At 38.9% G+C, this 72,089-nt stretch overlaps 1 long non-coding RNA gene and 1 pseudogene across 1 annotated transcript; one reads left to right on the forward strand and one right to left on the reverse strand.

The window, feature by feature from the left end:
- The first annotated feature begins 32,251 nt into the window (after positions 1-32,251).
- LOC101358632 (ras-related protein Rab-9A-like) lies at positions 32,252-32,855 on the forward strand (annotated as a pseudogene).
- Positions 32,856-55,768: 22,913 nt separating this feature from the next.
- On the reverse strand, positions 55,769-59,629 carry LOC111821229 (uncharacterized). The gene is made up of 3 exons (XR_002824673.1): positions 59,577-59,629; positions 58,694-58,836; positions 55,769-55,873 (listed from the first exon to the last, which is right to left on the reverse strand). It is a non-coding gene; the product is annotated as an uncharacterized LOC111821229 (long non-coding RNA).
- Between the last annotated feature and the right edge of the window lie 12,460 nt (positions 59,630-72,089).

Consider the following 72,089-nt stretch of genomic DNA (forward strand, 5'->3'; position numbering starts at 1 on the left):
TGACAACAGAGGAGTTGATAATTCAAGTCTACCCAGAGCTGCCTTGGAAGAAAGGTCTAGAGATCTACTTCCAAAAAATCAGCAATTGAACACTCTGTGGAGCACAGTTCTACTCTGACACGCATGAGGTCACCATGAGTCAGAATTAACTCGACAGCAACTGGTTATTTTAGTATTACCATGCATCTGAGCCTTCTTCGTGAATTCCTATTTGGGTTGCCACATGAACCTCTGTTGTATCTGTTCACTACTTTTGTGGTCTGGTTCATCAACTGGTAAGTCACAATGCAGATCTTTAGGTGCCATTCTGACTGGATTCTTCCAAGTCATTAAAAGTTTCAGTGAACAGCTGGGCAAAATGGCCAGTAGGACCTGCAGGATTTGGTTTTAATTCTCTAAGTAATTTGGCACTTAGTTTCACCAAACCATTGGTAATCTATCTGATTGACAATTGACTTCAAAAGGGCTGAAACTTATCCCTGAAACAATGGCCCCTGGATGCTCAGTTACCTAGAACTGAAACCATTCCTGAAGCCCACTCTTCAGACAAAAATTAGACAGGCCTATAAAACAAAAAATAATACACGTGAGGAACGTGCTTCTAAGTTCAATCAAATACACAAAACTAAATGGGCAGCTCCTGCCCTTGAGCTGTAAACTTTCACCCAAAGCGCAATAAAAAATGAAAAAATTAAATAAAAAAAAAGTGGTAAATCTTAACCAGAATGGAAATAATGAGAAAGTTGGCACACTGTATAGGTTGTAACCAAGACACAGAACAAATCGTGTAGAAATTGTTAAGTGAGAATCTAATTTGCTGTGTAAACTTTCACCAAAAACACAATAAAATATTCTTTTTTTAAAAAGTGATAAATCTTGGCAAAAATATAGCCATTAATTAGATTAATAAGTTATCTGCATAATAATGATCTATGTGAGTTAAAGTGCTAAACCTTAGTTGTATAATTTGAAAGGAAATTCTTTTATGTTAATGGCGTGTAGGAGGAAGAGGGGGGTGAGGGCAGAGGAAAAGGTGGCAAATTAACAGTAAAATCTACAAATATCCCAAGTGGGCAAAGAGAAAAACAGATGGCAGCAAAAGGTACTATAAAGGAAGATGCAATTGAATTCCTATGGAATGTATTTTATCACCATTTTATTCATGTCTTGTAGTTTTTCTGAAAAATCAAGACTATCAAAAGAGATCATAAAATTATTCCATTCTGCATCAGCTGTGTTTTGTTGAGGAAAGCACAGCGGTTCTGAACCACTACCACCAGATAGGCTGTGATTTTAATATTAGCCTTGATACTTAGCAGCTGTGCAACCTTGGACAAGTTACTTAACCAATCTGAGCAGAAATATCCTCATACCTAAATTTTGAATAAGGACCCTGGTGGCACAGTGGTTAAAGTGCTCGACTGCTAACCGAAGGGTCGGTGATTCAAAACCACCAATGGCTCCAAGGGAGACAGATGTGGCAGTCTGCTTCTGTAGAGATTTACAGCCTTGGAAACCGTATGGGGTTGCTATGAGTCGGAACCGACTCAGTGGCAGTGGATTCGGTTTTTGGTTTTGGAATTTTTGAATAATAGCACTCATTCAACAAATTTGCCGTAAGGATTAAAATGTGTTAAAAGTTTTGTCAGAGAGGAGGTGTTCAATAAATGTAGTTATGGTTATAACAATTTGGTTGGTTTTTCTTTGACTACTTTTCTGTAACCTAAATGAAGAAGCTCATTTAAGGCATATAGACAGATATTTCTAAGAGTGGAGGAACTTTGTTTTAATCCAAATTATATACATAGATACTGTTCACTTGAGTGGAAGAAATTATAGAATGGCGAATTGACTTTCTAATGACTAGACAAAATTAGTTGAGTAAATAATTAGTTTGGGGAGGCAGAGGGAACAAGGTCCAAAGGTTTTTTTGTCTTTGTAAATTCAGTTTATTGCTGCAACTCTCTAATTTGTTTTAGCTATGGTGACATGGCCATTCTATCTCCAGTTTTGCCCAAGAACTAGAACTATATTTTGAAACAGGGACAATTGGATTTAGAGGATTACTTTTATATAAATAGAACTCATTTACAGCTAGATATTCAAATACACAGGGACAGCATGAGAAAAATGTAGGAACTTCATTTAATTAAAGGGGCCCTAGTGACACAGTTGTTAAGCCCTCAGCTGCTACCCGAAAGGTTGGCGGTTTGAACCCACCAGTCACTCCACAGGAGAAAGATGTGGCAGTCTGTTTCCGTAAAGATTACAGCCTTGGAAACCCTGTGGGGCAGTTCTCCTCTGTCCTACAGGATTGCTGTGAGTCGCAATCGACTTGACAGCAACGGGTCATTTAATTAAATGCTCTAGTTTACTACTGCATATAGTGACACGCCTTTGGAAGCTGCTCTCTTTCCTGTATCTAAAGTAGCATGTAACATTAAGACAGTCATTTATTAAGAAGTAACTTGGTGATCTGAAAGTGTTAATGTGATTTTAAAATGCATTTAGGATGAATTAAGCTCATTGAGGCTTATGTGCATAGATATGGGAAGTAAGGCACTTATTATAGGATTTTCATAGCAACCTCAACATGCCAATTGAAGATAAATTGCAGAAATCAGGACTGCACGTTGCAATCAGAAACGAACCTTCCCACAGACTGAAACAAATTTGGCAAACAAATGAATGGAAGATTAAACGATGAAGTCTGAGTAATATTACTTGTACCCCTGTGATTAAAGTCTGACAAGCACTGTGAGTCACAAGGTAAGCACATACCACCTATGGCGGACCTCACTGCTTCATACTTGGTAAACCACAGCTGCCTCAAATTCACCATTGACAAAGGGCTTTGGGAGATGAAACTAGCCACTGCCTTCTTTCATGCCTGTGATTTATTAATCAGAATAAGCAAGCCCTTATGACCAGAGAAGGCATTCTTAAAATATACTAATAATGTTTCAACATTCTGAAAATATACTTATGATATATAATCCCCTTATACTTTTTTATACCTACCTCAAAAACTATTCAAGAATTTCCTATTAAGTGCTTAACTTTAAGACCTAAATTCTGGGTTGTCTTCCTTTTCCTGAGCTGGTAGCTTTACTGATGCACTAGTCCAAACATATAGATGGGAGCTCCCTCAAATATACACCAAGAAGCACCTGACGTAATTAGAGGAATCCACTCTAAGTGTGAAATGAGCTGGTAATAGTTTATTCAGTATTTGCTATGTGCCAAACGTTGTGCTAAGCACTTAGAAGAATTATTTCATTTAATCAGCAACCCAACAATACAACATTCCAGTATTCCAGATTATAATAGAGGGACTTGAAAACCTTAATGGTTGCTGAAGAATTAAATTCCTAAATGAGAATAGAAAGTATTCCACAGGTGATTTTGTGACAATTTGTAAAATGAAAGTTTTCCTAAATTTAATGGCCTACTGATATGTATTAATCATGTATAACAAGTATCTGCTGTCAAATTATAAGTTATTTCTGTGCTTTATTAGCCATTTATATCAGCGTTTATATTAAACTTCCTTTTTGTAAGTCTAGTTGAAGACAAAAAGATAAAACCCCCTTTTCCATAATTTAAGCTTTCACTAAATTATTCTGTTATAAGAAACCCACAGCTAAATCTAAAAGATCTTCCACGACTTGGACCATTCATTCATTCCTCAGAGTATATTAAGTACCTACTGTGTACCACACCCTGGGGATACAAATAAGACATGAACACCGCCCTCAAAAAGCATTCAGCCTGTTGAGAGGCATGTAAACACACCATCGCAAATATAATGTGCTACATATAGTAGAGGCAGGTAGAATAAAGGCCCAAAGGAGGAAGTAGTCAGTTTTCCCAGGAAGAAAGGGAAATTCTAGGAGACTTTGTGGAAGCAGCGACACAAAGGGTAGCGTCTTAAATGTAAATGAACAGCTGCAGCTTTTGGTGGTTATTCAATTTGCTTGTATGTTTGATCTACTTTTTTGTCAAAAGTTATATTACCTTAAAAAAAAAAAAGTAGGATTCTATATCTAATTTACTTACTATCCATACGATTTCAGAGTATTTTACTTCTTAAGCCTGACATTCTGTTTCTTTCAGTGAGTACCTTGGCTCAATTTTTAAGGTAAGTAGTCAAATTATTTTACTATCAATGTAAAAATTATTTTCAGAAGAGTTATGATGCAAACCAGTGATGTCACACCTGGGCATATATTCTACAGAGAAACACTCGCAAGGAAACATGTACAAGGACGTTTATTCCTACATTGTAAGAGGAAACTAACAGAAACAACTCAAAGATCCATCAACAAGAGGATGGATAGATTGTGGTCCTTTTATACAATGGAATATACTCCACGGCAGTTTAAATGAACTAGAGAATATGTGTTAATATATGTTGAGTGAGAAGTTAGAGAACAAGTCTAGAACATATCATTTAATGAAGATGGAAAACAGGCAAATAAACATTATATATGGTTTAAGGATACACGCAGTATAAGAGTAAACTAGGCACAGAAATTAAAACCAGAATTTCAAGGTGGTTGTTACCTCTGTAGACAGAGTGAAGAATGAGATCAGGTTTGTTACAGGAGCTGTAACTATATCTATGTGAAAATGACTTGAGGGCAGTATCTGACCTCCTCTAATTTCACAAGAGGGAAGGAGAATCAAGACCAACAGCCCGAGGCTGATTACCATGAGGGGGAGGTCAGACATGCCTTCCCTCTCCATCATCTTTGCCAACTCTGACACCAACAGTCCCCCCCACCCATAGCACTTTTACTGGGTCCAAGAATATATTGCAACGGTCACACAGAACTCACAGACCATACTCAGGATTATGGAGTTTATTAGGGAAGTAACAGGTTACAATTCAGGCTCAGGAACACTCAAGGATACACTTCTTCCATCAGCAGAGCCTCTTCCCAGTTGTGCTCACAGGCACGCCTCTTCCTGGCCCTCAGTCTCTGCCCAAAGGCACTCAGCTTTCTCACTCCATGGGCCGGGAAGCCCACTGCGCCGTCTCCTGCAGGTCTCTCCTTCCTTGGTGGTGGTGGGCTCTTCTCTTCTTTCCCACCTCTGAGGTGGCTCATTTCAAGCCCAGTGGGATGGCAAAACTGACCAATGCCTTTGGTGGGCCACAATTACCCTATCACACAGTACCACCCAATCACCTGAGTGGGAGTTACAAGACCATGGAGAGAAAGGCCACACAAAAGCAGTCCATTACACCACAGTCTGTATCTCTAAATTTTTAACTTTAAAGCAAAGGAGAGAGAATAAAAGATGGGAAGATGGAAGGGAGAGAGGGAGGGAGGAAGGTGGAAAAAGGAGAGAGAAATCTGAAGCAAATGTGGCAAGATATGGTTATATAACTGAGCTGAGTCGTATATACACGATTTTTTGTTGTGTTATTCTCCATACTTTTCTGTATATTTAAAATAGTCTATAAAAGTGAAAGGCATGCTAATCTTTATAATATTAGTCCACTATGGTTTTAACCAACTCTAGTAAGTCAAAAAAACTTAGACACAAAAAATTAGCAGACTACACATATCATTTTCTGCTTCCACTGGTAAAGAAAAGCATTTGCTTCTGGGGAAGATTCTATTTATAGTGTGGCTTTCCCACTCCTCTTCTAGCACATACTTACAGAAAACAAATTAACTGTCTTCATGTTTTAATGATAAGTGTTAGTGCTTATTAACTACTCGGCTGCTGAACCAAAGAGCTTCTGGGAGACCAAGTAACAAAAGTTTGACTATCTGTTCAATAGTTATTTATGCATTACTGGGTTTTTTTTCCCCAGAACCCTCAAAAATTTTAAGAAAGAGATTCACAGTTTAACAAGCACTCAAATGAAAATCTTAACATTAATTTATTTGCTAATAACTACATTATTAGCTTCAGAGACAGACCTAGAACCTCAGGTTGGTGAATAAAGCAACCAGGGCCAAATCTATATTTGGCCTCTGACATCAAAGTCTGATGAAGATCTGAAGAGAGTTGGGAGGACGGTGATCTAGTTCCTAGGCCTAACTCTACCACCAACTAGTAGTATGATTTTAGGGTTTTTATTCAACCTCTCTTGGAATTTTCATGTCCTCATCTGTGAAATGAAATAATGAATCTGATCATTCTAAACTTCTCTCTAGGTTTAAAAGTCTATACTTTAATGGCCTAAATCATAGCAAGATATGAGCGCTAAGATTAAGCCATGAGTAATAAAAAGGATCTGATTAGTAAATACACTTTCACAAGTCTGATAAATGAGGTCTGCCAGAACTTAAGCAAATCATTTCCTCCTATTCCCTAAAAAAAAGGAGGTGGAGGTGGAGAATATATATATGATGAAGAGATTAACATAGGCTCTGAGTAATCTGCAAAAAATTGTTTGATACTAGAGTATAAACCAGAAAGTGGGAAGTACAAATGCAGCTGTTCCATAAACTTTTCTGAGATTATTATATGCTGGACACTGTTAAGCGCTAAAAGATATAGTCCTAAAAAGTTCATGGTTTCGTGGGGAAGACAAAGAAAGAGTTAGAAGCTAACTATTGTAATAGTTGTTTGTACAAAGTGTTATTTGGTCAGATAAAAGCACATAATTCTGACTACAGAGGTCAAGGAAGTCTTCCTGGAGAAGGTGAGGCTTAAACTAGATTCTAAAGAATGAATAGGAATCAGTTGGGAGAAGAAGCAAGCAGGAACCCAATGAGCAAAGGCAGACAAGTGACATGAGAAAGTTAATCCACTAAAGAGCAAGTAGCTTGGTATGGCTGTAACTCAGAGTAGGGAGATGTGGTAGGAGATGAGAGTGGCTGTTGAGGCAGAGATCAGATCATGCAAGGTATTGAATGCCAACAACAGGAGTTTAGATTTTATTAATGGTAATCAGGAGCCACTTTAAGCAAAGGATAAGATCCAATGTGAATTTTAGCTAGATCTCTCTGGCAGTTCTATGGGTGATGGACTAGAATCAGGGAGACCAGTTAGAAAACAGCAATACAGTAATCCAGGTAAAAACTAATGAGGGCCTCAAAATACGAAAATCTAACCCATTGCTGTCAAGTCGATTCTGACTCATAGCGAACCTATGGGACAGAGTAGAACTGCCCTATAGGGTTTCTAAGGAGCAGCTGGTGGATTCAGACATGCCCACCTTTTGGTTAGCGGGTGGGCTCTTAACCACCAGGGCTCCAATGAGGACCTAGGCTAAGGCAAATGTTCTGATAATCAAAAGAGCAGAAAAGAATAGATTCTAGAAACTACACATTAGTGAACTACATTTTCCTCCCTAGAAAACTCTGCAAAAAGCAAAACATCCAAAGGATTATTGGAGAGCTTTAAAAAATATGTTGATCACTAGCAGTCAACAAGTGTTCACCAAAAAAAACTTCTAGACCAATTTCCTCTCCTTTGTGATGGGGCTGCCCAATGAAGAGATCAGAGAAAGATCAGGAGGACTGTGTACCTTGACTTCTCCTTGCTTGTGGCTTTGTTTCATCTTGGAGCATGGGCACTAGTTCCACCCCTTTGTATTAGCCTTGCCTTTTACCACAATAACTTGGATAAAGGTTTCTTTGTAAGGATTGTTAGGACCTCAGTGAGACCCTTGCAACTCATGGATGGGCCTTTAAATTCAAACAAGGACTCACAAAAGTCACTGGGCCCTGCCTTAAAAATATTTCCTTTGCCTCCATGAATAACTGAACCCCCAAAACTATTGCAGTAAGATAATCTTTAAACCTTAAACCAAAAATATCCCTTGAAGTTTTCTTAAAACCAAACAATAGTTTAGCTTAATTAGTAAACAATATCTGCCTTGAGAATTGTACAGTTTTAAGATCTATCTATTTGGTATCAAATTGACAACAGCAACTCAAAACGATTAGACAGGAACCTTAGAGGCCAGTGAGTTTATGTCAATAGGGGAGAAACAACTCAGAAAAGGAGGGTGAGAATGGTTGCACAAGAATGTAATCAATGTCACTGTACATGTAGAAACCTGGTGTATGTTTTTGCTGTGCATATTCTCAACAACAACAAAAATAAAATAAATTGTATATATATATACGTATTTCCCAATTTCAAAGGCTGTGGCAGCCAGACCACAGTTTGATACTTTGATATAACATAATGTTGTTAGCTGCCACCCAGTAGGCCTCCAATTCATGGGGACCCCACGCATCATCCCAATGATCAGTTGGGTATTGAATCATTGTGATTGTAGGGTTTTCCTTGGCTGATTTTTGGAAGTAGATGACTAAATCTCTACTCGTAGTCTGCCTTAGTCTGGAGGCTCCACTAAAACCTGTTCAGCAACAAGCAAGCTTCCACTGACAGATGGTGTTTTGGCCAGGAATTGAACCCAGGTCTCCCAAATGAAAGTTCTACCACTGAACCACCACCACCTTGCTGATATATTACGAATTCATCATAATACTCCAGGTGAGCTTTTGTCAAAGTCTATTGATTTTATTTCATATCAGTTATTCTCAGCTTTAATCCTCATGTGAACTTGCATGAGTTCCCAGTAGATGACTGTGGATTCCCAAGATCCTGGCAGGCCCTGTCTCCCACACCAAGATCTTTCCCACCCTAGGACTTGCACAGTTGGTTCTTGCCTGGAATGCCTGTTCCCTTACTCTTCACATGGCTAACTTCTTCTCTGATTTTAGGTCCCAGCTTGAGGCCTTCCCTAATTCCCCTACCTAAACAGAGCCCCTTCTTGGGTTTCTTCATCTCTGTCCCTTATTTTTTTCCTTCAAGACATTCATTACAGCCTACAACAGATTTTTTTGTCTAATTTCTTGTTTGGTGTGGTGTGGTGTGGTGTGGGGTGGTCTTGTCAGTCTCCCTCACAAGAACTAGAAGCTCCTGAGGGCAGGGACTGAGTCTGTCTTGTTCATCACTGCATAGCTGGCATGTAGCATAGTGCCTGGAACATAGTCGTCAATTAATATTTACTGAATGCATGTGTGAATCTCTGGCTTCCTTGAATCCTGAATGGCTCATTTATAAATACTCCGGCTTGCCTCAGCCTCTCCACCTTGCTCTCGGCTCTCTGCCCTGACCATTCACCAGTCTTCTCACCCACACAGTATCCTGTTTCACCTCTTAGTCTTTTGTCTGGCTCCACCCTTCTAGCCTCAGTTTCTTGTCCCTTCAAGCCACACAACAAACAATCTCTGTCTTGGAGTTGTTTCTCTTTCTGCCTCAGTGATCAGCTAAAGCTGTTAACCTCAGCTGCTATTTGTTGCCTCTACTTGTCAAAAAATAGCCAAAAAACCCCAGCTGAATTAGAATTCTACAGCTAATCCTTGAGAACTGGCTCTAATTGTCAAATTTACAGAAGGCACAAAGTTAACAGTGTGGTTAATACAATTGTTGAATCAATATTGCAATGGTCTTCACAGGCAGGTCAACCACATCTGGAACATTATGTTCAAGTTGAGCTCCACACTTTAAGGAAGAAACATTGAAAACTTAAAGTATGTCCAGAAGGAGTTATACATTGGCAAACTGTTGAAATAGACAGTATAGCATGGGGCTAAACATGCAGACTATGGAGTCAGATTGAGTTTGGATCCTGGTTCTACCACTTACTATGTGATATTTTGGTAAGTTAATTAACCTTGTGCCTTAGTTTCTTCATCTGTGAAATGAGGCTAGTATTAAAACCAACCCAAACCCTCTGCTATTCAATTGATTCTAATTCATGGCAACCCCATGTGTTACAGAGTAGAACTGTTCCATAGGGCTTTCTTGGCTGTAATCTTTAAAGAAGCAAATCACCAGGCCTTTCTTCTGCGAAACTGCTGGGTGGGTTTAAACCGTCAACCTTTAGGTTAGCAGTTGATCAATCACAAACCACCTGTGGGACACCCAGGGACTCTGGGGCTAATAATAACACCTACCAAGCTATTAGAATATCCAAATGGTGCAAATGGTTAGCACGCGGCTGCTAATCTGAAGGTTGGCAGTTCGAATCCACCCAGAGGCACCTCAGAAGAAAGGCCTAGCGATCTACTTCTGAAAAATCAGCCATTGAAACCCAGTGGAGCACAATTCTACTGTGACACACATGGGGTCACCATAAGTAAGAATCGACAGCAACTGGGGTGTTTGTTTTTCTGTTTTTTTTTTAAATAGGCTATTTCAAGGATTAGATGAATTGAGATGTGCAAAGCACTTTAAACTGTAGGCGCATATTATATCAGTGTCAGATGTTATTCCATGAAGCATGGTTAAGAAGCTGGTACAGGATTGTATTTGTTATTCCTCAAGACCATTGTTACTTAGAGTGTGGTTTGAGGATCAGCAGCATCAGCATCATCTGGGAACTTGTTAGAAATGCAGAATCTCAGGCCCCACCCCAGACCTACTGAGTCAGGATCTGCATTTAACAAGACACCCTAGGGAATAGGTGAGTAAAGTGCACCTTCAGACTTGAGAAGCACAGGTCTAGAGGGTACTACTGGAGCCACGATGGGAGGAGGGAGAGACATAGCAAGTAAGATGTCAATTTGTATAAGGAAAAAATAATTTTTTACTCTTCTTTTTCCTCTCTTCCTTTCTTTTTCCTTTTCTTTTTTTTATTTTAAAAGGGAAAGAAGCATCAGCCAGAGAGAAGCAACAGCAAGTATGGGAGCATGTTGTTCTCCCCACACACACTCCACGTACAGCAGCGTCTGGGCTGCTGCCCCAGATCTTCCCACTAGCGAAGCCCCAAATTGAAGCAGCCTTCAGGACCATCTGCCCTCCACGCCAGAAAGCAGAGTCACAGGTCAATAGTGGGCCAAGAGGGAAAAACAAATGGGCCATATCACCTGCTAGGTAGGACCAACCCCAGGTCCTCTTACCTGTCTAGCCCTTGAAGGGAAGAGCCTCCCAAAATGCAGCATCCCAACCTGAGCTGCTAGACTGTGCCCCCTGCACAGCAGTCCAAGGGAATGTCCTCGCCCTGCCCCTGTCAAGTCCCTCAGGAGGAGTAAGAGGGAGCAGAGATGGAAGAAGAAAAGAACCTTGGGCTGCCTGGAGGTCTTCACGTTGTAGCAGCCAGAGAAGCTATGTGTTTGAATCTCCACTGTGCCACTCACCCATGGAGAAAAAGCCACGGAGAGTCCAGCAAACCATATAGTCAAGTCTGGCTTAGAATGACTTATGACTTCGACAAATGAGAATCTAGTTACAGTCTCAAGAAGAAATATGACATGTAAGAGAAACACAAAGAAGCTGCTAAATGGACTGCAAATACATGAAGGAAACCTGGGAGAAATGGATCCTTGCTTGGTCCTGCTTTATGAGCAAAATATACCTTACTTTGAAGGGTCATGTTAAGAGAGGTTTCGGCTGTAATGGAAATGCTGCAGAAAAGGCAAAACCATTAAAAAAGAAAATCCCTACTGATGGAATGATGCAAATATGTTGTCATATACAGTTTTCTAATATTATTTTTTGTGCATTTGGTTTCCTAACTAGAGTATAAGATGCTCTGTCGGGGACCATGGCTTCTATTTCTTTCAATTTCTTTAAATAGAACCTAATAACATAGCACTGCATATAGTAGGTGCTCAATAAATGCATTAATGAATTTTGGGAGATGCTGATCTCACCAGGACTTAAATCTATTTGATGGTAATTAGGCAATTAATCGCAGTTATATGAAGAAAGTGCTGGCTCTAAAAGATTAGAGTTGGAGAAGTAAAGAATTAACAAATCCTCTTCTTGTTCCTTCTGCCCCAGGAAATTACACAGGAAGGCAGATTTGGGAATTGTTAGGAAAAAGTACAAACATACAAGGACCAAGAATCCTTGTTCTGCCTCTAATATGCAAGGTGAGTCCTGCTGTTAAGTTACTTAGCATCTACTAGGGCTTCAATTTCCTCATCTGTAAAAGATATTAGTTATCAAAGGAAATGGGAATGTTGGGGATGGTTGATGAAGAGATGACTGGGCAGAGATTAATTTCTGCTGAATTCCCTGGCAGAGGGATCCCTGGTCAAATCTTAGCGGTGTCACTGACTTCCCATGTTGTCCCACATAAGGATTTATCCTCAGTTACCTGCTTCATTTTCTTCTGAGAAATGAATAAGTGAAAGTGGTCAGTGAAGCAGTGGAGCCAGATGAATATTTGGAAAATTATCTAACTCCATCAAAGTCCAGAGTCAAATCACCCTCTCTTACAGCTCCTAACCAACATTTTAATACAGATGGAATTACACAGAACTCCAGTGGCCTTGGGGGAGCAGAGCTTGGCCTTAAGGTGTGAAGTGAGTAGGAGGGGGGATTTGGAATCAACTGGTGCATGGCATCCAAGCAGCAAAAATCCCTTGCTGTGTGGTAAGGGAGTGGGATAGGCAGTGAAGAAAAGAAGGGCATCAGAATTGTGCTGATTCACTGCGCACTAGAGATGCCAGACAAGGCCACCATATTTGAAGGAGTCAAAGAGGTTCATTTCTTTCAGGGCTCCTCATTACTAAGCCAAGGGTCAGGAAGGTGGAACAAATAGCTTACTTATTGTTTGAAGACTGCATTGTAGTCTACTGTTGGTTCAGAGAGAATGGGACAGGGTAATGTTTCAGTGTTAGAATGGTAACCAAAAAAAAAAAAATCCAGTGTCAAATATGAAAGTTATTAGATCAAAAGAGGGTGAGAAGCAAGCTATAACAGGAACATAAGTGACATGTGTGCCCCAAAAATCTTCAACTATCTCATTGTGAGTATATTTACTAAAAGCAGTGCTTTATGAGGGATATGCCATGTTGGGGTGGGGGGAGGGCTGTATTAAATAACAGAGTGAAGAGGAAGAGAAAGGAAAATAGAATTTTATCAAGAAGGAAACGAGCCAAGCAACAGCAAAAGAATCTCTAGAATACCACTGAAGTAAATCTATTTAGAAACCTCAGAGTTCATTGACCCCTGGGAGAGGAGAACTATAAATTTAAGCTCTTCTTGGTTTATCATTTATAGTTCTGAAACTTGGTGAAAGTTCAATCAGAACTACAGAATTGTATGTTATTTTTTTTTAATGTAGTATTGAAGCATCACTTGTCATTTTAAAAAAATTCAACGAAACAAGATAAAGATAATGTAAAATTGAATACAACATTTAGAAATGGATTGATTTCTAATGCAAATATTTCCCACCCAAAATGGAGATTATTACCTGCCTCAGGAATATTATTCGAATAATCAAATTTGACCCCAAAGATGTAATTCAAGGGTTCTTAAGGTAGTTTATGGAAAATAAAATCAAACAGAAATTTTCTACCTACAACAAGAGTAATTTATATACACTTGGATACTGTTAAGCAGGTAATTGTTATTGTTCTGATTTACTGCTTGATTCTTAACTCTTCACTTCAAAAACAATAGCAGCTTCTCTACCAAAAGTCTATTCATTCTTTCATGCTATAATTGTAGAAATTTCTTCCCTCTTTAATTCCATTAATTTCCACTAAATTAACAGATTAAAAATTGTTGACCAAACCTGTTGCCATCGAGTCAGTTATGACTCGTAGCGACTCTGTAGGACAGAGTAGAACTGCTCCATAGGGTTTCCGGGCTGTAAATCTTCAAGGAAGCCGACTGCCACATCCTTTTTCTTTGAAGTGGCTCCTGGGTTCGAATCGCCAAACTTTCAGCTCACAGCCAGGCGCTTAACCACTGTACCACCAAGGCTCCTTAAACTTTATTGAGACCTTTTTTATTCAGCTTAAGTGTTTGTTCATCTAATTCTGTCACCCTTATTAGGGGGCTGTTATTTCAAAAATACTTGTTCTTTTGTGTTTGTATTTCTTTTTACTCCTGCAAGCCCTGGTGGCACGATAGTTAAGCCTTGGCTGCTAACCAGAAGGTCGGCAGTTTGAATTTACCAGTCACTCCTTGGAAACCCTATGGGGTAGATCTATTCTGTCCTATAGGATCATTATGAGTTGGAATCGACACAACGACAATGGGTTGTTGGTTTTGTTTTGTTTTCTCCCTAAAGCTAATCATAGTGGGTTTTATTGGTTTTTCCAGTAGCTAAAATGAGTATACACAGCTATTTTTAAAAATCATTTTTTTTAACATGAATATTATAGAATTTCTGTTTTAGGAACCTCTCAACAACCCATACCAAAAAAGAGTTAACATCATTAATAAAGTTAACACAATCATTGAGATTGCTCAGGCATTCCAGGCAATTCCAGGATATCAAATCACTTAATAGATTGCATGGTCTCTGGGTGGCACTGAGCACTTGGAGTAAAACATCGACCCTTTCAGTCAATGGGCTGCCACCTACTAAAACTGACTAGCGTTTTTAATTTCAACGTTGTGACTAAAAATGACTGATTTGTAGTCTGGAAAATTCCTGCCTCCATTTGGCTTGGACAGATCATCAGGAAAGACCAATTACTAGAAAATGACATCATGTTTGGTAGAGTGTCAGCAAAAACAGTGGAAACCCTCCATGAGATAGATTGACACAATAGCTGTAACAATGGACTCCAAGCATCATGAAGATGGTGAAGGACCAGACAATGTTTCATTGTTATGCATAAACTCACCAAAGTCAGAACCCACCCAATGGCCACTAACAAAAAAGATGACGAACACCATCATCTAACAGCTTCCTCCAAAATCTGAGAAGTTAGTGGGAGCCAAAAAGGGCCCACTTCCTTTGATTCTTTAGCAAAATGTTGTTAATAAGTCTTTAAGCACTATAGGATGTTTTCTTTAAGCCTTATCTTAAATACTAGAAGAGATGCAAAAAGTGATACAACATAGAAAACTTGAAAGTAGCCTCTTACCTGCTACCTATAGTAAAAGAGGGAGACAGAGAGAAAGAGACCAGAGATGCCAATCAAGGACAAAAAATAATAGTAAGTATTGGTTTGATTCATTTTTACATCCTATTTGTCTTAGTTATCTAGCACTGTTGTAACAGAAATACCACAAGTGGGTGGCTTTAACAAACAGAAATTTATTTTCTTACAGTTTAGGAGGCTAGAAGGCTGAATTTGGGTACCAGCTATAGGGGAAGGCTTTCTCTGTCGGCTCAGAGGAAAGTCCTTGTCTCTTTGACCCTCTGCTACTGGGTGATCTCCATGTGACTTGGCATTTCTCTTCTCCCATCTCTGCTCACTTGTTTAATCTCTTTTATATCTCAAAAGAGATTGACTCAAGACACACTCTTCAGGAATCCTGTCTCATTAACACAACAAAGACAACCCATTCCCAAATGGGATTATAACCACAGGCATAGAGGTTAGGATTTACAACACATATTTTGGGGGGACACAATCCAATTTATAACAGCAGTATAGCTATAAAATGAGCAAGTTTTTAAAATCATGGGTAGTTGACTAGATTTTTGATAGATTCAGGGTATTCTCCATAAGTGGTAAGTAATTTTGAGGAAAACACGCATTAAAATCTGCTATATATGGGATGAGATTGCTCATGTTGGAATTTAAAACACTTCTAAGTACTTATATAAAATAAGCCTAATATTAAGAAAACGTATCTCAGCATATATAAAGGAAGAGATTTATCTACAGAAAGAGACAATGAGCTGGTAAAAAAAAATTATTTTTTACATATGAGTTATGAAATAATTGCGAAAAAGTAAAGTTCAAAAGCATTGCTTCACTGAAGAAGATCAATTCTATGGGTATACTGGTATTATTGAAATCAAAGCGTTTACTATTTAGTGATACCAAAATCTCTGATCAACAGGCCTCTGTTGAAGTTTTAGATTTTTAAAGTAGTAACAGTGGTTCATATCTCTTGTATATTCATTTAAATTTGCCATGTGATACAGGAAACCATATGCACTATATTACAATGAATCATTGCCACTAGGCCAACAGGAAGTAACATAAAAGTCAAGAAACAATGTGATATTTTTTCAGTTAACTGAATGCTAGATATTTTTAAAGAATGTTTTGTTTATATAGGACAGACAAAAATTCTAGCATATATAGATGTATGTGTATTATATACGCATAATATATATGCCTTATATACACCCAAGCATATGAGTGTAGATGAGCATACATGGATATATACACATTACTTTTAAATTCTATTACAAATACATTGTTCTTGTTTCTTCCACTTAAATAAAAAAAAAATCTATCTTAAAAATTGGGATTAAAAAAATCATTATAAAAAATAGTCTTATGGCATTGCATATAATTTGCATCTGGTATGTGATTCTTTACATCTTATTTCTTTCTGAATCAGTATAATTTTTTGGCTAAAATGAAATTTTTTTTCAATGTTAATACGTCACGAAGGTTACCACACGTATTTCATACATAAACCTCTAAGAGGAAGCTTCTCAGAATAAAAGACAAACTAAGCAACAATGTTGTTGCTGTTGTTGTTGTTGTTAGGTGCTGTTGAGTTGGTTCTGACTCACAGCGACCCCATGTACAACAGAACGAAACACTACCCAGTTCTGCACCATCCCCACAATCGTTGCTATTTTCAGCCCATTGTTGTAGCCGCTGTGTCAGTCCATCCCCTTGAGGGTCTTCCTCTTTTTCACTGACCCTCTACCAAGCATGACGTCCTTCTCCACAGAATGGTCCCTCCTGATAACACATCCAAAGTACATGAGACGAAGTCTCGCCATCCTCGCTTCTAAGGAGCATTCTGGCTGTACTTCTTCCAAGACAGATTTGTTCTTTCTTCTGGGAGTCCATAGTGTATTCAATATTCTTCCCCCAAAACCATATTGCAAAGGCATCAATTCTTATTTGGTCTTCCCTATTCATTGCCCAGTTTTCGCATGATATGAGGTGATTGGAAATATAATGGCTTGGGTCAGGCACACCTTAGTCCTCAAAGTGACATCTTTGCTTAAGAAACAATAAGTAAATTGATTTACAAATCTACAATCAGTAAAATGAGCTCTTAAAAATGAGACTCTTTTTAAAGATTAATCAAGGTAAATTATCGTGTTGTAACGGATCCTTTCACACAATGCTTATTAATGTAGAAATGTGTGACAGTTTAATCATTTTCAGTCCTGCAAGTTATTTGCAATAAAATTAGAAATTCATTTCTGCTTGTTTTTTTTTTTTTTTTTTCAAATTAACAAAATTCCATTAGCCATATCTCATCTCTTCTAATTCTGGTAGCGTCTACAGCCCCTAACACTTAGCATGTGCTACCTCGGGCAGGCAGAGCCCGTGTGAAATACAAATGAATGGCCCTCCCCACCTTCTCCCCTTCTTATGTTATTTCAAAACCAAGAGTCAGAGTTCAGTGATACACATTTATTACGACCACACGTTTTCTGTTTCTGTTGTTGTTGTTTTTTTTAATTTTCAGAGAGTGCATCAAACACTCAGGTTGATTATACTTAAATCACAAAATCATATGAGGTGTTATAGCTCAGTGGTAGAATTCTCGCCTTCCACGCAGGAGACTGGGGTTTGATTCCCAGCCAATGCACCTGATGCACAGCCACCACCTGTCCATCAGTGGAGGCTTGCCTGTTGCTGTGATGTTAAACAGGCTTTAGTGGAGCTTCCAGACTAAGACAGGCAAAGAAGAAAGACTAGGTGATCTAATTATGAAAATCAGCCAATGAACAACCGTATGGATCACAACAGTCTAATCTACAGCCAATCATGAGGATGATGCAGGATTAGACCAGGACTGGGCAGAGTTTAGTTCTGTTGTGCATGGGGTCACCATGAATTGATGGCTGACTGGATGGCAGCTAATAACAAAGGAGTTTTAGCTTAGAGGGAGCCTGAGAGCTCTTTTGCGCCAGCGCCCTCATTTTACCTCAGAGGTTTAAGTGATTTGTTATAGGACTACACAGCTCAGCAAATAGAAGGCTGAGGCCAGAGCTCGGGTCCCATTCCCAGATGTGTAACCCTTCCTGAGTGTGTGTACTTTAGATAAATACAAATAACGGTGTTGTGCTCTTTATTGAATAGAAAATGAGGATCAGAACTCTAGAATACGTTTAGCTCCACAGCGTTCCAGGCTATTCTAATCCTTTTCTAAGTGAATAGGAATTTGTAGATTATATTAACAAAGCCAAATTTTCAAATAAGGAAATAAGGCAAATGCAGCAGCCGAGGAGGTATGCGTGCTAAAAAAACAAAAAAAAAAGAATGTGCCTCTTCTTTTCTTGGAAATACTTATTACACATTTTCTTAACTTGAGAAGTTAACCTAAATTTGATTAAGCACATTTCTAACATATCACATGAGCCTAACACTAGTAAAGAAGAGAGTGGAAACTGAAAGAAATGCCACATATCTCATGGTGTGATTCAGTCTCTTTCCAAATGACATTTCCTTTGAAAAGGCATAAATTTGGAATTTGCCTTTCAGATAATGCCTCTTTTAAATTTTCAAATATAATTGTGATATAATTAATCTAATCTGCATTTCAAAGCTTCTGAAGCTGAGCTTACCACCAAAACTAAGCACAAAATCCCCTTTTGTAGTCCAAAATAAAGAACAGTGTACTGAATCATTAGATAAGCTTTTGTTCTTTTCTTCAAATATTTGCATGAATTATTCAGCTTTATATGGATGGAGCTTTGAAATATTCAAGTTCCTTGAAATAGTTCATTAGTTAAGGTTCATATTTATTAAAACCTGTAGGATGTCCTTTTCCTGTGAAAGTGCAGATGCATTTCAATTATTATTTCTTAAGTTGAGAGTATAGACAGAGCAGAGGCCCAGGTGGTGAAGGACATACAAAGGTAAACAAAATAATCTTCAGAGATTATTATCCCATAAAAGGGGGATACAAAATAAAGTCATAAAAGACTTGTAAACGACAAGTTATAGAGTTTTTAAAGAGAAAGAGAGCCCTTCCAGAAAGGGGCGGAAGGAAAAACTTCAGAGAGAAGCTGGCATTTCAGATGGGCCCTGAAGGACCAAGAGGAATTTCACAAGTACGCAAACAGTGAAATGAGGGGGCTGAGATCTCCACTTGACTCATGCTCCCATATTCATCTTTGAAATCCCTCTTAGATATGACAATCTATGCAGTCATATTCCCAGCTGTGATGTCATTTCCTCTAGTCTAAATCATAATTCTGCCTTCCTACCTGGCAAACACATTCTGATTATCCCAGGAACCCCCTTTTTGAGGGCTAACCCCTCCCACAGTTCAGCTCTTCTGAGTGTCAAAAGCAACCCCTAAAGAAACAGCACAGAGCAGCAGTCACAATCTCATCAGAACCCCCATCCCATGCAGACTCCTCATCCCTCTTGAGTCCTGCTTGGTGAAAGATGCCTCCTGCAGCTCAAAACCTGGCCACTTACAATGCTTCAGTGACACCCCAAATGTTATTTCTTAACTTGGCAGATAAAGCTTTCTGTCCAGCCTCATCGCTGTCAAAGAAGAAAATCTGGTACTCTGTTATGAGTGAAAGAAAAGGAGTTTTATTGAGGAAGAATACAGCTCGAACTGGGCAGCACTAGGTAAAAATACAAAGCCCTCCATCATTCAAACATATAGAGGAGTCTATATACATAGAGAACAAAAGAAAGTTAGTGCTTGATTGTAGATAAGATCAGCTTCAGCTTGAAGTCCTTTGAAACGCAAAGGTGCCACTTGGCTGGGAAGGAGTGAGTTACTGCCTAGGTGATTGGTGCCAGCTGTTTGGTTATACATGATTGTTGTAATGAGCACGTTTTTTCCCGAGAACAAATTGTTTACATCTTGACACATTCTTCCCAACTGGTTTACATGCTGACCTTTGCTTTCCTGGGAATGCATGTCAGTCCATCATTCTTTTTTTTTAATGCTTAAAAATTTTATTCCACTGTCTCTTTTTTTTTTCAATTGTACTTCAGATGAAGGTTTACAGAACAAACTAGTTTCTCATTAAACTGTTAGCACACATATTGTTTTATAACATTGATTAACAATCCCATGACATGAACATACTCTCCCTTCTTGACCTTGGGTCTCCTATTACCAGCTTTCCTGTTCCCTCCTGCCTTCTAGTCCTTGCCCCTGGGCTGGTGTGCCCCATTAGTCTCATTTTTTTTTAAGGGCCTGTCTAATCTTTGGCTGAAGGATGGACCTCAGGAGTGACTTCATTACTGAGCTAAAAGGGTGACTGGGGGCCATACTCTCAGGGTTTCTCCAGTGTCTGTCAGGCCAGCAAGTCTGGTCTTTTTTTTTTTTTTTTTGTGAGTTAGAATTTTGTTCTACATTTTTCTCCAGCTCTGTCTGGGACCCTCTATTGTGATCCCTGTCAGAGCAGTCAGTGGTGGTAGCCAGGCACCATCTAGTTGTACTGGACTCAATCTGGTGGAGGCCGTGGTAGATGTGGTCTATTAGTCCTTTGGACTAATCTTTTCCTTGTGTCTTTAGTTTTCTTCATTTTCCCTTTCTCGTTAAGCGGGGAGACCTGTGGAGTATCTTAGATGGCCACTCCCAGGCTTTTAAGACCCCAGACGGTACTCACCAAAGTAGAATGTGGAACATTTTCTTCATAAACTATGTTATGCCAATTGAGCTAGATGTTCCCTGAGACCATGGTCCCCACAGGTCTCAGCCCAGTAATTCAGTCCCTCAGGGAGTTTGGAATTGTCCATGGAGCTTCCATGACCTTACCCTTAACAAGCTGTGCTGGCTTCCCCATTATTGTGTACTGTCTTACCCTTCACCAGAGTTACCAATTATCTATTGTCTGTTTAGTGTTTTTCCACCCCCACACCTCCCCTCCCTCATAACCATCAAAGATTGTTTCTTTTTGTGTATAAACCTTTTCAAGAGCTTTTGTAGTAGTGATCTTATACAATATTTGTCCTTTTGTGATTGACTTATTTCACTCAGCATAATGTCCTCCAAATTCATCCATGTTGTACCATGCTTTGCAGATCCATCATTGGTCTTTATCGTTCTGTAGTACTCCATTGTGTGTATGTACCATAGTTTGTTTATCCATTCATCTATTGATGGTCATCTAGGATGTTTCCATCTTTTTGCTATCGTGAACAATGATGTGCACGGGTGTTCATATGTCTATTCGTGTGACGGCTCTTATCTCTCTAGGATATACTCCTAGGAGTGAGATTGCTGGATTATACGGTATTTCTATTTCTAGCTTTCTAAGGAAGCACCATATCATTTTTCAAAATGGTTGTACCATTTTACATTCCCACCAGCAGTGCATAAGAGTTTCAGTCTCCCCGCAGTCTCTCGAACATTGTTATTTTCTGTTTTTTTGATTCGTGCCAGTAATGCCAGGATGATACGGCATCTCATTGTGGCTTTGACTTGCATTTCTCTAATGGCTAGTGATGGAGAACTTTTCCTCATGTGTCTGTTAGCCGCTTGAATGTCTTCTTTGGTGAAGTGCTTGTTCATTTCCTTAGCCCATTTTTTAATTGGATTATTCATCTTTTTCTTGTAGAGGTGTTGGATTTTCCTGTAGATTTTAAAGATTAGAACTTTGTCAGATGTGTAATAGCCAAAAAATTTTTCCCAGTCTGTAGGTTCTCTTTTTACTATTTTGGTGAAGTCTTTTGACAAGCGTCTAAGTGTTTAATTTTTAGAAGATGCCAGTTATCTAGCTTATCTTCTGGAGTTTGTGCATTGTTAGTTGTGGTTTGTATCCTGCTAATGCCATGTATTAGGATCCTAGCATTGATCCTATTTTTTCTTCTATGATCTTTATAGTTTTTGGCTTTATATTTAGGTCTTTGATCCATTTTGAATTAGTTTTTGTGTATGCTGTGAGGTATGGGTCCTGTTTCATTTTTTGCAGATGGACATTTAGTTTTGCCAGCACCATTTGTTTAAAAGACTATCTTTTTCCCATTTGATGGACTTTGGGCCCTTGTCAAAGATCAGGTGACCGTAGGTGGACGGATTTACATCTGGATTCTCGATTCGGTACCATTGGTCAATGTATTTGTTGTTGTACCAGTACCAGGCTGTTTTGACTACCGTAGCTGTAGAGTAGGTTCTGAGGTCAGGTACTGCGGGTCCTCCTACTTTATCCTTCCTCTTCAATAGTGCTTTACTTATTCAGGGCCTCTTCCCTTTCCGTATAAAGTTAATGATCGTTTTTTCTATCTCTTTAAAGAAAGCTGTTGGTATTTGAATCAGGATTGCATTGTATTTGTAGATTGCTTTGGGTAGAATTGTCATTTTCACAATGTTGAGTCTACTTATCCATGAGCATGGTATGTTTTTTCATTTATGTAGATCTCTTTTGGTTTCTTGCAGGAGAGTTTTGTAGTTTTCTTTGTATAGGTCTTTTACATCCCTGGTCAGATTTATTCCTAAGTATTTTATTTTTTTAGGGGCTATTATAAATGGTATTGTTTTCCTGATTTCCTTTTCCATGTTCTCTTTATTGGTGTATAGGAATCCAGTGGATTTTTGTATGTTTGTCTTTATCCTGCTACTCTGCTGAATCTTTCTATTAGTTCAGGTGGTTCTCTTGTGGAGTCTTTTGGGTTTTCTATATATAGTACCATATCATCTGCAAATATGGACAGTTTTACTTCTTCATTACCCATTTGGATGTCCTTTATTTCTTTTTCTTGTCTTATTGCTCTAGCTAAGACTTCCAGCACATGTTAAATAGGAGTGGTAATAAAGGACACCCTTGTCTTGTTCCTGTTCTCAAGAGGAATGTTTTAAGACTCTCTCCCTTAAGAGTGATGTTGGCTGTTGGTTTTGTATAGACACCCTTTATTATGTTGAGGAATTTCCCTTCTATACCTATTTTATTGAGAGTTTTTATCAGGAATAAGTGTTGGACTTTGTCAAATGCCTTTTCTGCATCGATTGAGATGATTATGTGATTCTTTTCTTTTGTTTTATTTATGTGGTGGATTCTGTTGATTGATTTTCTAATGTTGAACCACCCTTGTGTACCTGGTATAAATCCTACTTGGTCAAGGTGTATCATTTTTTTGATATGATGCTGAATTCTACTGGCTAGAATTTTGTTGAGAATTTTTGCATCTATATTGATGAGAGATATTGGTCTGTAATTTTCTTTTTTTGTGATGTCTTTACCTGGCTTTGGTATCAGGGTTATGCTGGCTTCATGGAATGAATTTTGAAGTAATCGTTCCTTTTCTATGTTCTGAAATAGTTTTAGTAGTACTGGTGTAAGCTCTTTTCTGATGTTTGGTAGAATTCTACAGAAAAGCCATCTGGGCCAGGGCTTTTTTTTGTTGGGAATTTTTGTATTACCTTTTCAATCTCTTCTCTTCTTATGGGTCTGTTCAGATTTTCAACATCAGTTTGTGATAGTTTGGGTAGGTAGTCTGTTTCTAGAAATTTATCCATTTCCTCAAGATTTTCAAATTTGTTGAAATATAGTTTTTCATAATACTTTGTTATGATCTTTTATTTCAGTTGGGTCTGTTGTAATAACCTCCATTTCATTTCTTATTTGGGTTATTTTCATCCTCTCCTGTTTTTCTTTTCTCAGTTTGGCTAGTGGTTTGTTGATTTTCTTGATCCTTTCAAAGAACCAACTTTTGGTTATGTTGATTCTTTCTATTGTTTTTCTATTCTCTATTTCATTTATTTATGCTTTTATCTTTATTTCCTTTCTTCTGGTGGCTGTAGGCTTCTTTTGCTGTTCTCTTTCTGTTTATTTTAGTTGTGTAGCTAATGTTTTGATTTTCTCCCTTTCTTCTTCTTTGATGTGTGCATCTGTCGCTATAAACTGACCTCTGAGCACTGCCTTTGCTGTGTCCCAAAGGTTTTGGTATGATATGTTTTCATTCTCATTTGATTCTAGGAATTTTTTTATTCCATCTTTGATTTCTTCTATTATCCAGTGCTTTTTAAGCAGGGTGTTATTTAGTTTCCAAGTAATTGATTTTTTTTTCCTTGCTCTTCCTGTTGTTAATTTCTACTTTGATGGAGTTGTGATAAGAGAAGATACTTTGTATTTTCTCAGTGTTTTGGATTTTGTTGAGAGTTGCCTTGTGGCTTAAGATGTGGTCTATTCAGGAGAACGTTCCATGTGCATTGGAAAAGAATATGTACTTTGCAGCTGTTGGGTGGAGAGTTCTATATATGTCTATGAGTTCAAGTTGGCTGATTGTGGCCTTTAGATCTTCTGTATCTTTGCTGAGTTTCTTTCTAGACGTTCTACCAAGAGTAGTGTGTTCAAGTCTCCTACTATTATAGTGGAACTGTCAGTTTCTGTTTTCAGTGCTGTTAAAGTTTGTTTTATGTATTTTGAAACCCTGTCATTGGGTGTGTAGATATTTAACATGGTTACGTCTTCATGCTGAATCATCCCTTTAATCAATATATAGTGCCCTTCTTTGTCTTTTATGGTGTATTTTCTTTTAAAGTCTATTTTATCTGAGGTTAGTATTGCCAGTTCTGTTCTTTTTTGGTGGCTGTTTGCTTGATATATTTTTTTTCATCTTTTGATTTTTAATAAATTTATGTCTTTGTTTCTAAGGTGTGTCTCTTATAGACAGCATATCGATGGATCCTGTTTTTTTTAATCCGTTCTGTCACTCTCTGTCTCCTTATGGGTGCATTTAAGTCATTTACATTTAGTGTAATTACTGACAGGTGAGTTTATTGCTGTCATTTTGCAGTGCTTTTTTGTTGTGCTGCTGGCAATTTCTTTTTTCCTCTTACTGTCCTGTGCTGAATTCCTTTTGCTTGTGGATTTTTTTTTCATTTCTTTTGTTTTTGTAGGTTTTGTTTTTACTGAGACTTTATGTTTTTCCATTTCAGTAGGTAACTTTCTTTGGAGTTACCTTGAAATTTACTGTTATTTTCCTAGGTTTGAACCAGTCTATTATTACTTGGTATCACCTTGCCTTCCTCTGTTTTAGAAAGTTCTATACCTACACCATTTATTCCCTCTTATTGTTCTGACGTTGTTGTCCTTTGCAGATTAACCTCTCTGGTTCCCTGTTGTAATTCTTTTAATTTTGGATAGTCCTTGAGAGCTCATTTCCTAGATTGGTATCTGGCTGGTATGATCTCGCATCCTAGATTTAGCCTGTGGTCTCATGTTGTTTGTTCTCAGACTGAAGGATTCCCTTTAATAATTCTTGTAAATTTGGTTTGGTTTTGACATATTCCCTTAATTTCTGTTCATCCGGAAACATCTTAATTTCACCATCATATCTGAATGAGAGTTTTGCAGGATATTTTATTCTTGGTTGGTGATTTTTTTTTTCTTTCAAGGTTTTATATATGTCATCCCATTGCCTTCTTCCCTGCCTGATTTCTGCCATGTAATCAGAGCTTAGTCTTATTATTTCCCCTCTGTATGTGACTCTCCATTTTTCTCGAGCTGCTCTGAAGATTCTTTCTTTGTCTTTGGTTTTAGCAAGTGTGATTATGATATGCCTCGGTGATTTTCTTTTGGGGTCTATCCTATATGGGGTTCGTTGAGCTTCTTGGATGGTCAGCTTTTCATCTTTCATGATATTAAGGAAGTTTTCTGTCAGTAGTTCTTCAATGATCCTCTCTGTGTTTTCCGTTTTTTCCCCCTGTTCTGGGACTCTGATGGCTTGCAAATTTTTGCTTTTGATTGTATCCCACATAATTCTCAGGGTTTCTTCATTTTTCTTAGTTCTTTTTTCTGATTTTTCCTCAAACAAAGTTGTATCCAAGTGTTGGTCTTCAATTTCTCCCATCCTGCCTTCCAGTGTTTCATATTTGCTCCTCAGCCCTCCTATGACACTGTTCATTTCTGAAATCTTGTTTATCTTTTGGATTTCTAATCATTGTTTTTGTATGATTTCTAGTTGTCAATTTATTTTGGCATTTTGTTCCTGTATTATTTTCCTGAATTCTTCCATTTTTTTTGTCTTTATTTTCCATGAATTTGTCTGCGTTTTACATGAATTTGTCTATTTTTTCCTCATTTTTGTCTGCTTTTTTGCTTCAACTCTTGGATCGCTCTGAATGTTAGATACTTGAATTCCCTATCAGGTAGTTCTAGTGCCTTTTCTTCTACTGGAAAGTCATCTGGTGTTTTATTCTAGATGCCTATTGGAACAATCCTGTCCTGCTTTTTAAATATGTTTTGATATTGTCTACTGTCTTCGGGACGTTCAGTAGTTTTTTCCTTCATTTGTTGATTGTAGATTTGTTTGTTTCATCCTGCTTTTTTGTTTTATTCGATTATGTCTGAGCAAGCAGTCTGTGCATTCTTCAGTATTTGCTCGTCTGTGGACACGATATTTTTTACCTCTTTGTCCAATGGGCAGGGCCAGTCACTCAGCTATGGTGCAGCAGGGCAGGTCCAGCTGAAGGAGAGGGGCTGGGATAGGTTGTTTGTGACACTTACTGGGGCTGACAAGGTGAGCCGGGGGTCAGTGCAGGGCAGGTTCCAGAAGGCTGTGCCTGTGCTGCTCAGGAGTGCGATGTTCAGCACACAGTGCAGATAGGCAGGAGGGAGGGGGAGGAGCAGGTTGTGATGTGTGGAGCTAGATTGGGTATGGGAAAGAAGAGAGAGAGGACAGAGAAACAGAAGCCAAAAAAAAAAAGTGCTGAGGGAGCCTCCCTTTGGAGTGGAGAGACAAGAAACTGAGAAATAAGGGGGAAAAAAGAAAATAAACAAATAAATAAATAATTTTTAAAATGCCCCCAAGGATCCCAGCAGTGCGGCTGTGTAGACTGAGGAAGCGGTTCCCAAGCTGCTCAGTACCGGCTAGAATGGGTGGAGATGATACAGAATGCCAGGTATTCAGGAGACAGGAAAAGAAGTAGAAAGAGATGAGAAACCAAGAAAAGAAAAAAAAGAAAGAGAAAACAAACAAAAAAGAAAAAAAAAAGTCCCCAGGGATCCCACCAGCATGGTGACAAGGACCGAGGGAGCAGTTCCCCAGCGAAGCAGCACTTCACAGCCTGTCGAGAAGAAGCAAAGATGGCACATGGAGTCAGGTGTTCAAGAGAAACGAGAGGGAGGAGGTGAGAGGCTGGAAAGAAACCATAAGAGGCCAAAAAAAGCAACACCAGCAACAAAGAAATGGCACTGAAGAATCCGGCCAGTGTGGGCCGGGGAATCCACATGGCATGGCACCAGCGCCTCCCATGCCAAGGTGGCGGCCCATTGGGAAGTGGTGGATCAGCCCACTGGGAAGCCTCACATTGGCCTGGCAAGAAGCTGAGGATCAGCCCACCAGGAAGCAGCGGATAGGCCTGTGGGGAAGCCGCAGATTGGCCAGCCAGGAAACAGCAAAGGCCGAGCAGGGGGAGGTAGGGTGGGGGTGGGAAAGCGTGTATCACTGGTTATCGGGTGTTCTGCTTTCCCATACTCCCTGTCCACCGACAGGAGTCCAAAATGGTGGATCCGTGCTCCGTTAGCTGATAGGGGACCTCCACTTGTAACTCTCCTTGCTCTCTGTTCTCTGTGAGTTTCTTATTCCATCTGGTGCTTGGTTGAGTTCTTTATTTCTTCATTTGACACTTAAGGTTCCAGGATTGATGTTTGTCTCTGTTTTACTTAGTTTTTGGGGTCTTTGCTGTGGAGAGACAGCATAGTGCTTCTGTCTATAGCACCATGGTGGCTCTGCCTCACCACTAACTCCTCTTGTAAGCACCTATCTTATGAAAATAATCAGAAATCTGCACAAAGATTTACATTTATAGGTGAAAATACATCAAAATGGTAAACAGTGATTATTCCTAGGTAATGATATCCAGGTTGATCTCATTTTCTTCCTTGTATTTTTATATTTTGTTGAAAAAAAACACAAAATATTTGTATTCAGAAGGAAACAAAACAGTAAAAATGGATTCTAGTGCAAACAAAAATCTGGCCCCATCATTCTTACAGCTGATATGCGTGCCTCCAATTTGAAACTTTTGCGTTTACATTGCTCATCTCTCCCAGGTGCTCACAGCAACTCTTTGTAAACGCCAACGCACGCACACCAAGTAGTATTTTGCTTCTGCTTTTTCTTGTGTTTCCTCTTCTATCTGGAATACAACACCCTCCTTCCCTGCATTGACAAACCATTCCTATTCATCCTTTAAATTTCAGCTCTACTAAATTCCTAATTCTTTTCTTTTGAATAGCTCTTGCTCTTTCTAATGTAAATCAATTTAGCCTTCCTGGACTGAACCCGTTATGCAGAACAGCATAACACAACAGATCTGATGTTTTACCCATAGACAAAGGATTCTTACTCCTTATCAAGCAGGGAGGGTGGGATAGGAGGAAAGCTGTGAGTATTTGTAAGCTTTTTGGAAGCTGGAGAAATCCAATCACAAATTTTTACACAAGCACATCAAAGATATTGCATTGGGCAAAACTGATGCAAAATATCTCTTTAAAGTGTTGAAAAGCAAAGATGTCACTTTGAGGACTAAGGTGCACCTGATCCAAGCCATGGTATTTTCAATCACCTCATATGCATGTGAAAGCTGGGCAATGAATAACGAAGAAGATCAAAGAAGAATTGACGCATTTAAATTACGTTGTTGGCAAAGAATATCGAATATACCATGGCCTTCCAGAAGAATAAACAAATCTGTCTTGGAAGAAGTACAGTCAGAATGCTCCTTAGAAGGGAGAATGGTGAAACTTCATCTCATGTACTTTGAACATGTAATCAGGAGGGACCAGTCCCCAGAGAAGGACATCATGCTTGGTAAAGTAGAGGGTTAGTGAAAAAGAGGAAGACCCTCAATGAGATGGATTGATACCGTGGCTGCAACGATGGACTCAACCATTGCAACAATTGTGAGAATGGTGCAGGCCAGGCAGTGTTTCATTCTGTTGTACATAGGGTCACTATGAGTCAGAACCAATCTGAAGGCACCTAACAACAACATCAAAATATCACCTGGGTCAAATTTGCCATATTTAACTACCCTGCTTCATTGGGAGAATATTGCAATGGCCCAAAAGAGGAAGGATAAGGGACCATAGCAAATGTGTGGGCAGTGGGCAAGGAAGAGGAAGTTTGAGGAAAGAGGATCAATATAATGTGTAATTAACTGGATCTGAGAAAGTTGGAGAAGTCAAGGGTGGATACAGTTTTTGAGCCTGAGAGACAGATAGTTTCTGTGGTGGAACTGGGAAGAACAAAAGGGGAGGAAATTTGATGGGACAGTAGGACATCAAGTGAAATGTACCATACACAGATCTTTTAGATACAGAGCTCAGAAAAGAAAATCCCAGGATACTCGTCTTGGTGATTACATACTGAAGACACAATAGTGCATAAGATTATGAAAAGAGTAGAACTAGAGTACAAAAAATGAGGTCTTATGAGACATCCACAGTTACAAAATGGGAGGAGAAAGTGAAAGTGGTTTTTAAAAGAGTCAGAATAGGTAGTTGAACCAGAACAGTGAAGCATGACATTACCTAAAGGGAGAGAGGGGTAAAAGGAAGAGCAGTTGACATCATTGGATGCTGCAAAGGAATGAAGGAGAATGAGGACTGAAAGGAAAAACTGCTCCTTTTGGTGATTAGGAAGTGACAGTAGTGACTTTGGAGAAAGTAGTTTCCAAGAGAAAGGTGGTGAGGGAGTGAGATTACAAGCAGGAGGGAAGCAAATGGGAATGGACTTCCAGCCAAGATGGTGCATTAAGGACGACTCTAATTCAAAATAGTAGAAATAACAGACAAAAGATAAAATTAGAGAAATGCCAGCCATGTTCATACTTTTGAGTGTTTTTGAACATCCAGAAATGGAACAGAAACAGTATGGTAAGTGGCCTAAAGATGTAGACCTGCTGGATTTTGTCAGAAGTAAATGGTGGCAGTCATGAGCTTGACTCCTATAGGGTATTAGTAGCTAAACGTCCCCCATGTGAGGTGTGAGACTCACCTGAAATCAAGTGCTGGACTGGACTACTCTCTTGAAAAGAGCTAGCTGACTAGGACTGCAGGCTTGTACAAATCTGGATACCAAGGGAGGCTGGAAGACGCAGACATGCTCTCATACCTCAGATTCTGGCTGAGAAGGAATTGAACCTACAACACTACAAAATAAAACCTGAGCATAGCCTGAGAGTCCCAGAAACTAGATGGAGGTAGCCACAAAACTATTAGACAGGGAAGGCCTAGCTCAGAGGGAACAGGAAGGCAGGCAAGCAGGCAGGCAGGAAGGAAACCAATGCTAAGATAGACAGCCAAAAATAGAAGCAACAACATGGAGAAGAATTCACACCAGACAAAAAGAAAATAATAGAACATCTAAAAATTACTTTCTTTAAAATGAGCATTTAAAGATTCTCAAAGGAATTAAGAGGGATTACATCCATAAAAATTATGAAGCATAAACAGGCAAAAATGAAACAAGTATGGATGATTATGAAAAAGAACCAACTAGAATCCTGGGAATTAAAATATAGTCATTGAAATAGAAAAAGAAGAAAATGTGTGAGATAAACTCTAAAGTAGGCATACGTAGAATTAGAAAATCGGAAGATAGCGCTATTCTAAGAAATTTCCCCACAACAACACATTTACACACATGCACACACACACAAAGACCCAAAAACTAAACCAAACCCACTGCCTTCGAGTCAATTCCAATTCATAGTGACCCTATAGGACAGAGTAGAACTGCCCCACAGGGTTTCCACTGCTGAAATCTTTACGAAAGCAGATTGCCACATTTTTCTTCCATGCAGTGGCTGGTGGGTTTGAACTGCAACCGAGCGCTTTAACCACTGTGCCGCCAGCGCTCCCCTCACACAGAGTTGAGAGACATGTATAATAGGTGGAGAGGCTTTAACACACGACTACTAGGCGTTCCTGATGAAGGATGTTTGGTGATGAATAAAATGCATTTATTTTTTAAAAAGGAAACAAAATTGACAATAATTAAGTATCCGACTAAAGAAGTTAAAAAAGAGTGATAATATAAATCCAAATAAAGAGACAGGAACAAGTTACGAGGTTAATAAAACAGAAACACACACACTCATTAGAGGTGAATAACAGAATCAGAAAAAACCTAGTACTTTGAAAAACTAATAAAACTGTCAAGCTTCTATCAAGGCTGATCAAGAAAAAAAAGAGGCACAAAAGATTAGGGAAGAACAGGGAATTAAGGATTTAAGAATAATTAAAGATTCAAGAAAAATTATAAACAAAAGTTTTTAATTTTTTTATCCTTAAGAAAATATTATAAAAATCTCATACTAATAAACGTAAATGCATAGACTCAATAGAAATGCTTAGAAAATAAAAATTATCAAAACTTGAGGAGAAGTAGGGAGCCTAAATAGATTGAAAACAACCTGTTATAATTCAAACAAAAATCCACCAGAAAATATTCCCCGTTAACAAACATCATATGCAAATGGTTTTATCAAACTTTCAATAAAGGAGTTATAGCTATCGTATAAAAAGTATTTGAGAAAATAAGGAAGAAAGGAAATGCTCTCCAATTCACTCTATGATTGTCGTATAGTCCTAAACTCAAATCAGACAACTGCAATAAAAAAAATTATAAATCAAACTTGCTTATAAACAAAGTTGAAAAGATTCTTAATAAAATGTTAGTAAATCTAATTCAGGAATGCATTTAAAAAGACAAAAGTGCATTTTAACCAAAAAGGGTTTACTCCAAGAATACAAGAATCGCTTGACATCAGGAAAGATCTATCAATCTGTTTACAATAGTGACCACAGATAGCAAAAAACAACAAAAACAAAAAGTCAATAGATGCAGAAAAGTTATCCTACAAAAGTGAAGTCATTCATAAGTTAATAAGTTGAATATATATTTATTAGGATGCTTGGTCCTGTGACCGTTGACCATTTCTTCATTCATTCATTCATTTTTTGCTTTCTTTTTTTTTTCCTTCTTTTACAAATAAGGCTAACATGGTGGTCATTGGTGACTTCTGACTGGGCAAGAAGACAGAAGTAATGATCAAAGAGGTTGAGTATATAGCAGAATTCGATGATAACAGACCATGCGTTTTACTGGCGAGTAGAAGTCACGTCAGATGGTGAATGCACAGAATAGTATAGGAATGGGGGTCTGAATGTCATTGGGTGACTTCTAGTAATGAATGACGTCAGCTATGATGGGAGGCATCTCATTTTTTTTCTGAACTGTTTATTCATGTCTTTTGCCCATTTTCTTCTTTCTATTACTTATTAAGGAATTTTGAGGGCAGTCATAGTTCACTGGTAGAATTCTCGCCTTCTATGCAGGAGACTTGGGTTTGAGTGGATCCTTCCAACAGCCCCAGGAGGTGATGATCGTGACTGAATTGAACAATTAGAGTTCTGAGGTCCAAGATCCGGTGATTAACAATGGCAAGAAAATCATCGCTTTTTAAAGTAATTCTCCTTGGAGATGGTGCAGTTGGGAAGAGTTCTCTTATGAACAGGTATGTAACCAATAAATTTGGTACTCAGCTGTTCCGTACAATAGGTGTGGAATTTTTTAAATAAAGATCTAGAGGTGTAAGGACATCTTGTTACCACTCAGGTTTGACACAGCCTGTCCGGAGCCATTCAGGAGCCTCAGGACGCCGTTTTACAGAGGTTCTGACTGTTGCCTGCTTACTTTTAGTGCTGATGATTCTCAAAGCTTCCAGTACTTGAGTAACTGGAAGAAAGAATTCATATATCATGCAGATGTGAAAGAGCCGGAAAGCTTTCCTTTTGTGATTTTGGTTAACAAGATCGACATAAGTGAATGCCAAGTGTCTGCAGAAGAAGCCCAAGCCTGGTGCAGGAACAATGTCGACTACCCTTACTTTGAACAATTCCAAAAGATGCCACTAATGTCACAGCAGCCTTTGAGGAGGCAGTTCGAAGGGTTCTCGCTACCGAGGATAGGTCAGATCACTGGATTCAGACGGACATCGTCAATCTGCACCGGAAGCCCAAGCCTAGCTCATCTTGTTGTTGATCATAAAGAGATTGCTGGGGCATTCTAACCAACTCACACATACACAGAACAGAAGTACGAGTGGGGATGAATTAGTGTTTGTAGCAAGGTATCATCTACTAATAAAGTTAAATTAATGAATATAGCTGCTTCGTTAGTGGGTGGGAGAAGGGGCACATCCACTCACGGAGGAATCTATTTGCTGAATAATGGCACCTTACATTTCTAAATTGTAACGGCTGTCTAATAATGTTTCTTTAATTTAAATATGTTACAGAGCAAGACCAGACTAAATGGTCTAACAAAGACCGGAGAAACCCCTGAAACTATGGCCCCTGGACGCGCTATGAACTCAGAACTGAAATCATTCCCGAAGTCCACTCTTCAGACAAAGATTAGACAGGGCCATAAAACAAAAATAATACATGTGAAGAATGTGCTTCTCAGTTCAATCAGATATCTGAGATCAAATGGGCAGCTCCTGTCCAAAAACAGAATGAGAAGGCAGGAACTGGTTGAATGGACACAGGGAACCCGGGGTGGAAAGGGGGAGTATGCTGTCACATTGTAGGAATTGCAACTAATGTCACAAAACAATATGTGTATGAATTTTGGAATGGGAAATTAACTTGAGCTGTAAACTTTCACCTAAAGCACGGTAAAAAAAATAGTAAAAATAAATGTTACAAAGCTAATAAGTGAGATAACCAAGAGTTTAATTATAATTAAAACAGAAAACTTGAATATTCTAGAAGTTATCCTTGGCTTATTTTTCCAGGAAAATAGACAACTACTTTTTATATGTGTATATTTTAATGTAATTAGTGTCCCATTCTTGGTTGGGGGGAAATTTTTCCAAAAGCAAATAATATTAAGTATTAAAGATTAAAATCTAATGCAATTAAAAAAAAAAAAAAACCCTCATCTCCTTGCGCATGAGGTCACCATGTGTTGAGAGCTGACTGGACGGCTTCTAACCACAATAAGAAGCTAGGCTACAATGAACAGTCTCTTAAAGTTTCCTTGTGCACATTTGAAAGAATCTCTCCAGGGTGTACACTTAGACTAGGAATTGCCTGGAGGAAGGATGTGCTCATCTTTAACTATTTACTAATTGCTTTCCAAAGCATTGTACAAATTTAGACTCCCACCAGCAGTGTATGAGAGTTTCTGTGTCTCCACATATTGACAACATTTATCAGACTTTTTCCCCCCAATTAGGGATAAAATTTATCCATACATTCTACAAATATTTATAGAGAACCTACTTTGTATAAATGGAGCCTTGGTGGTGCAGTGGTTAAGCATTTGGCTGCTAACCCAAAGGTTAGCAGTTTGAATCCACCAGCCGCTCCTTGGAAACTCTATGGGGCAGTTCTACTCTGTCTTATAGGGTCGCTATGAGTTGGAATCAACTCCATCGCAATGGGTTACTTTGTATAAAGCGTAGGGAAAGAGTAGTAGTAAATGAGGTCAGAAAGGTAATGGGGTGAGAGGACGTATATGGTGTCGTTGTGATAACTCTGGTTTTTCCTTGAAGTGACATGTAAGGCCATTTGAAGATTTGGACCAGAGAAATGATTAGATTTATGTTTTACAAGGATCACTACAATTGCTGTGTTGGGAACCGACTGCAAGGAGGCAATGAAAGAAGCAGGGAGCCGGGTTAGAAGGCTATTGCAATGATCCAGTCAAAAGAGGATTGTGGCCTGGACTACCATAAAAATATCTCATTTAAAATTTTTGCATCTCCCAGGGATCACAACAGAGGGTCCCAGAGAGAGCTGGAGAAAACCGTAGAACGAAATTCTAATTCACAAAAAAAGACCTGACTTACTGGCCTGACAGAGACTGGAGAAACATTGATAAAGCATGGCCCCCGGACACCCTTTTAGTTCAGTAATGAAGTCACTCCCGAGGTTCACCCTTCAGCCAAAGATTAGACAGGCCCATAAAACAAAATGAGACTAATGGAGCACAACAGCCCAGGAACAAAGACCAGAAGGCAGGAGGGGACAGGAAAGCTGGTAATAGGGAACCCAAGGTCAAGAAGGGAGAGTGCTGACATGTCTTAGGGTTGTTAACCAATGTCATAAAACAATACGTGTACTCATTGTTTAATGAGAAACTATTTGTTCTGTAAACCTTCATCTAAAGTACAATAAAAAAAATTTTTTTTAATTTTGCATTTCTCACAACTATCGTGAAGTTAAGCATAATTTCATATGTGTATTGGTTATTCTGAGTTTCTTCTTTATAAATTACCTATTCGTATCTCATTTTTCTACCTTTACTTCTCCTATTCAGTATCTTTTAAATTTCATCTCAGTATCTTTCATAGTTCAATATCTTCACCCAGTTGGTATTTTTTATTTTTGTTTGTACTCTAAATGGAATTGAAGTTTTAAATTTAAACATAGTCAAATGTATTAAATCTTTCCCTTGTGATTTGTGCTTTTACGCATTATTGAAATTTATTTTCCTAATGTTATGTAAAAAAAACTCACCTATTTTTTGTAATCTTTCATTTATTTTATTTGTTGTTTTTGTTGTTGAGAATACACACTGCAGAACATACACCAATTCAACAGTTTCTGCATGTACAATTCAGCGACGTTAATCACATTCTTTAAATTGTGCAACTATTTTTACCCTCCTTTTCCAAATTGTTCCTCCCTCGTTAACATAAACTCACTGCCCTCTAAGTCTCCTACCTAATCTTTCCAGTTGCTGTTGTCAATTTGAACCCATATATAAAAAATACAATGCTCAAGGCAGACGTTCTTTACTAATTAAACTATTGTTTGGTTTAAAGCAGACTTCAGGGGATATTTTTGGTTTAAGATTTAAAGATTATCTCAGGGCAATAGTTTCAGGGGTTCCTCTTGCCTATTTTTTTTAATGAAAGTTTTAATGTTGTGCTTTACTCATTTGGCCTTTGAATTTTATTTTTCTGAATGGTGTGAGGTACGGTCTCGTTTCATTTTCTTCCCTACAAACCACTCATCATCCAAGCACCATTTTCTCAACAGTCCATCTTTTACCCGCTGATTTGCAATGCTACCACTTCAGTCATATACCAAATTTCCATTTGTGTATAAGCCCTGGTGACACAGTGGTTAAAGTGCTCAGCTGCTAACTGAAAGGTTGGAGGTTCAAATTCACCAGCAGCTCCATGGGACAAAGATGTGGCAGTCTGCTTCTGTAAAGATTTACAGCTTTGGAAACCCTATGGGGCAGTTATATTCTGTCCTATATGGTCACTATGTGTCTAAATTAACTCAATGGCAATGGGTTTATAGGTCTGTTTCTGAATTCTTTATTCTATTTTCATTGTTTTATTTATTTCTCCCTATACTAGTACCATACGAAGCCCTGGTGGCATACTGGTTAAGAGTTTGGCGGCTAACCAAAAGGTTGGCAGTTAGGATCCACCAGGCACTCCTTGGAAACCCTATGGGAGCAGTTCTACTCTGTCCTTACAGGGTTGCTATGAGTCAGAATCGACTCGACAGCAATGAGTTTGGTTTTTTGGTATATGATTTAAATTATTATAATTTTGTAATAAATATCAGTATCTGGTAAGTCAAGTGCATCTTCCTCTCTGTTCCTATTTCTTAATTATCTGTACCAATCTTGGCTCCTGACTCACTTGGCTGTCCCTGCTTGTCAAGTTTTTTTCCTCTTCTTTTGTTACAGTGTTTATTGGAAGTGCTTTAAATTTATAGACTCACCTACTTAGGAAACCCTGGTGGTATAGTGGCTAAATGCCACGGCTGCTAACCAAAAGGTTGGCAGTTCAAATCTACCAGGTGCTCCTTGGAAACTCTATGGGGCAGTTCTACACTATGAGTAAGAATCAACTCAATGGCAATGTGTTTTGGGGTTTGAGTCGTGTACTTAGGGGAGAACTGACATCTTAGTGATCTTTAATCTAAATATCCTTGACGACATTGTATCTCATCAATTATTCAGGGCTTCTCTTATATCCTTATTCAGGCCATTAATGTCTTTCAATAATTCTTCAATTGAACATAATTTAAATATGCAATTTTCTCCACAAAAGTCTTAGATATCTTTCATTACATTTATTCCTAGGTAGTCTATTTAAATGTGGAAAATAATTAGAAAATTATAAGAGAATAAAACTTTTTACTGGTGAAATTTAAAATCTAGATGAAGTAGACAGTTTCTCAGGGAAACATAAATTGCCAAGATTGGCTCAAGAAGTAGAAAATTAGAAAAATCAGTAACTATAGAAAATTTTGATATATTAGAAGACCCTCCACCAAAAAGGTGGTAGGACAACATAATTTTCCAGCCAAGTTTCCCAAGCCTTCAAAGAACAGGCAAGTCACATGCTACATAAACTCTTCCAGAGCATAGTAAAAAACGGGAAGATATTCAAATCAGTATATGAGACCACTAATAGTACTCCCATCAAAACAGGAAAATGATAGACAGAACAAGACAAGACAAGTATAGGCCAATCTCTTTTATGAATGCCAAAATCCTAAGTAAAAGAATAGAAAATTTAATCTAGAAGCTCATTAAAAGGGTGAATCATGAATATTAATGGTTCAGTAATTTTAAAATCTATTAACGTGATTCTCCGTTTTAACAGATTAATAGAGAAAAACCATGTGATCATCTCATTAAAGTCCCCAACAAGCATTCGGTAAAAATAAAAATTCAATTTAAAAAACGCTCTTATTTTTTTTTTTCCCTAAACAAACTTGATAAAGTTCTTCTACTATACAATACATAATGGTAAAATACTAGAAGCATTTCTATTAAAGTCAGAAACAAGGTAAGGTTGTCTGCCATCATTATTATTATTCAATGTTATACTGGAGGCCTAGTCAATGTTTTAAGATTACAGAAAAGAAATTGGAAGTTTAAATATTGAAAATATTGGAAGACTTTTAACTATGGTAGAGTGGACAGCTCTTGTTTTTGTCTACCCAGCATCCATCTTCCCTTATTCTGATAACTGCTGCCCACTTTTACTTAGGCAACCAGTCTCATTTTTTCTGTTGATATGCATATTCTAACCCTCTTAACTAAGATGATTGGTTCAGAGATTAGTATGTGACCAAATCCAAAAATTTAAGCCAATCCCAGAACTTTTGCTGTAGCAATACTAAAAAAGAAGTTCTCATTCCATAATTATTGCTTGTCAGCATAAAGGAAGATCCTGCCTGAAAACGGGGCTGAGAGAGAGAGAAGCAGATTGGAGAGATGAGATTGTTTGATACCCCGCTTCTTATCAGGTAAGCGAGCCCATATGTTTCTTTTGTTGTTGTTTGTTTTAATGGTACATAATATAATTTGTCTTAGTCATCTAGTGCTGCTATAACAGAAATACCACAAGTGGATGACTTTAACAAAGAGAAATTTATTCTCTAACAGTCCAGTAGGCTACAAGTCCAAACTCAGGGTATCAGCTCCAGGGGAAAGTTTTCTCTCTCTGTTGGCTTTCTCATCAATCTTCTGCTGGACTAGGAGCTTCTCGATGCAGAGACCCTGGGTCCAAAGGACACCCTCTGCTCCCAGCACTGTTTTCTTGGTGGTATGAGGTCTCCAACTCTCTGCTTGCTTCCTTTTCCTTTTATCTCTTGTAAGATAAAAGGTGGTGCACCCCACACCTCAGGGAAATTCCCTTTCATTAGATTAGGGATGTGACCTTAGTAAGGGTGTTACAATCCCACCTTAATCCTCTTTAACATAAAATTACAATCACAAAATGGAGGACAACCACACAATACTGGGAATCATGGCCTAGCCAAATTGACACATATCTGGGGGGAACATAATTCAATCTATTATATATATCTATACACGGAAAGCCTGGTGGCATAGTGATTAAGAACTACAGCTGCTAACCAAAAGGTCGGCAGTTTGAATCCCCCAGGTGCTCCTTGGAAACCCTATGGGGCAGTTCTACTCTGTCCTATAGGGTCACTATGAGTTGAAATTGACTCGATGGCAATAGGTGTTGTTTTTATATGTATATATATGTGTGTGTGTATATATATACATATTTTAATTGTATCATATATTTCTTTTGGTTAAGTTAGTTTGAATTAAGTTTCTGTCACTTATACCTAAAAGAGTCCTGACAAAACAGAATTGAAGAGATATGGCTATTTCTATTTCTAGATGATATGGGCAGCTATCTAGAAAATCCAAGAAAATCAGCTGAAAAACTAGTAGAACCAATGATGCAAGATGAACACACTAAAAAATTCAATAAGCCAATCACCTTAAAAATAGAAATTGTAATAAGAAGAAAAACACAGATTCCATTCACAATAGCAACAAAAGTTAGAAAATGTCTACCAAAAACCTATATGTGCAAGATCTACAAGAAGAAAGCTATAAAACCTAGACAAAAACATGAACCAAAAACCTGTTGCTGTTGAGTTGATTCTGACTGATAGCAACTCTATAGGACAGAGTAGAGCTGCCCCATAGGATTTCCAAGGAGTGGCTGGTGGATTTGAACTTCTGATCTTTTGGTGAGCAGCTGAGCTCTTAACTACTGAGCCATCAGAGCTCCTAAAAAATGAACAGGAGGACTTAATATTGTCAAGATCGCAATTGCCCCCAAATATCCATAAATTCCATATAATTTGAATGGGCCAACAGTTGATCAATAGCTCAAAGGGAAAGAATATAGAGCCCAGGAACAAGCCCATGCTTATGGGAATTTCGCAGATGATAAAGATGACATTTCAAAACCATGAGGAGAAGAATAAACTTTCAATAAATGGTATTGAGACAATTGACTATCAGAAAAAAATTAAAGTTAGTTTTTTACCTCACACCATTCATTCAAATAAATTCCAGATTAATTTGGATGTAAAAACAAAAGTACTGAACTATTAAAAAAATATATTTGGGAGACCATGTTTATGACTTTGGGGTTAGGGAAGACCTGCTGAAATAACACCAAAAAAAAAAAAAAAATGCAAAAGACATAAAGGAAAGGATTAACAAATTTTACTGTATCCAAACATCAAACCAGTCCAACAAAAGAAATTATTGTAAAGATAAACTTGCTTGGAGCCTAACAACTGAAAGACAGAAACTGCCCCAAATTCTTAAGGAAATAACTGCTCACAAATAATTAATAGACCTTGGGTTTATTGCCCCTGTGAACCACAAAGTGTTCTGTGCCTAAAGTAACAATCCTCGGGTTGCCCTTATGATTGTTGATAAGAGGCTGTGTGATCATCAACTGACCAAATTCATGTCTACATGTTAATTGACCATCTTTACCCTATTTTGACAAATGTTAAACCTTAATTAAGTCTAACTTCCTTGTTCTTGCTACATAAACCCTTGACTTTTTGGTGTCAATGGATCCCTTTCCATTTTTGGTTTGGAATCTGCCCAATTCATGAATTGTTTAGTCCCAATCAAATAAACTCATTATAAATTTAAAATTTGCCTTAATCTCTGAAATTTTCTTTGAACTAGAAACAAAATTAAAATTTAAGTAACAGACTGAGTGAGAACATTGCAATGTTGTTTTTGTTGTTACGTGCCATCGAGTCGATTCCAACTCATGGTGACCCTATAAGACAGAGTACAACTGCCCCATAGTGTTTCCAAGCAGTGGCTGGTGGATTCGAACTGCCAACCTTTTGGTTAGCAGCCAAGTTCTTAACCACTGCGCCACCAGGATCTGCTATTATAAGTCCTCAAGAAAAAGACAAACAAAATAGAACAATGGGCAATGAATATGAGGAAACATGACTGACAAATAAACATCTGAAAAGATGCCCATTCTCACTAGCTTTTGGCGTAATGCAAATAAAAGCAAGGGATATTATCCTTCACACATTCAACTGGCAATACATAAGAAAATACATGTCAAGTGTCGGTAAGCATGTGAGGAAACAGGTGTTCTCTTACCCCACTGCTAGGAATATAAACTGGTCCAGTCCTTTTGGAGAACAAATTGGGCAGTATCCCTTAAAAATTTAGATCCACTGAGCAGTTCCAAATCTTGGTATCCACCCTAAAGTAATACTTGCATTTGTGCAGAAAGGAAGCAAGTATAAGGTTGTTCACTGAATACTATTTGTCATAGTAAAAATGTATAATACCCTAAGTGATCATCAAAAGAGGGACAGTTAAACAGTGATACATCTGGGTTATGTAAGAGTATGCAGCAGTTGGAAAGAATTAGAACACATTGACACAGACAAATCTCCAAGAGACACTGTTAAATAAAAAAAAGCAAGTTGAAGAAAAATCCACCTTGCCTGATACCACTTAGGTCAAAGCAAATAAAGCAAAATTCTATCTACCTACCTACCTACCTACCTCCTGTGAAATAAAATTAAAAATAAACATTTCACTTTGGTTTCAAGGGGGTTCTCTTATCCACTAGCCTAAAAAAAAGGCCTGACCCAAAACTGTTAATCTTCCCTGCAGCTTTCTTAAACTTGTTTTTCACCGAAAACTGCTAAACTACTTTGCAGCATTGTTAACTTGTTTTTTTCCGGTTTAAACAGCATTAGCAATAAGGGAACCCAGGCCCAGTTTGACACAGTGATAAAGTCTTTGCAAACCCCCTTTGTAACAAAGAGATTTATTAACCATAAACTAGCTCAAAGTTTATCTCATGCAAAGAATGTAGTTTTAGGTAATTTCCCTTGCTTCCTGAGAGATAACTATCAGAATTCCCTGAATAATCGAGGTGCCTTTTATCATTTTTAAAACCTCCAGACTACACCTAAAGATTTGAGCAAATGAATGCCCCCCTCCCCAGACCAGAGACCAACTAGTAGCCTGATGCCAGCTGATCTCAGTAAGTGGGGGAGGAGGAGATGCTTCAATCAATCACATTAAGGTTAGCCGATGGTTGATTTTCTATTCTACCTCCTCCTCTTTTCTTTAAAAGCTTCCTTGAGCTTCCTTGTAACTAGCCTACATTGAGCCATTTGTTCTAGAAACAAAATGGTCTCCCTATGTGCATGTAGAATAACTGCTCAAATAAACCTTGTTCTAATTTCTGTCTGTTGATTTTTTTTAACACTACCTACACATAGAAAAATATCTGCAAAGATAAGCCAAATTGAAATAGATGTTTGCCCTAAGAAGGAACGGGGGTGAGAAGATGGGTAGGAAGAAGAAACTTTGATTTACCTGTATTATGTGATTTTTTTTTTTTCTTAAGATCCCTTGTAGCTTTTATGAATGTAGGTCTTTACTATGTTTAGGAAAAGACCTTCCCCTTCCAAAAGGACTGGCTCTGCCCTGTGTCAAGCATTCCGGGGGCCCTGCTTTGCATTCCAGACGAGCTGCGTTCCTGGGTGAAGCAGTGACTCAGCCAAGTGTGCCCCAGGCCAGGCCTGGGTGCAGCATTTCTGTGCTTTGGTCCTGGCTCCACATCCACTCAGACTGATAAGTGACCACCGGCAAATCATTTTAAGTGCCTTTCTCATATCCAGCTGAGTTGTGGAGCAGTTAGCCCACAGTGGGGTGAGAATGAGGAGGCAAGCAAAACACCACTCTCTGGCTGCCTCCTCCCGTCCTCTCAGGGGCTCTGGTACCCAGCCAAGCCAGTCTTGGCAGTGAGGAGGTGGAGATTTAAGGAGAAATACTTGTCCACTCTGTGCACTGCTCACTGCAAAAGGGCACGCTGGTATAGCATGGGTGGAAAATTTTAGTGCAGCGAAGTGTTCCCTGCCCATCTGGCAGACTATCTACCACTTTCCTTGTATTGTTTTTGGGTAATTGTAGGGCAAACAAAATGGCCCTTCACCGTACAGCTGAAGCCGTGGAGAGATGCTCCACAGGCCACAAAGAGAGATTGACTCTGGCCAGGGGAAGACCCGAAAGGGGTGAACAAACTCCTAAAGAGAATTCCATGTGTAAAAACCTTACCTACTGCTGATCAGTGGCATCCCAGTGGAAGAGGGAGTTAGCATGCGTAAAGCAGCTGTGTAAAGTACAAAGGTGGAAGGTAGAACTAACCACATCATCCTGCTTCCAGAACGATGAGTTCCCTCCTCCTTTCTCCATTCCACCCCAAAATCATCTAAGACAATCCTACAACAATTGCCAAACCAAGAGAAAGACAAACTGTCTGGGGAAACAAAAAAATAGCAGCTGCTGTACAAATCTTTTTTAGAGTTTGCCTAGGATTGTTTAAGCTACTTTTCATTTTCTTTTCTTCTTGGCTGGCTTGACACCCCTTCAGGATTTCAGCTGGTTTTGACACAGCTCAATAAAGATCATTCCAGAGAAGTTTCATATTCCTCAGATTCCTTAAATTTCTCTTCCTTTAATTTAGGAAATACGGTTGAAAGAGGATGAAAAACAGCCCAGATTGCACTATTTCCTAGGCAAGCTTCTTGCAAAGCAAGCTGTGTCCCTTTTCCAACAAGAACAGAGAGATGCGGTTCTAATTGGGAGGTGGGCGGTGGGTCTTTAGAGCAACAGTAAGATGATTTGTCTTTTGAAAAGTCCCCAGAAGTCTCAAACACTATCTGAAATCTTTTTTTAAAAGGAGGGTTGGGGAAGGAGACTCTTGAGTGCTCAGTCAACTAAAAAAACTTAGTGACTGCACTGAGGACTTCATTCATTCACCAAGTGTTTGTTATTGTTGTTGTTACTTGCTGTCAAGTGGATTCCAACTCATGCTGACCCCATGAGTGCAGAGCAGAACTGCTCCATAGCATTTTCAAGGCTGTGAGCTTTTCAGAAGCAGATCACCAGGCTTTTCTTCCTAGGTGCCCTGGGTGAGTTTGAACCGCCAACCTTTTGGCTAGTAGTCCATCTGCGCCACCCAGGGACCCCTCACCCAATGACTATTTTGCATCTATTTTATACCAGGCTTTGTGTGGATGCTGAGGATACAGCTGTGAAGAAAAGCAAGGCCCTGATCCTTTCAGGAAGTTTGCCAAGGAGGCTGAACATTTAAGAAAGAAAGGAAGGCGTTTCCAGTTTCCTCTCAGCTGAGTTCTGCTGTTCCTTCCCTTGTTGAGGCTTGAGTCTCTTCCTTCTGTCTTTCCTCCTCCTGCACCTCTGGTTTATTACACTATCCACCTTTCCCCTTATAATCACATCTCCCTTTGTAAACATCAAAGGACACTCAGCAAGGCCAGTGAGCTGATGAAAATGAGGGCTATCACTCATGGGAAAGATGTTTTTCTATTTTTCATTTATACAACCCTCTTCTCAGAAGGAACTGCGTACCTTTTCACTATGAGACTAGCTTGTCTCCTCTTTTTTAGTGATTCCTCACGTCGGCTCTGATTGTCAAAATCTACTTTCAACCATCCTATGTTGCTGGCCTACCATCAACCTGGGTTCTCAGAGTAGCCTGACAATCATTTATTTTTTCCCTAAGCAGCTTTTTTTTTTTTTCCCATCCTCCATTTAGGCTATTTCAAAAGATCTTCATACTCCTCCAAGTTCCCTACCCGTGTCCCATTCCAGCATCCACTAAACATCAACAGATGACACTGCTCAAACTTCATAAAGAAAATAGAAATCATCAGAAAAGAACACCCTCAATTTCCAATCTTCCCTCCTATGAAGTTATCTGCAACTGCACACATTTTTTCCTCCTTGCCCAAAGGGTGTCCTCCCAGTTAAGATGAGTCCCTCCATAGAGCTTGGATCCACCCCTTCAGTCTTCTCAGTGAGAACCCTTCCTTCTTCATCTTCGCTCCATTTCTTCCCCTCTGCAGGATGCTTTTCTTCAGCCTAACACAAAGCCCCTGGCTTCTCCTCATGTAAACTTCCTGCTAAAAGCTGGCCCAAAAATTCATCCAAAGATAAATGATAATAAAGAAAAGGAACCGGGACAGAACAAAACAAAACAAAAACAAACAATAAACCCGATGCCATCAAGGTCAACTGATGGCAACCCCCTGTGTTACAGAGTAGAACTGCTCCATAGAATTTTCTTGACTATAATCTTTGTTTCTTCCGAGGCACCACTGGGTGGGTTCTAAGCATCAACATTTAGGTTAGTAGTCAAGCACAAACGATTGTGCAACCCAGGGACCTTGGAACCAGGACAGATCTACATAAAGATACCATTCATTGACTGTTAGATCTTTTGGAATTATCCTCACCTTTTCTCTTATATTCTACTCTATCTTCTAATCCTTCTAGTGGATTTTTATTCACACTTTTCGTTCCTAAGACTTCCTCATATTTCAACATCTTATAACATGGAGGAATCTGGAAGGCATTATGGTGAGTTAATTTAGTCAGTCACAAAAGGACAAATATAGTATGAGACCACTATTATAAGAACTCAAGAAAAGGCTTAAGCACAGAAGAAAACATTCTTTGATGGTTACTAGAGTGGGGAGGGAGGGACAGTGGTATTCATGAACTAGATAGTAGATAAGAATTATCTTAGGTGAAGAGAAGGACAACACACACTACAGGGGAAATCAGCACAATTGGACTAAACCAAAAGCTAAGAAGTATCCTAAATACAACCAAACACTTTGAGGGACAGAGTAGCAGGGGCAGGGGACTGGGGACCATGGTTTCAGGAGACATCTAGGTCAATAGGCATAAAAAAGTTTATTTAGAAAATGTTCTGCATCCCACTTTGGTGAGTGGTGTCTGGGATCTTAAAAGCTAGTGACTGGCCATCTAAGATGCATCAATTGGTCCCAACCCACCTGGAGCAAAGGAGAATGAAGAACACCAAAGACACAAGGAAAATATTAGCCCAAGAGACAAAAGTGCCACATAGACCAGAGACTACATCAGCCTGAGAGCAGAAGAACTAGATGGTGCCCAGCTACCACCAATGACTGCCCTGATAGGGAACACAACAGAAAGTCCCTGACAGCGCAGGACAAAAGTAGGGTGCAGAACTCAAATTCTAGTAAAAAGACTAGATTTACGGTTTGACTGAGACTGGAGGGACCCCAGAAGACATGGTCCCCAGACGCTCTGTTAGCCCAAAACTAAAACCATTCCCGAGGACAACTCTTCAGATAAAGATTACACTGGACTATGGGACATAAAATGATACTCCTGAAGAGTGTGCTTCTTAGCCCAAGTAGATACATGAGACTAAATGGGCAGCTCCTGGCCAGAGGCAAGATGAGAAGAAGGCAGAGAGGGACAAGAGCTGGCTGAATGGACACAGGAAATCTGGGGTGGAAAGGAGGAGCGTGCTGTCACAGTATACGGAGAGCAACTAGGGTCACATAACAGTGTGTGTAAAGTTTTTGTATGAGAAACTAGAATTGTAAACTTTCATTTAAAGCACAATTTTAATAAAAAAGAATAAAAAAGACTTCCTCATATTTCGAATCATTTTTATAGCATCCTTGCTCTTATGTTTGGTATGTAATATCTTCTCAAATCTCTGAAAATACTAATTAAAGGTTGTTGGTTTTTTTTTTCAGATAAGTTTACTTCTATTCTGTGAATTATTTCTCTGTCAGCTTTGTGGGATCCTTGTCACTAAGAAGTGTCTGCTGACAAGCGCACACATTTATATAATTACTCAAGGTCACACTCCTGAACTCCAGATTTATATCTTTAATTGCCTAACTCTACTTTGACATTCCACCCAAAACCAAAAAAAAAAACCCCTTGCCGTTGAGTCGATTCTGACTCATAGCAACCCTAAAGGACAGAGAAGAACTGCCCCATAGTTTCCAAGGAGTGCCTGGCAGATTTGAGCTGCCGACCCTATGGTTAGCAGCGGTAGCACTTAACCATAGTTGAACTGATATTTTTCTCCAAACTTGTTTTTCTTTTATCTCAGTAAATGACACTAACCTTCACTTAATTGCTTAAGTCAGAAAGCTAGGGGTAATTTTTGACTGGCCCTATTTTCCCTCACCTATATCTAATACATTAATTCTTAATGATTCTATCTCCTTAATATTACTCAATGTTCCCTACTTTATTGAAGAAACATAGTTGGTGTAACTGCTGGCATCTCCCCCATGCATTTAACCACTCCATCACACGGAAGATTTAGTGGCCCGTGATTTGTAAATTTGAGAAGGACAAACTGGGCATGCCCAGTTCAGAGCTGCTAGCTGCCTACAGAAAGGCACACATTCTGATCCTCCAGGGATAGTCTTCCCCAAAAGATGTCCCAGGTTGGATTCCCCACACAGAGATTAGAGTGCAGGATGGTTATTAGGGACAGCTTTTGGAATCGACACCTGTGGAAGGGAAGGGAAGGGAAAGAAAGGGAAGAAAAATAACAAGATGTGGCAGGAAGAGATGGGATGGAAAGATATGGGGAGAGATGAGAAGAAGAGGGAAGGAAACAGGAGGGAAGGGAAAGAAAGGAACAAGATTGGGCAAAAGGAGGAGTCGAGCTGAGGTTCAGCTTCAATAAGGGCCTCAGCTGACATTTGCGGACCTCCAAAGCTGGGATGACCTTGTCTCAAATTCGGGTTTGGGGGTGAAGCTTTTGCATTCTCCACTATGATGCAGGCCTCCCAGGAAGGGGGTGTGCCTTTTGGGGCAGCGATTCTTTAACCAAGAACATCACTAAAGAGGGCTGCTATCTGAGAATGTCAGCCAGCAGCATTCCCAGCAATGGAAGAATCAGACCTCTATTAGGGTGGCACACCCTGACGTTCACCTCAGAAAGATCTGCCATAGTCTAGGGGTCTAGCTAACATCTCATTTGACTTTCACACTTAGCTTTTATCAGCAATAAAAGGGCATGTTTTGGACTCCATCTGCCAATCCTTTGTTTTATTGCTTAATTTCCTCAGAGCCTAGGCTTCTCAGTATCCTTATCGTCACTCGCCTTGTTGTTAGATGCTGTCAAGTTAGTTCCGACTCATAGCAACCCTATGTACAACAGAACGAAACACTGCCGGGTCCTGTGCCATCCTCACAATTGTTATTATGCTTGAGCCCATTATTGCAGTCACTGTGTCAACCCATCTCATTAAGGGTCTTCCTCTTTTTCGCTGACCCTCTACTTTACCAACCATGATGTCCTTCTCCAGGGACTGGTCCCTTCTGATAGCATGTCCAAATTGGGTGAGATGAAGTCTTGCCATCCTCTCTTCTAGGGAACACTCTGGCTGTACTTCTTCCAAGACAGACTTGTCACCTCCCTAGATCAGGCCATCTTCATCTCTTTCCTGGACTACAGCTGCAGTCTCCTATCTGGCGGTCCTACCTCCATTATTACCCTACTCCATTTTTTCCCATACTTTAGCCAAAGGGAGATTTCAAAAGCACAAATCTGATCATCTCATTCTTATGTTTAAAACTCTTCCCGCCTTCCCACTGTCGTCAGGGATTATTTCTAATCTCTTTAGCAGGGCAGACAAGCTGGCAAGATTGGTTTGAGCTTACCTGTCTAGCCCAATTCTCTAAACATTTCTTTACCCCTTCACCTCTGTACTTGATACTTCAGCAAGTGAGAAGTACTTGCAGTCTCCATCAACAACCAAATGATTTTTTTTTTAAATTTTGCTGTGCTTCAGGCGAAACTTCACATCTCAAATTAATCTGTCATTCAAAAATTTATACACACATTGCCCTGTGACACCAGCTGCAATCCCCACCATGTGACAACATGCTCCCGTTTTCCACCCTGGGCTAGATAAGAATTATCTTCAGTGAAGAGAAGGACAACACACACTACACTTAGTCCAGTTCCTGCCCTTTATCTCTGATTTTTAAATACTTCCTCAGACTAGAATGTATTGAACTATTTCCTTGTCTGTTTTCCTCACTTGGCTGTAAGCATCTTAGGAGCAGGAATACTTCCCTGTTCTTGTAACAGGCATTCAATACATGTAAGATGAATGCATGAATATATCTGGAAAGAAATTATGGCCTGTTACATGCCTATGTATTAGCACTGGACACTAAACATAAGAAGAAGTGTTTGATCTTACTATTAAAATTATAATTGAGGCTAGCAAGGATATGGCAAAATAGGTACTCCAATAGACACGGATATCAGAAAAGCATTTCAGCAATATGTAACAAGAATCAAGATGCTTAAACCATGAGCCCTAATAATTGCACATCCAGAGATCTAGCCTATCTAATCAGAGACAGAGGTAAACTTTATGTATAAAGGTATTCATCATAACATGTTCTTCTATAATACTTGTACTCTTGAATTGTTTATATATTCTACAATGAGCATATTTTAATTTAAAAATGAGCAAAAGTTCATAAAATGTGGACAGAATTAGAGTTAGAATTTGTGGGAACAGTCTCCAGGATAGCCAGTGACTCCCAGTTCCTGGTATCCACAACCTTGTACAGCTCCCTCCCACATTGCACCAGAGTTGCTCTGTGTGACCAATAGAATATGCTAGAATTGATGGCATGTGACTTCCAAGACTAGGCTATAAAAGACACTGCAGTATCCCTCTTGGTCTCTCTCTCTCTCTCAGGCCACTTGCTCTTGGGGGAAGCCAGCTGCTATGTCTGTTGTGAGGGCACTCTCTGGAGAGATACACATGGCAAGAAACAGAGGCCTTTCACCAAAACCACGAGTGAGCTTTGATGAAGAACCTTCAGTCCTAGTCAGAACTTCAGAAGACTGCAGCCCCAGCCAACATGTGGATCTTGAAGCCTTATGAGAGACCTTCAATCAGAAATGCCCAGTTAAGCTTTTCCTGGATTCCTGATCCACAGAAACTGTGAGATAACAACTGTTTGTTGTTTTAGGCACTCATTTTTTTTTACTGTTGTAAAAATATATATAATACAACATTTGCCTATTTAATGTTTTCTCACGTGTACAATTTAGTGACATCAGTTACTTTAATCATGTTGTGCAGTCATCCCAATATCCATTTTAAGCTACTAAGTTATGAGTGGAGTGACCAACTTCCCAGTTTGCCCATGACTGAGGGTTTTCCTGGGACATGGGACTTTCAGTGCTAAAACTAGAGAAGTCCCAGGCAAACTGGGATAATTGGTCACCCTAATTTTTTCTTAAACAGCTTTATTGAGATATAATTCACACACCATAAAATTTACCCATTGAAAGTGTTCATCGTCACAATAAATTTTTTTAAGTTTACAATTTAATGGTTTTCGTATATTTACGTACTTCCTGGTGCGGCAAATGATTAAGTGTTCGACTACTAGCCAAAAGGTTGGCAGTTGGAACCCACCTAGAGGTGCTTCAGAAGACAGTCCTAGGGATCTGCTTCTGAAAGGTCACAGTCTTGAAAATCCTATAGAGCAGTTCTACTCTGCATACGTGGGGTTGCCATGAGTTGGAATTGACCTGACGGCCAATAACAGTAATAGCATATTCACAGACTTATGCAACCATCATCACAAATTTAGAATATTTTCATCACCCTAAAAAGAAACCTCATACCCTGCAATCTCTCTGTCCTTCCCATCCCTAGGCAACCACTAATCTACTTTCTGTCTCTTCTCACCCTAGTTTGAGGATAATTTATTACGCAGCAATATCTAATTAATACAGGTTATGGGTAATGGGATGAAGGATGATTTCTTTTCCATTATTCTTTTCTTTATACTTTTCTGAATTTTACAAATTTTCTACAATAAGTATATTTTCATTTAATGTAAGAAAAAAGCAGTAATATTTTGGCTTATTGAAAAGATGATGTAAGATTTCACAGGAATCTGTTGTTTTGTTCCACCCAGCATCCTTCTACCTCCCGTTTTTCTAGTAACAGCACTACCCTCTTCTTTGGGGAAGTGCCTTTCACCAACTCTAGATGGTTTTGATGTGGTCGCCAGACAAAGGACAAGGTGGATACATGACTCAAGCTAGAATGATCCAATTTTCTTTTCCAATAATTTTTGAATCCTGGGTAGTGGCACACAAGATATTTAAAGCCAGTCATCGGGAGGCAGATTTCCCAAAAACTGGTTAAAGAATTTTTGCTTCTAAGATCATTATAACCTTCCTAGTTCCTGTTCTTTCCCCTAGGTCATTCAGCACCTCCTTTACTTCTGTAAGCTACTCCAATGTGACTCCATAAATCTCTTTTTAATTTAAGTTAGTTTCTGTTGCTTGCAACAAAAGAATTCTAACTAGCCCAAATAATAATAAAGAACATTTGGCAGAGGGGTAGGGTGGGGAGGGGGTGTCGTTAACCCTCTGGAAAAAATTGATAAATCTACTATTCCAACACAACTGTCTTGGTCATCTAGTGCTCCTGTAACAGAAATACCACAAGTAGATGGCTTTAACAAAGAGTAATTTATTTTCTCACAGTCCAGTAGCCTACAAGTCCAAATTCAGGGCATCAGCTCCAGGGGAATGCTTTCTCCATCGGCTCTGGAGGAAGGTCCGTATCATCAGTCTTCCCTTGGTCTGGGAGCTTCTCTGTGCAGGAACCTCAGGTTCAAAGGACACACTCTGCTCCCAGTGCTGCTTTCTTGGTGGTATGAGTTTCCCGTGTGTCTCTGCTTGCTTCTCTCTTTTATATCTCAAAAGAGATTGGTTTAAGATACTATCTAATCTTGTAGACCTCATCAGTACAACTGCTGCTAATCCATCTTATTACATCATAGTGATAGAGTTTACAACACATAAGGAAATCACATCAGATTACAAAATGGTACACAATCATACAATACTGGGAATCATGACCCAGCCAAGTTGACAGATATTTTTGGGGGACACAATTCAATCCATGGCAACAACTTTTTATTTTTTCAGATTGCCTATTGGTCCATTTTTACATCGTTAGAAACATGGTGTGCATATTGTTTTACATTTAGATTGTTCTATCTAACATTATACCTGCAAAATTTTTTAGTGTTTTATAAGGTCTTCCATTCATCATTTTTAATGTATGTTATTACCTTGTGTTGATATAATTTATTAAATTTTGATACAGTAATTGGATATTTGGGTTCATTTTATTTTATTTTATTTTTTTGCTAGTAGACATAATGATTAAAATGAACAGATTCACAGCAAGATTTGTGCTTCTGGTGGGTTATTTCCTTCCTTAGGATAAGTTTATAAAATTGAAAAATGGGTCTGCTATGGTATTATCCTTGTTCCTTTCATGTATTTGATGTGTTGCTTTGTAAACTGAAAGGTGCTTTTTGTGCTACAAGTAATTTTCTGTTTTGTATGTTTGGATTTCCATTTATAAGATATTCTTAGATCAGGCAAATTCAGATGAATGTATGTACTTGGTTATAAATTATGCTCTGTGTTATGACTGTTATGCAGGCATTCGTGCGATTACAACTTTTTAAACTAACTTTATATCGAGCATAGCATACATAAAGAACATGGTATGAATCATAACGGTAGAGTCTCAATAAATTTTCACAATGTGAGCACACCCATGTAACCACCATGAAGATCAAAAAATAGAACATTACTATTACTCCAAAACCAAAAAAACAAACCTGTTGTCATTGAGTTGATTCTGACTCATAGCGTCCACATGTGTTACAGAGTAGAACTACTCCATAGGGTTTTCTTGTCCATAATCTTTATGAAAGCAGATCACCAGGCCTTTCTTCTGCAGCCCTGCTGGTTGGGTTTGAACCACCAACCTTAAGTTTAGTAGTCAAGTGAAAATTGTTTGCACCACCCAGGGAACTTACTGGCACTCTAGAAGTCTCTTGATACTCCCATCCAATTATCACCTTCTGTCCGGTAACCACACCTGACTTCTGTCACTATAGCTTAGTCTCTTCTGTTTTTGAACTTTAAATAAATGTACTCTTTTTATGGCTTCTTACATTCAACATTATGTTTATAAGCTCCTTCCATGTCACTCTCTATAGTAGTAGTTCATTCATTTTTATTGCTGTGTACCGTATTTTTATGCAAATAACGCACATCTACTATGTTTGTCAACTACTCCCTCTCCCTGCGAGGTATTTTTGTAAATGTGCTATGCTATTTTTTTTTTTTTTTTTTTTACAGCAACATGTAAAAAAATTGGCATAGCAGCACTAATGAAAATACCTTTCAGGGGAGGGAATAGTTCGCAAATGTAGAAGGTACATGTTATTTGCGTAAAAAGGTAGGTAGTGTTGCGTTGTGCAGATATACCATATTTATTTACCCATTCTACTATTGATGGACACTTGGGTTGTTTCTCAGTTTGGGCTACCACAAATAAGACTGGAATTGCTGGGTCATAGGTTATGTGCACGTTGAGTTTTCTTAGATACTGCTAAACAGTTTTCCAAAGTGGCATACCAATCTGCATTCTCACCAGTAGTGTATGAAAATCCCAGTTGCTTCATATCCTCACCAATACTTGGTATTTTCAATCTTTTCCATTTTAGACTTTCTGATAGGTGTGTAATGGATCTCATTGTGATTTTAATTTGTGCCTTCTCCTATACTTATTGGCCATTTGGATACTTTCTCTTATGAAATACCTGTTCAAGTCTTTGGCCCATATTTTGAATTAACTTTATTGAGATATAATTTCATACAATAAAATTCACCAATTTTACAAACATAATTCTATAATTTTATAAATGTATACTATAATGTAACTACCATCACATTCATAATATTTCCATTACCCCCCAAAAGTTCCCTTGTGTCCTTTTAAAGTCAATTCCCTTCTCCTAACCCCTGACCCCTGGCAATACTGATATGCTTTCTGTTACTGTAAGTTTGTCTTTTCTAGAATTTTATGGAAGTGGAATCATTCAGTAAGTGGTCTTTTGTGTCTGGCTTCTTTCACTGAGCTTGAAAGAATGCTCTTTTCAATGCTTTTGAGATTTCATCCATGTCACTTCATGTATCAGTAGTTCATTCCTATTTATTGCTAATAGTATTCCATTGTATGAATATACCACTGTTGCTTATCCATTTACCTGTTGATGGACACTTGTTGTTTACAATTTTTGGCTGTTATAAATAAAGCTACAATGAACATTCAAGTACAAGTCTTTATGTACGTGTATGTTTTCATTTGTCTTAGGTAGATATATAGCAGTGGGGTTACTGGGTCTTATGGTAAGTGTATGTTTAACTTTATTTTAAAAAATTATCAAGCTGTTTATAAATGAGATACCAATTATATTTCCACCGGCAATATATGAGAGTTACAGTTGCTCTATATCCTTGCCAACACTTAGTATTATCAGTATTGTTAATGTTAGCCATTTTGGTGGGTGTGTTATGATATTTCATTATGATTATAATTTTCATTTCGTTGATGACTAATGATGTTGAGCATCTTGTCAATTGCTTATTGGCATTTATAAAGTGTCTGTTCAAATCTTTTGCCCATTTTTAAAATTGAGTTCATTTTCATTTGAGGTCTTATTGAGTTGTAAGAATTCTTTATGTAGTCTTGATACAGAGTATCTTTATCAGTTATATGTCTTACAGATACTTTCTTCCAGACTGTGGTTTGCATTTTTATTTTCTTAACACTATCTCATGAAGAACAACAACAAAAAAAAATTTTATTTTCACGAAATCCTATTTATTATTTTTCCTTTTATTTGTTATTCTCTTTGTGTCCTATTTAAGAAATTTTTGCCAAATACAGTCACAAATCTTTTTCTCTCTGTCTTATGTTAATTTTTCCATAGATACATGTTGTGTCATATAATAATAGTTGTAATTATTCTTTTAATGTCCTTAAACATTTTTCTTGTCTGATTTTACTGCCTAGAATCTCTAGCATAATGTTGAATAGAAATAATGATACTAGGTATCCTTATCAGCACACCAATCCTGTCTTCTGCTGCATTCAGTTTGCTGTTAAACCCAAAGCTTGCATTCTTAATTTCAGTTATTGTACTTTTCAGGTCTAGAATTTATTTTTATGAATTCAGTTTCTCTGGTGAAAGTCTCTACTTTGTTATTTATTTTCTTGAAAATATTAATCATGCTTATTTTTTAATGGAAAGCCTTTATTTTAATTGTTTATTGTTGTTGCAAATATACTGCTCCTGGAAATATACACAGCAAAACATACACCAACCCAACAATTTCTACATGTACAATTCAATGACAATGATTACCTTCTTCGAGTTGTACAACCATTCTAATCCTCCTTTCCAAATTGTTCCTCCCCCACTAACATAAACTCACTGCCCCTAAGTTTCCTATCTGAACTTTCAAGTTATCGTTGTCAATTTGATCCCATACAGCTAGTTCTTCAAAAGAGCATAATGCTCAAAAAAACCCAAAAAAAACCAAACCTGTTGCCGTCAGGTGGATTCTGACTCATAGTGACCCTGTAGGACACAGTAGAACTGCCCCATAGGGTTTCGAAAGAGCGCCTGGTGGCTTCAAACTGCTGACCTTTTGGTTAGCAGCTGTAGCTCTTAACTACTACAGCATCAGGGTCTCCACAATGCTCAAGAATCATGTTTATTTTTAAGTTTATGTCTGACAACTCCATTATCTAGATTACTGTATTTTTACTCAAATAATGCACACATTCTACATTTGTTTGCCAACTGCTCCCACCCCTAGCAAGCTATTTTTGTAAGCACACTATGCTATTTTTTTACAGCAACATGTAAAAAAAAATTGGCATAGCAGCACTAACGAAAATACCTCACGGGGTGGGGGGAGGGAATGGTCAGCAAACAAATGTAGAAGGCACACGTTATTTGTGTAAACATCAGTACCTGTGGGCCTGAGCTATTGTTTTTCATTTTAGTCCTGTTTTTTGGTATTCCTAGTAATTCTTTATTTAATGTTGTACACTGCGTACGTGCAGTGCAATGGGTTTCTCTTACATATGGCCTTTCTGGCCTTGGGTTTATACTTCTGCCAAAGATGATTGGCTGGGCCACAATCTTGCTAAGGATTGGTTAGTCTTCTATGCAAATAGGATGCATAAAGCTACCCAGTAGGACTAAATGATGTCATGGGAATCGGTCGAGTACTATGCAAATTAAGTGACTGTGGTCTACTGAATGGATTGGTCAGTTCTGGTCTTGGTGTGAGGACCATGCCTTGAAATTGACAAGGAGTAGGCTTACCTAAGGGCCAATCCCACAGAGATTGAGGGGGAACCTCATACCATCAAGAGGAGCCTGAAGACAAGCACATCTTTTGGACTCAGGGTTACTGTGCTGAGAACCTCCTAGACACAGGAGAAAGAGAGCTGTAACACTGGAGACAGCATGAAACAGCGAGAAATGGCAGCAACCACAGCACAGCCCAACGACAGAGAAACCACAGCAGCAGTACAACCAGTGGGAGCTAGGAGACGGGCGCGAGGCAGCTGCAGAGGGCTTGCCCACTCACCAGAGTGACAGGGAGCTGAGCACCTTTAGGCAAGAGGCTTGCCGGTGGAGTGGAGTGTCTCCAGGTACTTATCTGTGGAACTAAAGAACTGTAACACATGCCTGAGCAGGGCACGGGCAAGAGAAGGCCAAGTGGGCACAGTCAAGAAGCAGCTCTCAGCTGTCCTGATTGAAAAACTGTCTCCTGTCTCCTGAGTAATATCCTGTTATTTCCAGGTTGATCCTGATCCCAAGTTGTAGCCTGTTAATTCTCTAATAAACCACATAATTGTGGGTATGGCCTGTGAGTACTGTGTGGCCATTGTAACAAATTATCCAACCCAGCTAAGAAGTACAGAGTGCCTTGTTGGCGGGGAGGAGGGGGCTGGTGTCAGAAATGGTTAAAAAGTTGGAGAGTGGAAGTATGTCTGACCTCTACCTCATAGGAATCAGCTTTGTGCTGATCTTGATTCTCATCTCTCCTTGTGGGTGGATGTAGATGAGGTCTGATGCTACTAGACTACAATATGAAACATTGTAGAGACTCTAGGTGATAAGTCTTCCTTCAGAGAATATTTATTTAAGTTTTTACCGGGCAGATTAGGGACATATCACCTTAATTCAGTCAGGGGTTGAGTTGTTCTAAAGCTTTATTTCAGTCTATATAAGACAATTTTGAGTTTTTCTTTACTTTGAGGGTATAATTCTTCAGAAGTTCCAAATTAGAACCTGGGGTTAGCAAGTCCCTTCTTCTTGGAGGACCCTTAACTCCAATTTTTGTTTCCCTATCATCCTGAGACTGTTGAAAGCTCTCCTGAGCTTCTCATTCTCTTTGCTGTTGCTATTAGCCTACACAGTTAGGAAGTAGTAAATGCCTGGAGGGAGGAGGGGGAGTCTTACAGTGTCAGGTACTCCTCTCCAGGTTTCTTATCTCTCTAGGACCTTAGCCCAAGTCCTGGTTATCTTAGTCACCTCAAACTCCAATTTTTGTCTCCCCTGTCCTGTGACATTTTTGGAATCTCTGCTTACCTTCTGCTTTCTTCTGGGCTTTCTGCTAGGCTTTTCGGCCCCTCACTCTCTCCTACTACTTAGGAATTGTCAAATGTCTCAAAGTAAAAAGTAATGTAGAATGTTGAGCTCTCCTCAAAGAGTTTACTTTTTCTGCAGAATTTTGGTCTCTCAAGTTTGGGCTTCTTAGGTAGTTTTTAAATATTTTCAAACACATGTGTTTTTTACATTTTTCCACCTTTTCAAGTTGTTCTTGGGACGGTTTGATTTGCTATCAGCTAGTCTTTTACAGATGAAAGTGTAACTCCCTTTCTCAAGTGATTTAAAGCACAAACATCTATTTTCTAACCTTAGAACAACAAAATGTAGCATCAGTTAAGCCACATGCTTGGGCAAGTGTCCTTTAGCGGATATAATATGAGAATTAGTCATAGAGATTTTAATTTTTGAAGAATACTGGTCTTCAGTCATACCCACTAACATGGGATAGTACCCTAGCAACAGTTAGAGGAAACAAATTCTATAACAAATGATTCAAAGTTTTAGATTGTAATCAATTATTTGATCACAGCCAGCTTTAATTTGCCGTCTTTCAAAGACTATTCTGTGACAATTTAATGTATTGAATTGCAAATATGTATTGAAACCATTCTTGGATAAAATAATAAGAGAAAAAAACACACACACACACACACACACACACACACACACACACATTCATTCTTAAAAATAGCCATCTCTCTTACGAAAGTATTCTATGTCTAAGTCCATGCAGGTTTCAGAAACTATCCTAGCTGCTTTGGTTATCTATTGCTGAATAACAAACCACCTCAACATTGAGTTTCACAATTCTGTGGCTTGATTGGGGTTCTTCTGACTTAGGTGATGTCAGCAGAGACACTGGAACTGGCTAGAAGATCCAAAATGTGCTCACTCACATGGCTGGCAGTTAGTGCTGGAAGCTCAGCTGGAGCTGTCAGCTGGGGGCTGTGGTTGTCCTCTACATGGCCTCTCCATATGGCTGCTTGGGTTTTTTCACAGTATGGTAGCCTCAGGATAGTAGGACTTCTTACAGGACGTCTAGCTTCTAGAGTACAAAAGTAGAAGCTGCCAGCTTTCCTAAGGTTTTGGCCTAGAGCTAGCAAAGCATCACTTCCACTGCATTCTGTTGACTAAAGCAGGTTAAAGGGTAATACACTAATATTCCATAAAACACTAACCCCTTCCTGACCACACACACATACACACACACACACACACACACACGACTCCCAGGGAACCAACAGTCAGGTTTAAGAATTACTATATTTCTTCATTTTCTAAATCAAATCAATTTTTTTTTTTTTTTTGCTCAGCCTCCACCCATCTCAGTTGTCAGGAAAAACACAAACTAGAAGACTGAGGATAAGCCTCTTGTCATTACTTATGGTCTCCACTAAAATGCTCATTATCTGAACAAACATGACTTAATGCATAGTAGTTGCCTCCACTCCTCACAGAATCTGTCCATGCCATGACATCTGTTCATGCAAAACAGAGACACTGGCGCTTTCGTCAAGGACTCCATGATCAGTGTGCTTATTTTTTGTTTCCAGCCATCTTTGTGGGCATCCTCATCAGAGGTCTAAACCATTCTAGTCTGTTATTTTGGAGTGGGTATAGATTCTCACCATTTATGGAAACTACCTCCTGTCTGGTCCTCTTTTCCTTCTGGGTTCAAAAGATCCAAAATTCTCCTAGAGTCAGGCCATTCTTCTTTCCTTGGAGCCCTTCTCCTCCGAGGTCATTGAGTCTTCTGCCTCCCTGGGCCTACCTACCAAAAAACCAAACTCACTGCTGTCAAGTGGATTTTGACTCATAGCAACCCTGTAAGAGAGAGTAGAACTGCCCCATAGGGTTTCCAAGGCTGTAAATCTTTTTTTTTTTTTTTTTGTACTTTAGATGAAGTTTTACAGAACAAACTAGCTTCTCATTAAACAGTTAGTACACATATTGTTTTGTGACATTGGTTACCAACCCCACGACATGTCAACACTCTCCCTTCTCGACCTTGGGTTCCCTGTATTACTAGCTTTCCTGTCCCCTCCTGCCTTCTAGTCCTTGCCCCTGGGCTGGTGTGCCCCTTTAGCCTCATTTTGTTTTATGGGCTTACCTAATCTTTGGCTAAAGGGTGAACCTAATGAGTGACTTCATTACTGAGCTAAAAGGGTATCTGGGGGCCATACTCTCAGGGTTTCTCCAGTCTCTGTCAGGCCAGTAAGTCTGGTCTTTTTTTGTGAGTTAGAATTTTGTTCTACATTTTTCTCCAGCTCTTTCTGGGACCATCTATTGTGATCTCTGTCAGAGCAGTTGGTGGTGGTAGCCAGGCACCATCTAATTGTACTGGACTCAGTCTGGTGGAGGCCATGCTAGCTGTGGTCCATTAGTCCTTTAGACTAATCTTTACCTTGTATCTGTAGTTTGCTTCATTCTCCCTTGCTCCCGACAGGGTGAGACTAGTAGAGTATCTTAGATGGCCACACACAAGCTTTTAAGACCCCAGATGCTACTCACCAAAGTAGAATGTAGAACATTTTCTTTATAAACTATGTTATGCCAGTTGAGCTAGATGTTCCCTGAGACAGTGGTCCCCAGAGCCCTCAGCAAGGCTGTAAATCTTTATGGAAGCAGACTGCCACATCTTTCTCCTGAGGAGAGGCTGGTGGGTAGGCTTTAGAGAATCACCGTATCTTCACCTCCCTCTAGAGCAAGGGAGGCCCTGGCTACTCTGTAGAGAAGAGAAGGAAAAAATACCTCTCATTCCTCTGTGATGAGCCAATAGACAAGAAAACAAGATAGTTTCTCAATCAACTTATCCTGCCATACCTATTAATATTATATTTTATGACCTTGCCTTGGAATCTAATTATAATTAATCACACTATTTCCATGGGAGATTATTCCAAGTGACAAACACTTAACCTTTTAGAAAATTTGAAAATCCAATATTCACAATATATATTCTCTGTATGCCACCATCTTTCTTGCTTCTCTTTATTTGGAGAAAGAAAAAAATTGCAGAGAGCCATGATAAAGGCCCACCACTACAGAGGAATACACTGGTCACTTTAAGATTTTGCTTCAACATTAGCATCTACAAATGAGGTGAACATAAGGGAATGTCTGATCTTTCACCAAATTGCAAGATATTTTATGCTTTTGTTTTTCTTTGCTAGGACACAAATGACACAGAGAAGGAGGAAGGACACTAATATTTAGAATATACACTCCCTGAGGTGCACTGTGGAGTTAAAAAGCAGTCATAAATACAGAAGTTAGTAATGTTTAATTTAGGGAACTATATTTTGGGCGTTGTGGCACTTAGGCCAGAGAACCACAAGATGGTGGGCTGGTTTAATAAAACATTATAAAGGTCCATTAGGAAAATCTCTGGGGACTAAATGGTGGTGGCTTTGACGTAGACCACAGCAGTTGCAGCTTTGGCTAAAAGTAGCAATACTGATTCCTAAATTTATCTTGTTCTTCAATTGTTGTTGTTGTGTCCTGTCAAGCTGATTCCAACTAATAGTGACCCTATAGGGCAGAGTAGAACTGCCCCATGGGGTTTCTGAAACTAATCTTTATGAGAACAGATTGTCAGGTCTTTTCTGCCATGGAGCTGCAGGTGGATTAGAACCAACAACCTTTAGGTTAGTAGCACAGTGCCTAACTGTTAATTCCCGGGAGAGACAATATAGTCTAGACCTCTTACCATTTCCTGTGTTTTTTAGCCTTCATACTGGACTAGCATAGACTAACCTTTCACTCTATGGCTTTAGGCAAACCCTAATATCAGGTGGTTGTCTCAAGCACCAAGTATTTTTTATAAAATGTATTAAGGGTGAATTGAGCTCACAGTAATATTTTTTTTCTCCAAAACCTCTTTCCTGAGTCCACAGGTGGACAATTTATTTTTTATTTAATTTTCCTGGGCCACCATTCTCACATCTAGTCAAATAATCCCTGGGGTGAAGGCAAAATGATAACAAGGTGTACTTGCATGTAGTTATGTAGCATACCATAAAAGCAAATGTTTTTTCAAAGTAATTTGTAAGTTTGGCCAACAACCATCTGAAAACTGGAAATGATTTATAAAACAATTTTATAATCATAAAATGGGTTTTTTTAATCAGCTTTTCCCCGTAAGTGATCTTCCACACTTAATCATTCAAGAGCTGATTATCCAGAATGTGTAATATACAAACCATTATTTCTTCTTTTCCCTTCTGCTGCCTGATTTTTGGTCACTTCACAGCTCATTAGCATTCTCTCTCTGGGAAAATAAAAGCAAGTGTAGCTCAAACTCTTATATTTCAACTTTCTATGTAAAAGTTATGCAGGAATAATTATAAAAGGTTATAATTATTGGCTGATATATCACTTTTCTTTAATAAGTATCTGGCTAGGCTCTGCTGGGCACTGTGGAAAAATGAGAGAGGTTTAAGACATCGTCCTTGCTTTGAAGATTCTCAGAATATAATTGGAGAAACAAGGTTGGTGTACAGGAAAGTCAAATACTAACGCAAAGCAATGTAGATTTACACAACCTGAAAGAAGTCTGGTCATACAAGCATACTGTCCAAGAGAACTTTACAGACCTATAGTGGTTTAGAAAAGGGAGAACAGAGAGTGGACTGACAAAGTCATGGAAATTCTCAATAAGATAGTGACTCTTGAGATAGATATCAAAGAATGGATGAAATTTCAACATGGGAAAGAAAACTCTGCACAAAGAAAAAAAATAAGAAAAGCCTAGAATTCCAAGGACCGTATATACATTTTTTAAAAGATTGTGGTAAGTATATAAGTAACAAAATATTTGCATTTCAACACTCTTCACAGTATATACTTAACAAAAATATTTATGAGGTCCCATTTATTATTTTGTCTTTTGCTGTTTGTGCTTTTATTATATTAGATAATCCATTGTTAAAAGCTAGGCCTGATAGCCTTGTCCCTGAATTTTTTTCTAAGAATTTTATGGTGTTAGTTTTCATGTTAGTTTCTTACTCCATTTTGAATTTGTTTTTGTATATGCTGTGAAGTATGGATCCTGCTTCATTTTTATGCATGTGGAAATCCAATTTTCCCAGCACAATTTATTGAAGAGACTCTTCTTTCCCCATCAAATGGACTTAGCACCCTTGTCAAAAATTAGTTGACCATAGGTGTGTGGGTTTATTTCTGGACTCTCAATTCTATTCCATTGGTCTATGTTTCTCTTGTTCTACCAGTACAAGGCTGTTTGATTAATATATTTTAAAATCAGTAAGTGTGAGCCCTCCTACTTTGTTCTTCTCCTTCAACATTGCTTCAGCTATTTGGGGTCTCTTGCCATTTCATATAAAGTTGAAGACTGATGTTTCTATTTTTGTAAATAAGGCTGTAGGAATTTTGATTGAGATTATGTTGAATCTGTAGATCACTCTGGGTAGTACTGACATCTTAACTATACTAAGTCTTCCAATCCATGAACACAGAACATTTTTCCATTTATTTAAGTCTTCTTTAATCTTTTTCAGCAGTGTTCTATAATTTTCATTGTATAAGTCCTTCACATTCCAGGTTAAATTTATTAATAGGTATTGTATTCTTTTCAATGCTATTATAAATAGAATGGTTTTCCTAATTTCCCTTTTAGATTTCTCATTGCTGGTTATCTTAGTTATCTAGTGCTGCTGTAACAGAAATACCACAAGTGGACAGCTTTAACAAAGAGATATTTATTCTCTCGCAGTCTAGTAGCCTAGAAGTCCAAATTCAGGGTGCCAGCTCCAAGGGAAGGCTTTCTGTCTCTGTAGGCTCTGGGTGAATGAAGGTCCTTGTCATCAATCTTCCCCTGGTCTAGGAGCTTCTCTGCACAGGAACCCCAGGTCCAAAGGACATGCTCTCCTCCCTGTTTTGCTTTCTTGGTGGTATGAGATTCTCAAGTCTCTCTGCTCACTTCTCTCTTTTATATCGCAAAAGAGATTGGCTCAAAACACAATTCAATCTTGTAGATTGAGTCCTGCCTCATTAACATAACTGCTGCTAATCCCATCTCATCAACATCAAAAGATAGGATTTACAACACATAGGAAAATCATATCAAATGACAAAATGGTGAACACAATACTGGGAATCACAGCCCAGACAACTTGACAGATATTTTAGGGGGACACAATTCTATCCATGACACTAGTGTATAGAAACCTAGCTGATTTTTGTTTGTTGAGCTTGTAACTTTGCTAAATTCCTCTATTAGCTCTAGAAGTTTTCTTGCAGACTCTTTGGGATTGTCTATATATACATTATGTACTTTTAAATGAAATATTTCAAGCATACAGAGTATAGAAAATAACATAATAAACTCTCTTGCCCTCTCCACTCAGTTGTCAAATTGTAACATTTTGCCATATTTTTTCTTATCCCTTTTTCTTTCTCTCTCTCTTCCTTTTCTGTTTTTTGTTTTTTAGTAAAGAAGCAACACAGATTCAGCTAAAGCCTTCTGTATACTTTATCATCCTCCTTCTCAGCAAAGGTAACGACTATCCTAAATTTGGAGTTTATCATTACCAAAACAAACAAACAAAAAAAACCTATCACCATCATATAATATTTACCACACATAGAAATATCTAGTATTTTTCATGTATTTAAACTTAATGTAAATGGTAGCATACTTTATGTATCTTAAGTTACTTCCTTTTTCTTTCAATATATTTTTTGAGATTTATGCATATTCTATTTCTAATTCTAGTTCATTTATTTTAACTACATAGTATTCCATTATACAATCATACAAAAATTTACTTATGCATTCTTAAGTTGATGGACATTTAGATTGTTTCCAGATTTTTTCTGTTATAAATCCATCATTGTCGAGTCGATTCTGATGCATAGCAACCCTATTGGATAGAGCAGAACTGCCCCATAGGGTTTCCAAGCCTGTAAGTCTTTCCGGAAGTCGACAACCACATCTTTCTCCTATGCAGTGGCTGGTGGGTTCGAACTGCTAACATTTCGGTTAGCAGCCAAACACTTAACCACTGTACCACCAGGGCTCCTTATTTCTGTTACAGACAGTGCTTTAATGAAAATTATTTTACACATCTCCTTGTGCATTTAAGGGAGAGTATCTTGAGTACAGACAGTGCTTTAATGAAAATTATTTTACATATCTCCTTGTGCATTTAAGGGAGAGTATCTTGAGTATAGGAGTCGCTGGGTGGTGCAAGCATTAATGTGTGCTCAGCTGCTGACTGAAAGGTTGGAAGTTCAAGTCCACCCAGAGGCACCTCAGAAGAAATGCCTGTTGATCTACTTCAGAAAAATCAGCCACTGAAACTTTATGGAACTCAGTTCTAGTCTGATACACATGGAGTCACCATGAGTTGACTTGATGCAACTGGTTTGGTTTTTCTCTTGAGTATACATGGAAAAGTAGAATTATTAGACTGTAACATAAGGGCATCTTTAGCTTTAACAGATATTGCCAAATTGCCTTCCAGTGTGGTTGTACAAATTTATACTCCTCCCAGTGGTTAAGAGGTCCCATGTCTTCCTTATCTTTGCATCTTTGATGACTACATCATGAGCATGGAACTGCCAGAGTATCTTGGAGAAGATTCTTCCTGTAAACTGGCTGTCTGTGTAGGTGATGCTCAGTGTTGGGCCTCTCACCATAACCCATCGCAGTCCTGTGGGAGAGAACGGTGGAAAAGCAAAGAAAAGAAATGTGTTGTGGTTGAGGACTGGGGCATATTTTATTCATTATTGTATCCCCAATATCTAGTACAGTACCTAAAACTCAGTAATCAAGTCTCGGTAAGTGTTAAATTGACTGGAACTAGTTATAAAAGCAGACCTATTTCTGGCTTTCAATTCTCTAAGCTTCAATTTCCCTCTCTGCAAATTAGGGATGATAATAATTGCAGAAGTCATTCCACAGATAAAATGAGATATAAATGTGAAAACATTTATAAACTCTAAAGAGCAATGCAAATTAAATGATAAAAGATTAGAAAGCTGCCTCTGTGTTGTGACTTCTGAGATATGACTCAGTAATATTTTAGTGGTTCAAAAGCACTGCCAAACAGTTCATTGGCATTATTCTTGTAACCCTAATAAATCCTGGAGCCCCAAATGCTTTGGACTCTGCTTGGGATCATATGTAAAGACAAGTAGTAATTGAAAAAAGGTTTTCAAAGAGCATCTCTCAAAGAGCATCAAAGAGCAATCCATTCATGGTATAGAGCCACACTTCTTGAATTCCATCCTATACTGTCCTCAGAGACCACTAAGCTCCTGTTCTAGCCCCCACTTACTGGGCTTTTGTTTGTCTTCTCCCTTCTGTTTTTTTCCAACACTTTAAAGATTAAACACTCTGTCTAAATCCTTCCGCTTTTCTTCTCACTTTTCCACTTAGTTCTTCACTATCCATTCCCTATATTCCACATCACAAAATATCAAAGATAAGCTGGAAAACATTTGCCTGGGGGAAGAATGAACATTCATACCTTAGTAAATCATCCCACAGAGTAAATTTTTGCCTTGGAATTCAGTAACATTATTTTCATTCTGAATATTTAAAAAAGAATGTGCATAAACCTATTCTGTTCCTTTTAAGCAACACTTCTAAAAAAAAAAAAAAAGTCACTCACAATTGCTCTACACTCTCAGACTCTCACTCAGAGATCTGGTGACTCCAACTATGGTCTTTATTTGTATGCCAGAAATTTAGAGGATCTAAGCCCCTCTTGTACTTTATATTTAAATGTCACTACCCTTGAAATAGCTCCTCCCTCAATGCCCTCTCAGCTCCTCAAACTCAACACGTCTAAATGTAAATTCACATTTCTTCCATATCTAGCTTCCCCTCAGGACTTCCATATTTCCGTTGTTGGCACTTTAGAAACATGTTTATTGGCCAGGTGTGGTATGTATCAGAAGAGGAAGAGAATTAGGCCAGAGAGACCAATTAAGAGGCTTGTGCCAAGAAGCAGAAAATAGACTGCACTCAGATTTGCACGTACGGTGTTTTGGGTTTATTTGGGATAATTGGGAAATGCTCTCCTTAGGTAAGAGATACAAAAACCCTCTATGCTAAATATTGGCATCTGTAATGTAAGAGTGTTATACTTTTAGACATTAAAAGTTAATACGAACATTCCCAGAATTGATGCCCAATATACAGTTTTGACATTAAAACAGAGATACATGGCATAAAGCTCCAACCTTATCTTTGAAAAGGGCTATTCACAAATTTCATATAGGAGTTTATCGATTTGTAAATAAAATACAAAGCAGTGGGGACATTTTCATCAGTTTCCTGCCTTTTATGATGATAACAATTATTCCATTGACATGTTAAAGATATTTCTGACAGCATTGGATGCTCCGCTGAGAAAGTCTATACTACCAGGTAAGCCCCAATTTGAACATATTTTAAGCAGTATGTTTAAGTGATCCAGATGGACTTTGCCATGAACTCAGACTAATAAATAGATCAGTTTCCCGGGGCAGAGATCTGGGTCAATTTGAGAAATGCGTTACCTTCCTATCCACCTTAAGCTGTGAGCACAGGGTAGGGAATAATGGAAAACTCCTGGCATGTGAATTATTTAATTTGGATTATTTGTTTAACTGAGCCTTTATTTCTAGTGTTTGCTTGTTTTGATCAAGATGAACTCCAATCCAGTTTAAACTCAATTATTAGATTCCCCCTCACAAAGAGATGAACTTTCTAGTAGCTCAGTTTTGTGTGTGTGTGTGTGTGTGTGTGTGTGTGTGTGTGTGTGTATGTGTGTGGGTGTGGGTGTGGGTGTGGGTGTGGGTGTGGGTGTGGCGGGGGGTGGGCAGGGAGTCCTCTTAGGGAAGTAATAGTAACATAGAATAAAGTTTCTGATGGAAAGGCCAGCATGACAATCCTCTGGGAGGTAATCTGCTCTGGTAATACAATGTATGTAGACATATTTGTTCTGGATCAACTCTATCTGGGCCAACAGTGGCCTCACTCTGTATTTGGGAAACAGGGCTGTTTGTAGTTCAGTGAATTCTCTAAGGAGAATTCTAGTCTAGGTGTAATTTAAAAAGGAACCAGGGAAACACTATGCTCTAATCTATCATGAGGTAATAGAGAAATATAATCAGGAGTTTGATCAATACGATTAACTCAGCCATCTCAGTTTATCTCTTACCCAGCATGTATTCAGCCTGCACCTCCACGCAGTCCTTCAGTATTTTGTTGTCTATTTTCCACACAGCCTGCACCCTCAATAATTAATTGAATCTGAAGAGATATCAGTTGTCTACAGCACATGACAAATAGCACCCCCTTGAAATCCTAGCTTCCCAAGAAAATACAAGGTTCTTGTCTAGATAATCTTACCTGGTAGCAATATTGGTACTCTGTTTTGTTGTGGTGGTGCTTTATCTGCTTGGTAATAAGAAGATGGTAACTGGTCTGATAAGTTGTTGGCAGCCTAGGAATTTTAGAGTTAGGATGTATGAGACCAGGTTTCTTGGCAGTGTGAGTTCAAGAATATTTGCGATGATCTGAGTCAGGAAGAGCAATGAGTTTTTTCTTGATTGAGACCTAGGGGCCAGACTGGAGTTGAGGATTATGTAATCATAGATTATAATCTGAATGGCACTGTCTGGAGCTGGGCAATATAATAGCCCTCAGTTTGCTGGCTATTAAAAAAAGTGAATCCAAGTTTAGGCTACCATATAGTGTCCAGATAAAAAGGTAGTTATATTCCTCCCATAGTCAACATTGATGAGATTGCATTGGGAAAACGGAGCTCAATTCTTTAACAAATGAAGTATGTCCATATAAAGGAATTTGGACGAGATATCTGAGATTAGGATGTGTGAGAGAGGTTGAAGGGAATCTTGGAGAAGCTATAACTAAGAGGAGGCACAACAGCAGAAGAAGAAATATGAATTCCAATAGTTAAGGCCAGTACTGACCTCCATAATGCAAATCTAAGGGATATTTTCCTGTCCTCCTCTTCCTCAGTCTCTCTTTGGCATTTGACACTGTTCATCACTCCCTTCCTTAAAACTCCATCCTTCTTTGCTTCATTGATACTATTTGTGTCAGTTCAGGTCCTCTGAGAAGCAGATGGCAAGATGGAATTAGAAATGCAAGATACTATCTATGGAAGCCCCTATGAAGGATAAAGGGGGAAAGGGAGCAAGAGTAAGAGGGAAGAGTCTCAGACTGCAGTGCAGATCTTGATATCCTTGAAGGGAGAATGGGAAGGAAGACAAATTGAATAGGAAGAGCCTCAGTCTGCAGGGCAGTTCTGAGACAGTCTCAGTCAAGCCAATGGGGAATTCCAGAGCAAAGATTCCCCATTAGAGGAATCTGCATTGGGCATGAATGGCTGGCCATCCCCAGTCATTGGCCTGGGAGCACCTGGGAAGAGCAGACATCTGCCTGAAAACCATGATGGATCCCAAAGGAGTGGTGGCTGGAGGCTGTTAGCTAATCTCACTCCTCACAGCACTTGCTTCCTTGAAAGGAGACCCTTGAAAGGACTTGTGCGCTCCTAGGGCTGCCACCCAACACTATTCACACATATCATACTGGGTCCCACCTTCTTACGCTCTTTTGCTGTATTCCCCTCCTTTGATCACACCCTAAAGGTCAGGGTTCTAAACGTCATGGGGTGGGGTGGAGATGTGATTTAGGAAGCAATTGCAACAACATATAAATCACATTTCCATCCCCATCCCCATGACTGACATCCTTTAAAACATTCTATAATATACTTAAAATAACAGTAACTGATACTTTGAGGACTTACTCGGTGTCTTAGTCATCTAGTGCCGCCATAACAGAAATACCACAAGTGGATGGTTTTAACGAAGGGAAATTTATTTCCTCACAGTCAAAGTAGGCTAAAAGTCCAAATTCAGGGTGTCAGCTCCAGGGGAAGCCTTTTTTTCTCTCTGTCGGCCTTCTCATCAATGTTCCCCCGGACTAGGAGCTTCTTGGCACAGGGACCCCAATCCAAAGGACGAGCTCTGCTCCGGGCACTGCTTTCTTGATGGTATGAGGTCCCCCGTCTCACTGCTCACTTCTGTCTTTTATATCTTAAGAGATTGCCTCAGGACACAATCCAGTCTTGTAGATCAGGTCCTGCCTTACTAACACAACTGCCACCCATCCTCCCTCATTAATATCATAGAGGCAGGTTTACAACCTACAGGAAAATCACACAGTACCAGGAATCATGGCCTAGCCAAATTGATACACACATTTTTGGGGGGACATAATTCACACCATGACACTCAGGTACCAGGCACTGACTTCTACATATATTATTTTACTGATTTCTCATAAACAGCCCCAGGTTAAAATAACTTCCCAAGGTCCCTTAATAAGAAGACAGAGATAAGATTTAAACCTAGGTAGTCTACCTCAGTAGAACTCCCTGGGTGGTGCAAATGGTTAAGTGTTGGGCTGCTAACCAAAAGACTGGTGGTTTGAACCCACTCAGAGGTACCTTGGAAGGCAAGCCTGGCAATCTGCTTCCGAGAGGTCACAGCCTTGAAAATCCTATGGAGCACAGTTCTACTCTGCAACACGTGGGGCCTCCATGAGTTGGAGTTGACTAGATGGCAACTGGTTTTTTTTTTTTTTAGCTTGGCTCAGACATGAGTAGGCTAGGCTATATCACCTCCTGGATCTCTGTAGCTTAAACACTTACCAACCAACTGACAAACGAGCCTCTTCACGAGTTAGTTCCTAATGAACTTTTTAGCTTCATTGCCACCATCTCTCTGTATCTTCACCATCTAGACGTACACAATTATCTGCTGCATGTACCATCTTGTTTCACACACGTGTGTCTGATTCTCTCCCCTGGCAGATGGTCTGGCTGTAGTGAGTCCTGTTTTGAGCTAGGATTTGCACAGTATTCCTTTCCTAGAGCAATTGGTGTACTGAAAATGTGAGTGATGGACGCATGGGGAGGGCTGAGGTTGGTAAGCCAAAGAAGATCCAATGGGTTGTCAGACAAGAGGTCCTGAGGGTAAAATTCGGAGTGAGTACAAATCCAGGAATCCCTAAACTAGAGACCATGAGGGATGGGCTAATAGAAGGGTGGTTTGGATTTGCTGAAAACAGGGGGCTGCTGCCCATCTTACCCTTTTTGTGCTCCATGGTAAGTGACGCTTACATAGGTAGGTAGGTGCTTTATGAGGCTGGGCTGAGTGGCTAGCCTGGAAGGCATCACCTCTCCCCTTGTTTGTCTGGCTAACTCTAACAAGTTCTTCAAGACTCAGCTTCAGCATCAGTCCTAAATCTTCCTCCTGTCTTCATTGGTGCCTCTTCTTTGTGCTTCTCATGCTTTTGTGAGACTGCAAACCCCTTGAGGGCAGGCACTGAGGCTTTTCTTCTCTGCATTTGATACCACCAGAATCTAATAATCATCGGCTCTCCATTCATTGGAAACCCTGGTGGCGTAGTGGTTAAGTACTACAGCTGCTAACCAAAGGGTCAGCAGTTTGAATCCACCAGGTGCTCCTTGAAAACTCTACAGGGCAGTTCTACTCTGTCCTATAGAGTCACTATGAGTTGGAATCGACTTGACAGCAATGGGTTTGGTCTGGTTTTTTGGTCTCCATTCATTACAGGGAGGCAGATTTTGCCTTAGCAGAAGAGAAACTTTTTTTAGATTTTTTTTTAAGTTGTAGTTAAATGAAGTTTATATTTCAAGTTAGTCTCCCATACAAAATTTTATACATAAATTGTTATGTGACCCTAATTGCTCACCCCATTCTGCAACAGCACACTCCTCCTTTCCGCCCAATTCCCCATGTCCATTCAACCAGCTCCTAACCCTCTCTGCCTTCCCATCTCACCTCTGGACAGAAGCTGCCCCTTTGGTCTCTTGTATCTACTTGACTAAGAGGCACACTCTTCACGAGTATCACTTTATGTTCCACAGTCCAGTCCAATCCCTGTCTGAAGAGTTGGCCTTGGAAATTGTTTTAGTTCTGGGCTGATAGAGAGTCCAGGGGCCATGCTTTCCGGGGTACCTCCAGTCTCAGTCAGACGACTAAGTCTGGTCTTCTTACTAGAATTTGAGTTCTGCACCCCATCTTTCTGCTGCTCAGAAGAGAAACTTTAAAAAGTAGATAGTATATAAGCAGAGTATGATATCTTTGGTGTCATACCGCCTTGGTTCAAAACCCAGCTTTCTGTGTGACCTTGAGCAGCTTAATCTGTCTGTGCCTCATTTTCTCAATTTATAAAATGGACATAACAGTACCTATGCCATCAGGTTATTGTGAGAAATAAATGAGATAATACATGTACAGTATTTGGCTCAGTTCCTGGCATCTAGTAAATACTTATGTTAAGTTTTACTATTTTTTCTATTATTATTATGATCATTCACCGGCATTAGCCCACGATGAATTAGATTGCTTTGGGAAGTAGTGAGATCCTTTTCGCTGAAGGTGTTCAAGCAGCAGTAAATCCAGGAGAGATGTTGTAGAAGCAGTTCCTGAATTGGAAAGATTAGATTACCTCTAAGGAGACTTCTAATCATAGAAGAGAGAAGCTCTTTCTCTGATTCAAAGAAAGTGTGATCATTAGTGTGACTTCTAGAAAAGTTGAGGAGTGTTAAGACTGAGAAAAAAAGACATCAGATGTGGCTGAATGTATATATTAAAGAAAGCAAAATATTTTACTCTTCCGTGAGTGGTTAATTGCAAAAGATCTTTTATTTATGTTAACGTCTATGGCAAACTGGGCCCTTACATGAAAATCCATCTCTTTTCAAAAGGACTAGCTTGGCCAAGACATAATGGAAAAAACAAAACTTTAAAGTCTGTTCCAACCCTACTGAAGTGTCTTTTTCCTTTGAAAGAAGTCTATTAGTGATGCAAATTTGAAGTTATCTGCACAAATGATAATCCCAGCAAACAAAACAGTGAAACCATTACAGCTTTCTTGTGCAGCATTCAGTCCTGAGAATTTGGCTTTCAGGCATTAAAAAAGCAGAGAAAGAGAGCAGAACTGGTTCC

This window comes from Trichechus manatus, unplaced genomic scaffold (assembly GCF_000243295.1).
Source record: "Trichechus manatus latirostris isolate Lorelei unplaced genomic scaffold, TriManLat1.0 scaffold00005, whole genome shotgun sequence".
Taxonomy (NCBI): Eukaryota; Metazoa; Chordata; class Mammalia; order Sirenia; family Trichechidae; genus Trichechus; species Trichechus manatus.